A 72,089-nucleotide genomic window follows, 5' to 3' on the forward strand; every position below is an offset into this window, starting at 1 on the left:
TCTTCCAGAGGACCCAGGTTCAATTCCCAGCACCCACATGGCAGGCAGCTCGCCAGTTCCAGGCGATCCAACACCCTCACAGAGACAAATGTGCACATAAAATAAAAATAAATTTTATATATATATATATATATATATATATATATATATATATATATATATCTCACAGAATCTAAGGAGCAATGGGCAGGAACTGAGTTCCAGCAATATATACAACACATATCACAAAGATAACTTGGGCCAGCGGGGAGTGGAAGGTGAGGGAAGACAGCAGGAAAGCTAAACATCTCTGTGCTCTTAGAAGCTAGGACAAGGAGTACAAGCCTGGTGATCTGAGTCAAGTGTACAAAGTTATCCTTTAACACATATGCAGAAAAAAATATATATTTTAAGTTGTGAGCCTAGCCTTTAATTGCTGAGAAATCTCTTCATCCACCCCAACCTCACTCACTGCTTTTTTTGGTTTTATGAGGCAGGTTTCTCTGTGTAGCCCTGGCTGCCCTGGAAATCACTGCGTAGACCAGGCTGGCCTCGAACTCACAGAGATCTGCCTGCCTCTCCATGCACTGCCACCGCCCAGCCTAGTGAGCACCAGGCTATGCAAATAAACAGCAATGTTTAATTATAACAGCAAAAGGAGAAGTAAAAACAAAGCCTTGCTGAGTGACTGGGGTGACACTCCATTTTAGCCCCCCCTCCCCCGTGTTGGCTGATCCAGAACCGTCAAACTGCTTGCTATTTGAATGCTCTTTTCTGTCTGTGCTCTACCTCTGTGAAAAGTGGGGTTCCCCTTCCCTCTGGCTTGAGAATCGGCAATTGCCAGGTCTCCCTGCCTCATCGCATCATCTTCTCACAGCCGACTGCAGTCAGCTGGCCGCGCCTGGAAGGCATCCAGGAGGAGGCTCATCAGGAAGCATGCTCTAAAGCAGTGACACAGAAATTGCCCCACTAGAAAATCCAGCCACGGGTCCTTTCTCTTGGCTGAGTCCCTTTCCTCTCTGTCTCCCAGGCTGTCAGGCCCAAATGTGTCACTTCCTTCTTGACCCTCCCTCCTGGATATTTGTTCCAGCTAACCCCTGCAAGCAGGCGCTAGTAAGAAACAGCCGCCTCTGTCCCCGACCCAAAGGCCAGCAGAGGGAAGCCCTTTGTATATGAACTCCTTTGAACATAAGTGAACTGAGAAACGAACGCTTTGCAAGCTGCAGGGTCAGCCCAAGGTGTGGTCCCCAGAGAGGAGGGACAGGGTCCCTGGCATCCATCCATTTTGTGTCCCACTGTGTATGACTTAGTGTCATCGGCTCTCTCCCTCAAGGATGTCATCGACACATGTAAGTACAAACATTCATCTGAGTTTCTCAGTCCCCTTCTCGACCTTCTAGAACAGTCCACTATGCTGTTAGTATCAGTAGATGTCAATCCTAAGGCCTGGGCAATGCAGCCGAAGGACCACAGCACTGACTGCAAGGGCTGGAAAGCAGTTCTGGAAGGCCAGGCTTGCCCAACCTCGATGCCCTCCACCTCCCTCTCACTTGGAAAGTTAAGATGTCTTAAACACAACAAAAAGACACCCCCTTCCCTCCCTCACTGGAGCGCAAAAGCAGCAGCCACCAAGAAATATCTTTGTATTCCAAGGACCAGGTCTTGTACCCCAGGAAGACACATCAGGATCTGTTCCCAGACAATCCTGCAGACAGACTCCATGTTTGCTTCCTTTCCTGTCTTCCCCCAAGGTGCTGAGTTAACAGGGACCAGCTGCTTCAGGGTCCCCACGCCTTCCAGCACCGTTCCTCCTCACATTCATGCATTCAGGGATGGAATATGAAATGACCAGAAAGGCAGAGTGGATGAGATCCAAGAAGCCATGAGTCCCCACATGGGGACATCTGGCACATCCTTTGTAGTTATCTCTTGGAGGCACTGGAGAGATGATGCTCTTCCTATGGAGATTCAGAATTGACTCAGTTCTCACCACCTACACGGTGGCTCACTGTCATCTACAGTTCCTGTTCTAGAGGACACGACATGCTTTAGTGACCTCTACTGGGACAAGGCAAACACATGGTGCATATACATACATACATTCAGGAGAAAATACCTATACCCAAGAGCAATCAAAACAAATATTTAAAAAGAAAAAGGCAGCCAGGTGGTGCTGATGGTGCACAGCTTTAATCCCAGCACTTGGGAGGCAGACACAGGTGGAGCTCTGTGAATTTGAAGCCAACCTGGTCTACAGGGGGAGTTCTAGGACAGCCAAGGCTACCCTGCTTTGAAGAAACAAAGAAAGAAGAAGAGAGGGAGAAAAGGAGAAACAGAGGGAGGGAGGAAAAGAGGGAGGGATGAAGGAAGAAAGGATCTCTGTTCAATTAAAAGAAACAAATGTCCTCTGGCTTCATCTGTTGAGATGCACAGGACAAAAGAGTGTTACTAATGTAGTATGCTCAACCCACACAGTGTCACCATCACCCAGGAATCCCCTCGAATGAGGCTTTGGAGATGCAAATTGAACTCACTGGAGGTAAAGAAGGATATGACAGTACAACTTGCTCTCCAGTTTGACCCACTGAGAAGCACCAGGAAAATCAGCAGAGGGCATCTAAGGTGTGTGTGGGGGGGGGGGGGGTAAGGGTGTTTGCAGGGAGGATTAGCTAAGGGGGTCGGATATGCTTTGAATGTGGGCATTTCCATTTCACAGGGTCCAGTCTGTGTGGAAGAATGGGACAGGCAGCCTCTAGCAGGAGTCTGCTTTTTCCTGGCTGCTGTAAGACCACCACCACTCTCTTCCCACAATGGCCTTAGCCCTCTGAAACAGTGAGCTAGGATAAATCTTCGATGGCTACTCTTGGTTGTCAACTTGACTACATTTGGAACTAACTAAAACCCAAATAACTGGACACAGCTGTGAGGGATTTGTTTGTTTATTTATTTGTTTGTTTGTTTGGTTGGTTGGTTGGTTGGTTGGTTGGTTTTTTTTAAAGATAGGACTTGTCTGTGTAGCCTTGAATGTCCGGGAACTCACTATGTAGACCAGGTTGGCCTAAAACTCATAGAGATTCATCTGCATCTGCCTCCCAATGGCTGGGATTGAAGTTGTGTGTATGCCACAACATCCAGCCTAAGAGAATTCTTTTTCTTAATGAAATCATTTGAGTTTGGAAGACCCACTTCTAATCCAGATCTTTAGGGTGAGAAAATAAATCCTTAATCCAGATCTTTTGCATTGGGAAGACTCTAATCTGAACCACACCTTCTGCTGGCAGCCTACACAAAGGATGTGGACGAAGGAAGCTTGGCTCTTGCAAGCAAGTCCATTACTTCACTGGCATTACAACCTACCTGTTAGGGATTCTAGTATATACTGAAGAGCAGCTCAGATATCCAGTCTCATGAACTGAATAACTACTGGATTCCTGAACTTTCTATTATTGTTGGACTAGTTGGACCATGGCCTGTAAGCCATTCTTATGGGATTTGTTATATACATAATATATATTCTTTATTATGTATATTTATATCACACACACACACATTCTCTAAATCCTGATACTGTAGAAAACCCTAATACAAAATCCTTCTTTTGAGCTGTTTTTTTTTCCCCCCTCAGGTTCATGACATAATAAAACTGACTCATACAAAAGGGTTTGGTTTCCTTATTTACAGGATTGCTCAGAACAGAGCAGGCAGGCCCTGCAGCCCCTACGGTTCCTGGGAGGGCACTCTCTAAGACTTAGCCTGGAAGAACAGATCTGGGCTAGTTAAGGACTTCCTTCCACCACTGAGAAGCTGGTGAAGAAGTTGAGATGAACCTTAGTGCTCAGTTCTCCCCCAGCTACTAAGAACACTATGTATAAGACACTCTCCTCAGGACCAAGGACTCCTCGGGACACCCCTCTCCTTGAGTACTAGAAGGGCTCAGAGGGGCAGCCTCTGGGCCACAGGAAGTTGAGAGAGAAAATAGTCAACTCCCCGCAGGCTGGAAGAAGACCACAGGAATGTCAAGAAAGGGAAGGCTTGTTATGTAGCTAGGAGGATGAGGACTTTCCCTTACACCGCAGGACACAGCTAGCTGTCTCATCTGCTTCTAGCCTCCTTAAAATACCAGGCCACAGTAATCGTGACTCCCCAAGCTCATGTTCTTGGATCATCATGGAGACAGGAGGCCTTGCACACCAACAGCCGGGATGCAGTGAAACCTCCTATTGCCTCTACCAAGGCAGGAGCCAGCTCCATACCTGCACTACAGCTGATACAAGCAGAATGAGTCACGGGAGTGATGATAAAATGGACTGGAATGAAGAAGGCTCCCAACCAGTAGACATTCCATTCCAGCTACAGCACATCTCACACAGTAACCTTCTCTGGACCTGTTCATTCACCTTAGTAACTTCTCATTCAACAAAGCCCTCTTCATCCCCATGAAGCCACTCCCAGTCTTCTCATAATCCCTTGTGACTGACTGACCCTAGGACTAATCCATCACAATCCCTTCCCAGTGCCCCACAGCATGATACCATCAATTTAAAATCCCAAGCCTGCCATCATCTCTGGTCCACTGGGTCAGTATGAACTTCAGTCTGTAGAAGTAGGATGTTCTAAAACACAAGGATGCAGATGTGTGTTCTTTATCCCGAGCCCCACATTGCTTTGTATATCCCAAGACCTCTCTCTCTCAATCCTAAAGCGGTGAGCAGCTAGGACCACAACATAGGACCATGACAAAGCCTCAGATTTATGTCATCTACTGCTGCCTGGCAGCTGCTCAGTGTTTGGGGACCATCATGAGACCAGACTCTCTGACACACATTTGTAATCCCTGTATCCTGCTAAAGCAGGGGACCACGAACTCAAGCTCAGTCCAACACATAAGATCAGTTCAAAGGTTAGCAAGGAAGCAATTATTCTTTTCTTAATCTTAAGCAACTCAGGTGAGGATTGTAGCTCCATTTTAAGAATGCTTGTAGAGGAGCTTGTGGCTCAGCAGTTAGGAGCACTAGCTGATCTTCCAGAGGACCCAGGATCAATTCCCAGCACCCACATGGCAACTCATTGTCTGTAAACTCCAGTTCGGAGAAATCTGACACCCTCACATGGACATACATGCAGGCAATACACCAATGTACCTAAAATAAAAATAAATTTTAAAAAGAAGAGTGTTTGTTGAACATGCATAAAGACCTTTAGGTCAACCTACAGTCTACATAAAAAAATAAGTCAAAGTAGTATTTATTTGACATGGTGGTATTTTGCAGACAGAGGCAGGGAGATCAGAAATTAACGGACCTTCTCAGTTCCGTGGTGAGTTATAGTGAGGTCAAGGCTAGATTGTGTGAGATTGTGTGTGTGTGTGTGTGTGTGTGTGTGTGTGTGTGTGTGTTTATTACAGAATCCCTAGGAAATAAAACACATTCATAAGAAGGGTATTACGCTTCAGTCAATGAACAAACTGTACCTGAGCTTATCAGTACAATGTCTCAGAACATGCTATGTAAAAAAGATAGTTGTTGTTCTGATACGATGTAAATATTACAAATATTAGTAAATGAACTACTAAAAAATAAATAAAATCTGACAGCAGGGCTCAGTAAGTCAAGGTGCCTGTTGTCAAGCATTATAACTGGAGTTCAACCCCTGGGATGAGAACTGAATCCTGCAAGTTGTCCTCTGGTTTTCGCATGCGAATATTCACACATACAAATAAAGAAGTGTGCTTTTTTAAAAAACGAACAACTAGGAGGCTGGAGGGATGGTTTAGTCCTCATGAGAACATAGTACTCTTGTAGGTCCCAGGTGTGGCTTGGCCATCTACAGCTCCATTGCAGGGGGATCTGAGGCCTTCTTCTGACTTTCAAAGGCACAGGGTATGTATATGGTACATGTACAAATCCAGGCAAAGCATCAAAAGCATGCTCGTAAAATAAACAAATCGACTATAGCTGTTTTTTAGGCAAGAGCTATAACTCAATGGTAGAGTGCTTACTTTGCATGCACAGGGCCCTAGATCCAGTCCCCACAATAAGGGGGGGGGGGGAAATTAACACAGATGTAAAGTGAGAGAAATAGACATTGGTCCATAGCAACCATGTGTTTGACCAGAGCAGTAGAGGCCAGCAGAGACAGAACAGATTCCACGGGTGCATGTCTCCCACAGAGCCAGGCTCTGTCAAGCACGTGCTCCTGTCTACATCGCTGCTCCCTGAGTACACCAGTGTTTCCAAGACGGGCCTCCTTCCTCAGGATTAACGAGTACCTTGCAGTCATCCTCGTTCATCTATAGCTTGACTTACTATGGTCTAAGTCATTCAATAAAATACAACCAGCTTACCAACTTAACATTTATTATGATTACAGTTACGCTATTACAGGTTACTGCCTCAAATTTCTTGTTTCAGGTAACTTACAAATTAAAATTTATCCAGGACGTGTCTGGAGGGGGAAAATGGTGTTAAAGGTCTTAGGACCATCTGTGGCTTTAGGTATCCACCGAGGGTCTTGCAGCCACACTGCCTGTGGACAAGGGGGAGAAGGGATGAGCTCTGCATAGGGATGCTGGGAGGAGAGAGCGAAATAACCCACACAGTGTGCACAGCAGGTCCCTTCCTGCACAGAAAACATCAGCTCCTATTATCATCAGCCACAAGTGGTTCATGAGCAAAATGAATACCAGCCATGACGGTTTCGCAGCAGCCAAGATGCACCTTCGGGAAAGACGCTTTCAGGGTCTCCTGGCTGTTCACCTTCCAAATCAGTTAAGGAGAAGAAAATGTCATTCCCTTGGGGGACTTCAAGGGACTAGCATAAGGCCTGCTGAACAGGTAATTAGGCTCAAGGTAAACTGAGCATGTGTCCTGTGTGTCTGGGAAGGGGGTTGCACTGGGGCTGAGGCTGCTCAAGAGTTCCCAGAAGCTACTAGAAGAAGGCAGCAGAAGCTAGAAGCAGGACCAGGCCCTGGGATGCCACAAGTACCAAAGGCTCAATGGCTGCTGCTTTGTGTCCTCGCCTGACCCAGACAGGACAGCTGTGCAGGCCAACAGGGAAGGACAGGATGGGCAGGAAAGCTCCATGCAGTAGCACTCAGGGCAGGTCATTCCCCAACCCCTTGGCTCTCTCCTGCATCTGTATTCCCAGACAGGAATACAGCAGGGGGCAGGAAGGAATGAGGACAGACTGGGCCCTCCTGAACCCACAAACTTCAACAAATGCCTCCTTGTGACTCTGCAATCTCCTCTGGTAACAGAACTGTCCCCACTACAACCTGAACAAAGATACAGACATCAGGCTAGGATTCTTATGCAAGATTCTGTGACTCCTTCCAATTCTTGCCAGAAGACAGGGATAATACTTTCCACACCTCTGAAGTTGCTTGTAATAGGCACGCGTTTCTAATACAACCAGAGAAGAAGTGGCAGAGATTCTGAGTGATTTTGTTTTTTCATAAGAACCCGGAGCTAAAATGTGCAGATACTCTTCTCTGGGTATGTAAGAGCAATTCCTGGCTGTCAGCCAAAAAGCACCAACAAGGGACAGCAAGATGACTCAGCATTTAAAGGGGCTAGCCACCAAACTTAATGACCTGAGTTCCATTTCTGGAACCCACATGATAGGAGAGAACTGATTCTCACGGTACATCTTCTGACTTCCACGTATGCACTGTAATACACACACACAAAATATTTGCAAGGTATAAAGTTCCAATATGTGTATACCAATGATCTTTCTTCTTACAGATGCCTTACACACACTGAGGAGCAGTCACATACTCCCAACAGGCTCTATTGGAGGTAAGCAGAGGGTCCTAGGTACCAGGAGTCCACCAGTTCAGGCCACAAGAAGACTTGTCTGGCTTGGGTATACCATACACCAAAAAACCCCAGATGAGGTATTGCACACTGATAATCCCAAAAAAGGGGAGGTGGAGGCAGGCAGCCTGATCAGAAGGCCGGGGTCATCCTCGACTACACCCAGGCTAGCCCAGTTTCCATGAGGCCCAGTCTCAAAAAGTGAAACAAAACAAAAACAGACTTGCAAACAGATACCCAACCCAGTCAGCTACCCCTGGCATGCATATATACCCCAAACTGATAAGGAAACAAGAACAGGGTAAAGGAGGGTGAGCGTGTGTTTTTGCACTTAGCAAACAACCACAGAACCCAAATGACGCCTCAGAGGCCAGATTCCCAACCCTGAAAAGCAACGCTATTGTTGCAAGGCAGGGAACCATGTTCAATGCTCTACTCGTCTTCTTAGGTGCTTGCATGTACGTGGCACACGCATAGACACGCATACACGTGCACATACATAAACATTCTAGTTTTCTTCCTATTGCCGTGATAGAACAATGACCAAAAGCAACCCGGGGAAGAGAAAAATTATTTCATTTTACAACTCCCAATCACAGTGCAGCACTGAGGGAAGTCAGGGCAGAACTCAGGGCCACAATACCTGAAGAAGCAGGAAGTGGGGCAGAGGACATAGGAGGGTGTTGGTTGCCTTGTGGTTTGCTTAGCTTGCTTTTTTTTTTTTTTTTTTTTTTTTTTTTTGGCTTTTCAAGACAAGGTTTCTCTATATAATATTGAAGTCTCTCTCCAGGTACTCTCTCTCTAGACCAGGCTGGCCTTGAACTCACAGAGACCTGCCTGCCTCTGCTACCCAAGTGCGATTAAAGACATAACACCTAGCTATTAGCTTTCTTTATTATTATTATTATCATCATCATAATTATTTTTAATCTTTATTTTAGGTGCATTGGCACTTTGTCCATAGGTTCCAGATCCCCTGGAACTGGAATTGTGACCTGCCATGAGGGTGCTGGGAATTGAACGTGGGACCTCTAGAAGAACAGTCAGTGCTCTTAACCACTGAGCCATCTCTCCAGCCCCTTAGCTTGCTTTCCTATACCTTCTAGCACCACCTACCCAGGGATGGCACTGTCCTTAGTGAACTGCACCCTCCCACATCAATCGTGAATCCGGAAAGTACCCCCGTAGACTTGCTTCCTATAGGTCACCCTATGGAGTTAATTCCTCAATTAAGGTTCCCTCTTGCCAGATACTACTAGCTTGTGTCAAGCGGACAAAAGTCAAGCCAGCACAGCTGACACTCTCAACTGTGTGCCGTGAGCCTACCGGCATCACAGCATCTGACCATTGCCGTGACCCACAGCACTTCATCGGCAAGGCTCTCTGGTCTGGAGCCCTGGCTTTCGCTGTCTACTCAAGCTGTGAGTACTGGGGGATGGCTCCACTGGCAGAAGAGGAAGCTTGTCCAGACATTTCATTACTCGGAGAAGTCCAGCAGAGGGTATGGAACAAAACAACCTGTCCCACTGTGAGCTTCGGAGTCATTGGTGAGTATTTGTGTAAAGCCATGTGTGAAAGGGTGAAGAGTTTGCCATTTTCTCCTCCATTCGGTGAGGGGTACTGTCAGAGTTTCGTACCAAGTCACTTTATAGTGGGTACCTCATGCTACGAGAAACATATCCCCACAGCTCTGGAGGTGAGGTCCCCCCAGGGAGAATGGGCTCTTTTCTACTGGAGGCTCCATGGAGCAATCAATCTCCCTACACAGAGCCCTCAGGCCCCCTCATTCACCAGCTTGTGGCGCCATCTCTCCCATCTCTATGTCCCCTTATTGCCTGGCCTAAGACTGTCTCTCCCTTTGTCGTGATCCAACAATAATTCTGGGCTACAGAGTTTACCGGAATCCAATTATGAGGCAGCCTAGAAAGGCAAAGAAAACCTTGGGGATGTGACAATCTGCAGAGAAGCCCCTCAGTCTGGAACCCAGCCCACACCTTTGTTAGGGGCCGATCAGGAACTTTAGCACAGTTAAAAAACCTCTTGAGGCTTTTCTCCCTTGCTAGCCACCAACCTGCAATCTTCTAGGAATCTCACTAGGAACTCCATTTACAGGGACAGAACATGTCCAAAGCTTCTTGTGCAACCCTGGTGGCTCCTGGTTTTGCCTTATCAGACTTTGATTGCAGCCAAGGCATCTCTGACCCACTTCACATATCTCTCTTATCAAAAGGCAGAGAAGCAGGGGAAAGGGTGTCTTGTTTTTCCCTGCTTGTCCTTGGTGATGTCTTACTTTCTTCTCGGCACCCCTTTCGCTCTCTCTCTCTCTCTCTCTCTCTCTCTCTCTCTCTCTCTCACTTTGTGTTTGTTTGAGACAAGCTTCTCTTCTCTGTGTAGCCCTGGCTGGCCTGGAACTCACTCTGTCGACCAGGCCGGCCTTAAGATCGGAGATCCACCTGCCTCTGCCGCCTGTCTATCAGTTTTTAGAGTAAGAAACTGATCCACAGTACCTATTGAAAAGGTTCTCCAGATGAAAAGCTTCTGTACCCCAATAAACCTTGCGCTGACAAAGCAATCCAAATCAGACTAAATCAAACCGAATTAGAAGCCCATGTTTCATGGATACAACGCTCGTGGATGGCTTTCCAGCCCCCACCACCCCCCACCCCCAGGAAACTGAAAAGAGAGGCCAGAAAGTTACTTGTCTAGTTGTGGGGGGGGGCAGTTTAAATACCCTGTGGGAGAGTCTTGAGGATCTCTGGGGGAGGGGCCGTCATTTGGTGGGATTCCTGAGGTGCAGCAGGTTTTGGAGGGCGATGGGGAGGGGGATTGGGTGAAGCTCCCACCATGGCATACAAATCCTAGGGACGGACACAGCTTCTCTCTCTCCTCCCCCCACCCTCTCTCCTCCTCTCTGTCCGCTCTAAAAACTGATAGACAGGCTGGAGAGGTAGCTCAGCAGTTAAGAGTACTAGCTGCTGTTCCAGGGGACCCAGGTTCAAGCCTCAGTACCCACCGCGCAGATGACAACTGTCTGTAATTCCAATTCCAGGAGATCCAAAGACATACGTGCAGACAAAACAGCAAAGCACATGAAATAAAAATAAATAAACCCTTAAAATACAAGATAACACAAAACTTGTAGATGATGAACCTTCTCCAAGAAGCTGTCAGTAATGGTGCCATCCAGGTCCTTAAGTTCTCCAGGGGAGAAGGGACAGAGAGGAGGAAAGAGCTTGCTGGAAATGGTTGATGGTGTCTGACATCCTTTATCACTTGGCTTCTGATATCAGGCAAATACTGCAAAGCTTAAAACTCGGTAATGAGAACGAATTAAGACCCGATGGCATTAACATCATTATTATTTAACAACAAAGAATAAGAATGGCAGCTTCATGACTTGCTAATGATTGCTTAAACATTTCATTGTAATATGCAAAGCTCAAACCTGTAATCCACAACCTGCAGCTCACTGGAACCTAATTCTAATCCTAAACCCAGCCCTCTGGTCACAGGACACCTCTGCCATCAGAGGAGTCCTCGCCCACCCGGCAGGTGGAGGCTCCCCCACGTCAAAATCTACACTAGCCACACAACAGTGTAGAAGGGTCTGCTCCAAAGTAAAAAAAGGATGGCATTGAAAAATGGCCTGTGTTCAGAAGAAGAGGGCGTGGGACCAATAAAAATTCATCACTCACTGGAATATAGGAAACTGATATTTCTACACAAAGATCCAGTGAAATTCTCCCAGGACCTCTTCATGACCTCACACTGGGATCTGAAATACTCAAGGTGCTTATTTCTAAGTTTTCATCTTCTCTGGGAGTGAAGAATGCCAGACCCACAGGGTTTACACCATGCTGGCTTTTCTGGGAACTTGCTGTGTGACTTTGGACCATGGATTAACTTCTCTCCTAGTACCAGCATCCTGGCCTACTTGGACTCAAATGAGTTAATGTTTACAAAAGGCTTGGAATGGCAGCCTAGTTGCAGAAATGTTATCCTATGCTAGACAGAATTTTTTAAGTGCTATAATAAGAAAATATTGTAAAGGTCGGGAGGGGGGGAACAAAGGCAACCAAAGGCAGATGGGATCACAGACACCAACATAAGACTTTAATGATGCCCTGTGATGGTTTAGAGTGGACTTCCCATCCCCCGGCCAAGTCTAACTATGTTACTAGGGGGTAAAGGGCAGGTGACCCAAGCCTCTGGGACACTCACAACAAAAGACGCTATATAAAATGTGACATTTCCAATGATTTTTTTTTTTTTTTTTTTTTTTGGGCTTCAAGTGTTAAGAGTTTTTGGTCCATTTCTCCCGGCCTCGCCAGATCCCCACATCCCTTGCCTCCCACCATCACACATGCATAAAAAAATAAAAAATTGAGATGGCACAGCCTGGAGGATTTGTTCTCTGGGAACCCAGCTCCAGTCAACAGACAAGCGGGGCCGGGAAGGAAAGGCAGGCAGGCAGGAAATGCTGGCTCAGCAGAAGCAACCCCTCCCAGAAGAGCATCCCCAGAGCCAAGGAGGAGGCAGGCAGCCGAGCTTCTCATTGTTATTCCAGCCAGGTGTCTGCAGGCAGGCAACCCCAGGATACTGCAGAGGAATGTGAGCCTCGCACCAGATCGGAAGCAATGCCCCCACCAACGGCCCAGCACCCCTTCCTGGGGTGGGAGAAAATGAGGGATGGGGTGGCTCCAAGCAGAGTTTCTGATGGGTCAGGCTTGCACATAAAAGATCTTGCCAGGCTCCTCTGTCTGGGGCCCTTCCTCCTCCTACTTACTAAGCAAGTAAGAGCACCCCTCCCCTCCCTCCTCCCAGACAACCTGACCTTGGCTGAGGCCAAATACAAGCCTGGGCAGCAATCTGGCCATTCCTAGCATTCTGGTGAGCAAGCCTGAGAGGACTGAGAAGGGCTTGTGAGGCTGCTGAGTCTCGAGGAGCATGGCCCAGACCCTGCTACAGGTGACAGGTGAGCTTGGCTTTACAGAGCTATTTAATGTCATCCCGGGAACAGAATCCAGTCGTTACACCCGGTGTTCCTGAAAATGTCATAGAGGCTTCTTCTAAGGAAGCCTAAGGCTTCATAAGGGCAAGAAAGCGATGCCAACCCACTGGGGTGAGCCAGAGGCAGGCAGGGTGCTCTGTTTGTATCCAGACCTCGGAAAAGCAGGAGTGCACACCCCAGAAGGATGGCAGCACAAGCTGAACCCCGCCCTGCCCGCCCTCTCCCCTGAGCACACCTCATCAGTGCTCCTCTTTTGGACTTGCCCAGCCCACTGCTGTCTCTGCCACGTGGGGTCTTAGATATGCCATCCTGCTCATATCTAAGCGCGGAGGCTCCCAGCACCAGACAATGAATGACAGGGGGCGAGGGCTGCATGGGGACACAGGGTGAAGCCAGGAAGCCTCAGGACCCGCCAAGAAAATACCAGGACAGTAAAGGCCCCGCACTTGACAGATATCAAGCACAAAATCAATTCAGAAAACACAAAGGTCTCAATCAGGGCTGGAGCCACCTAGGTCCATACCATCAACCCCATACTGCTCTATCGCATCCTTTAAGTCAAAGGCAAGAAAGGGTGTTGCTGGGGTGGCAGCCACATTTTCCACACAGGAAGCTGAGGACATACTTTCAGGAATGTCCTCCTGGCAAACTTGGACCCTCCATCGAAGCTAATGCACACCTGTGAAACATTTCTCCAGGATGCTCAAAGAAACATCAGGAGCTCACAGAGCAAGGATTCAAACAGCAAGGCAGGGTGGGAAGGGGCTGACTCTCCCAGCAACATTAGGTGAGGTCATCCAAGACAGACTCCCAGGTGAGCGCCGGGCGGGCTATCACAGCAGAGGTTACCTGAACACATGGCCTCTCAGCTTACCTGTCCACACCTGGTTACTCAGCCATCCTGCCAGGCCATTAAACTGCCCTCGGGGGACTCAAATAAAGGAGCACCCAGCAGGGCCACACCCAAAGAACCTTTGGGCCTGGTGCTTGGTGGGGCTCCCATCAGCTCCCACGATTGGTGGGCTAATGCCAAGGTGACTGCCAAATGCTTTGACTGTTATAGCCACACAGAGCTATTAGCGCACAGTTTGGGAAACGGAAAGACCAAGATACACATCCCCAACCTTCCAACAGGGGCCTCGTGGTGATAGCTGTTTCTGGAGCCTGCATGATCATTTCTGTCCTCTGTTTCCCTGTCGTTTCTAAATTCCAGAGGCTGCTCAATATCCCCTCATCTTCTAAGCCAGCCAACTTACTTTGTAGCACTTCTTGGACCCACTCCCGCCTCTGTCTACTTTGTTTTAAAGACAGTCTCTGTAGCCCTGGCAGGCCTCGAACTCGGTGCAGAGCCAAGGATGAGCTTGAATTCCTCCTGTCTCCACAGCCTAAGTGCTGTGATTCCAGAAATGTGCCACACGGCCTGGCCTGCGCAGTGTGGGTGATTGGACACAGGGTCATCTGGGTGCTCAACAGTTACTCCACCAACCGTAGGGTGCTGGTCTAACCTTCAAGAGACTCTAGATCAGTCCCCAGTACTGGGAAAAGGAAAATGTCCTTAGGAAAGGTGTTAACTATACATACGATGACTGTACACTAACAAAGAAGGGAGGGAGGGAGGCAAGGAGGAAGAGGAAGGAGAGAAGAAGAGTGAGATTTATTCAGCATGGGTATGTGCTGTGGTGAAGCGGGGGAAAGCAGTTGATATCCACGAGATACTGGCAAGGCCTAAAAGAAGCATCCATCACTGAGTCTTGGTCACGAACCTGAAGACCGAGCTCACCAGTTCCATCTGACAAGCAGGAAGGAGGCCAAGGCTCTTCTCCAAGGCATGGGGCGCATGCCCCAACTCCTAGAGCAGGGGTTGACAGTGACCCCCGGTCCAGCTGGCTGGCTTTCTTCCCTGCACCAAGCTTCGTTGTGCCTCCTACATAGACTCACACGTTCTAATCCTCCCTCACCCGAGCCTGCAGCTGCCCTTTCCTGCCCACTCTCTAGACCATCAGGGCAGGGCAAGGAGCTGCGCAAGCACAGTTCTGGGCACTTTGGTTTCGTGGCCCAGCGTACGGTAACAGAAGTGCCTTTCCATGGCAGGCCTAGAGAAGGCGCACGGTGCATGGGGGACAAACATGACCAGGGGGACACTGAAGCCAGCTGTCACCCAGAAGCCTGTACCAACCTTCCCCTAGATCTCTCTGCACCCTCATTAACCCAGAATGGCCAAAGATTACCAACTACAGAAACAAGCCCCTGCCGCCTGGACAACCTTTACTCCACTCACCTGAGGCACCCGGGGAAAGTCCCGAGGCCAGGTGCAATCCCGCTAGAGAGCTGAAGATTAAATATGGGCCTAAACACCTGTGCAAATGTGGGACAAGCTACCTCCAAGCTGCATGGCTTCAGGCAGGTCCCTTCCCATTCTGAGGGTCAGCTCCCAAGCAGTTTGTGCGAGCACCTGGGCTTAGGCAGGAAGCAGACTGATGCTTCTTTCTAGAAGGTTCTAGCAGGGGATGGACAGTGGCACAAACACTGGCAAACTCACCTGAGAAAGCGCAAGTGGTGTTACGAGGAAGTCTGAACCCCCTCCCCTCCCCCAGAAAGTACTGTAGAGCCTGGAGATGGGAGTTCCCTGGAAGTTAGTCTTTTTGTTTGTTTGTTTGTTTATTTGTTTTAGGGAGCAGGATTGTTGTATGTTTGAAGACAATGAAGAAGAAAGGGCTACTTATCTGAGAATATTTAAGGCTGACAGCTCCAGGGTGGGTAGGAGGATGGATGGGGAAGGTGTGTAGGGGGCGGGGCAGATGTTTGGTGGAGGACCAGGTCCTCACATTCACTTGCAAAGCACCCTGTTTGGTCCCACAATCAGATGCAGAATTGCAAAGACATATCTCCCATAGTAATGGAGGAATTGGTTCCAGGAACAGCATGCCTATCAAAGACAACACAGGGACTCTCCAGTTCCTAACAACAGACAAAGTTAATCAGAAGGGTCTTATAAACCAATAGGGCCGGGGGGGGGGGGGGGGTGGTACTAACACCAGCGAAGGAAAAGAGGGATTCGCAAACATGCACAGGCGATAAACAGGAAACGTTACAGCCACAGCGGCCACTTTTTAACAAGGCAAGAGGGTTGTCCTTTAGCCTCTAACTCAGTTGTTGGTTTGCTGTTTGGGGAATCTGCCTATCAAATTCAGCTTTTCTTTTCTGCAGGTGCCTCCTTCTTGCTTAGAATGCTCACACTTAGAAAGTCGCCCCACACCCACCCACCACCACATCCATAACAAAGAGTGGCCATTGTAGAAATATCTCCACAGGGATCAATCAGGCATAAGAACGCCTCTTAAAAGTCCTGTTAGGGAATAGCCTCTCTGTCAAGAAAATGCTATGCATCATGCGCTCGCACGCGTGCGTGTGCGTGTGCGTGTGCATGTGTGTGTGTGTGTGTCCAGCAAAAGGCAGAAGGGAGTTTCCCTGCCCACCAGTACTATCATGGCTGAGGAAAACAGCTAGGACTGACTGCCAGAGCCAGCAAAAGCAGTAAGCACCCAGTACCTGCTCTTACTGGTCCCAGGAGCCAGGAGGATGTTCCCTGCTCCTCCTCACAGCAGCTCCTGGTGGGAGCAAGTGTTTTACTCTTGATTCCTAGAAACAAAGTCTGGAGCACGGTTTCTGTGTGGGTGCATTGGCAACATGGTAGACAGAAACTCGGGTCCATAAACTCAGGGACTGGCATTCAGATATCGTCATGGTACAATGATAAAACATCACGATCTGGTATCAGCAGCTGGCAAGATGGCTCAGCAGTCAAGCATGAAGGTGGGAACTCAATCCCTGGGACCCATATAAGGTGGAGGAAGAGAGCTGATGCTACCAAGTTGCTCTCTGACCCCCACAGCAAGCAGGCACATATACACTAATAATAACAACGGTAACAATCATTTTTAAAAAGATGAGACCAGAGCTGGGGATATAACTCAGTGGTAGAGCACTGACATAAAACATGAGGCCATCTAGAAGCAAGATGGAAAGATGTCAAAGGGGAAAGGTGTGGAACATCAGGACAGCCAGGCATTGGTACTTGCTCTAGACACTTCATTTTGTTTGTTTGTTTGTTTGTTTCTACAAGCCTGCTCAAAGGCAAAGTGTGTTTGCCTCACACAGAACCCTCAGTTGTGAGGTACGTGACAGTGGTCCTGAAAAACACCTGAAATTGTGCAAGCGTGTGAGCAATGCACATCACTGGGCACATGGCTGGGGGATGGCAGCTGTGATCTGCCACATGGCGATGAGACGTACGGACAGAGGCACAGGTGCAACAGAAACTCATTTGGGGGAAAGGCCAGCCATAAACTAAGGAAGAACGTGGGCCACTGGGTTGACCAGCTGACAATTTAACAAAGATCTTTTGAGCGGCCTGTAGCCTGGCCCATCCATTACTCATGGAATTATGCCTCCCTGCCCTTGCCCACATAATCACACAGAACCAATTCATCATGTGAGATTTATTCAAGCAGCTGTCCAAGAGATTGTCCTAGGTCCCACACGATGAACACTCACACTCATGCTCCCTTTTAATACCGTGATGTTCTGTGATGACTCATCCTCAATCTCGCATCTCTAGCCCCTATACTCAGAGACTGCGTAGGCTCTTATTCAATGCCAAGGGTGTAGGATCAGACGACGACACTGTCAATGGCTACTGGAAGTGGTTTGGTGTAAGGATATTTGGGTGGATAGGTAGCTGGATGGAACAGTGGCTAGGTAAGAAGGTATTTAAGTAGAAGGATATTTGGGGGCTTAGAAACCGACATTCCAAAATATAATGCCCGAATCTTTTGAACTGTAGGAGTTTAGAAAGTCTTAGACACAAGATCTCACAGACCTTGTCTTGACCCCATTGACTCTGCCCCATTCTCCCACAGTTTGGGTCTTAGAAACTCACAGGGTTCCTGTTCCTCGAGGCAGATAACAGAACCCAGAACCCCTGCTCCTAAAAGCGAGCCAGACCACTAGGCATGCCACTCTAACTTCATGTCTCTACTGTCTTGTGAGTGACCATGACCTCTCTCACTCACCCTCATATCAGGGGTGTCCAGCTCACACCTAGAAGGAAGCAATGTGTGCTCTGGTGATGTGAATGAAAATAACCTCCATTGGCTCACTGTGAGTGGCAATATTTGAAAGGACTAAGACCTGTGGCCTTGTTTGAGGAAATGAGTCACTGGGGGTCTGTGTGTGTGTGTGTGTGGGGGGGTTCTTTAAGGTTTCAGAAGCTCAAGCCAGGCCCAGTGGCTTGCTCTTCCTGCTGTCTACTAGAACTCTCAGCAACTTCTACAGCACCATGACTGCCTGCCTTGCGGCCTGCCATGATGATAACTGATAACGGATTCAACCTCTGAACCGTAAGCCAGCCCCAATTAAACATTTTCCTTTATGAGAGTTGCCATGGTCGTGGTATCTATTCACAGCAATAGAAACCCTGACTAAGACAGATGCAGAATAGCCAAAGGGATCCCAGCAGACAAGCCTCTAGGTCTCACCCCTTAGTCTGTGGCCATGAGATCAGACCCTTCTGTCCAATAGCATCTCTACAATGCTGTGCACACTTCAAACCAGAGGATAAAAGTAGTTTTCTCTGAACCTTTCTCTTGTTCTTGGCTGTTTGTTTCTGAAGACTCCCAGAGAGAGAGAGAAGCATTTTGTTTTGCTTTTGCTCCTGCTAATGCATGCTTTCTTATGACCACGTCAGCATGATCCTTACAATGTGTAAGGAAAAGCATCCTGCATCTCTGGCCCTAGCACTGGGTTGTTAGAAGGGCTTTTCCGCACAAGGGTGGCTGGGTACAAGGCTGAATGGGTGGCAAAGGTGGCTGGGTGAAATAAACCATAGTAGAATCATTGGAAGAAAAAGAACATGGACTATGTGAGGATGCAAGCGTGGAAGTAGAGGAGAAACAAGGCTCAGTAGGAAATTGTCAGGAAGAGCCATTGTCTTCCCAAACGCTCTGACGGGTACAGATCCAGGAAGAGATGCACAGGATGGCAAATCCACTGTGAAATCCCATCATGCACCCTTGGCTGTGGGCGGCCGCAGCAGCAGCAGCAGCGGCGGGTGTATGTTTCCATGTAATGAACACTGTGAGGGGTTCCAGGGCCTTTAGATGTTCACACACAGAGATGCCATCTGTCAAGGTGACTGAGTGGACAACAGCAAAGAAGTCCTTGCTGTGGACCTCTTTCTCTTCAAGAAGACCCAGTAGTTACCTGCCCAGCCTCAAGGTTCCCAGGAACCCTTTCCAAAAGCGACCATCAGAAACTGAAGATTTCTTTGTGGAGATGGTAGCCCAGGCTGGTCTCAAATTCCCACTCCCTATGCCTCAAGCCTCCTGAATGCTGGGTTTACATCTGGGTGCGACCAAGCTGGCTTTTAACTGGCAGCGGAGCAGTCTATCTTGGTCTCGTGCAGAACGCCAGCGACCACAGCTGGTGATTGTGCTCTGCCAGAAAAAAAAAAAAAAAAAAAAAAAAAAAGCCCTGTTTCCGGCAGCACCACATCCACCACTAACCCTACCCATCTCCTACACAAGTTCACCCAGCAGCCAGTTCCCTGACAGTTCCAGAAAACAGCCCTGCCCAGATTCCCACACCACCTTTCCCTGGAGCATCCCTGGTTCCCGTCACCACTGGCAGCTGTGAGCCAGTCCTATGGCTCAAGGTCAAAGTTGGTGTTCACAGGGTTTGATGTCTCCCATCTCCTGGCAGAACAGTATTTCACCTGAGGCTCACCGCACCCAGATAATACAAGCTCAAGGAGAACAAGATGACACAGGTAAGGAGAGGAGGAGAAGGAAAAGCAATCTCATTCAGGACTTGTGACTCAGCGTGTCTACTTGTAGCGACAAAGAAGCAAAGGATTGCAAGGGTTCCTTTGGGTACCAGGCATTAAAAGCATGAGAACCTCACTCTCTAACCTTTGACCTAGATGATACATCACCCTCATTTGACTGATTAGGAAACTGATGTTACAGCAGGTTAACTGAATAGCGAACCCAAGATTCAACCCCAGGTAACAGTAAGCCCAGATCTCACTTTTGCACTGACTTTTCCATTCAGCGTTGCCCTGTTCCTGCCCTAAGGATGAAGATGGAGCATTTAGACCACAGATGGATCAGTGAGTGGGTATCCTGTTGGGATACATTGGGCAGAGCATGCAGGAGAGCTAGGGTGCCTATCTCTGTGGGAACCTTACAGCTTCTAGATATAACTGCCTCTAGGGTTCCTGATTATTCAGGGGAAGTAGCACAAACTAGTAAGGAGATGAGCAAGCTTGAAAGAATACCAGAGTTCACATTCCACCATGGTCACATTACCTTGTGACCATGAGCAAGCTATTTCAACTTCAAGCCCTTCCCCAATCCAGAGTCAGAGCTGAAACCAGCACTTAGAAGATGTTTTTGCTAAAGAGCAATGGCAGCTCACTTGGGTCCACAAACTAGCCACAGGATAACAACCTGGCATCCTTGCTTCGTTTTTGGTCTGTCCATTTCCTCTACCATGGGACATCTTCTTACGGATACCCATAGATGTGCCTGCAGTTCAGTGAGTATATCTAACCGATCTCATCATCCTTCAAGGTTGACGGTATAGACAGAGGTCATTGTCTGAAACCTGCAGTTACCTTGGATCCCAAAAACAGAAAAACCAGACAAGGGCAGTTATCCATGATGCCAAGGCTGCACCCAGAAGCAGAAGTGAGCGAGAATCTTTCCTAAGAAAAAGATGGACCCCCTCCAGTAAGGCCTTCCTGCGGATCACCTTGCAGAACTGGAGCGAGAAAATGACCAAACACACCATCTTTGACCAAGATTGCCTAATACTGTGGCCCTCTTGTCCCTTGCTCCAATATTTCCCCTATTCAAACCTGAAGCCTGTGTCAGTGTCCCAGAAGACGGTCTCGGCGGTCACTGGAGCCATTTATTTGTTCCTCTTTCCAGTGTGACCACACGAATAAATATTCTCTCTCTACCTTGGAACCATTGCTTATCTCTTTAAGCAGTGGATTGGGGCCAGTGGCCAAACATAGTCTACTGGGGCTGCCTCTGAATTTAGGTATATACAAAACTCCATGCTTTTGCCCTGAAAACTCCAGTTGCCACTATGCTACTATGCGTGAAGTCTTCTCCTGTCCAACAAGGAAAGTACCGCATTCATACCTGTTGCGTGTCTTCTAAGGACATAGTGGACACATCGTGGCATTGAATGGTCAATCCGAAATAGTTCAGCATGAGTAACTCTACCACAAAGTAGGGTAAATCACCCATCTCTGGTTTAAATATGTCATTAAAGGGTAGGGCTTGGTGGGTGAGAAATATTTCTTTCTTCTATCAACAAAGGTCCATATTTCCTGAACCCCCTCCCGCCCCTTCACACTAACTAGCCAATCACATCAGATTGTGAAGTTGAGTTTTCTCCAATAGGATGAGAAATAATCACCACCTGTGTTAGGGATAAAAGACAGAGGCCATTTTGGCAATGCATGTTCACTGGCCCAATTTGGGCCAATATATTTGAAGAAAATATATATATTTTCTTCAAAAAGAAAGTGCCTTGCTGTGTTACGTTCACTTTGTTAATATATCCCTTTGTGCAACGCTGAGAATCATTTTCTACCTGCCAAGCCTGGCCAACAACCAGAGTTCAATCCCTGGAGTCCCCATGGTGGAAGGAGAGAACCAGTTCCTGAAAGTGTCCTCTGATCTACACACATGCACTGTTGCACACACACACACACACACACACACACACACACACATAGAAAAATATTTTTAAAGTATCACTAAATATGAATCTCCTGGTAAGGAAAAAAGAATCAAAGGTGAGTAGGTCCAGATCACAGAATTAACTGTTGTTCATTACAATTCATGCAAAATTACTCATGAGGCTACCCTCCTTGGACAGCCACAATGCTAGATGCCCTAGGGAGGCAGGGATGGGAAGATCAGAAATTTGGAAGCCTAGTTCTACAGCAACACCCTATCAGAGATCCCCTATCGCCATCTGCCTTCGTGTCCATACCCAAAGTCTTTCCAGCTCACTCACCACCTTCCATAGAAGGGAGCAATGGTCTCTTAATCATCTTGCTAGTGCTGAATTTGAACTCAAAGGGTGACTTTTCAAACATGCCCCTACAGATCTTTGTGGTCTAACCCATCTGGCACCATTGGCAGAGGGTGAGAGGCTGCTTCCTGGTTGAGGTTCTGGCCCAGCCCACCATAAGACTGAGGACTGGAATTCTTCCACAAGTGGATCGCCTCAGCACTAGCAAAAGGGGTTCATCAGCCTCACCTAGGAAGCCATACAGAGTCCTTCAAAAAGTAAGGACTTATACTTTAGCGCCAGCACTAGCCAGCAGAGGTGACTCCACCAAAACCACATAAGCAGAATGGTACTTCTTTAACCCAAGCTACAGAGGCTAGCACAGCCATTCAACCAAACACCTTTCTCCTCAGGGTCTATCTAGGGGCTCTATCTCCAGTGCTAACCAGACAGATACAGTAACCCATAGGGTCCTCGCTGACAATCCGTAGCTGTTCCCCGCCTCCAACAGCTAGCTGGACACTGTCCTCTACCAGTGACAAGCTTGGGGCACCACACACAGGCTCAACCCACAGAGTTCAGGAATCATGCTGACATTTTATTCCATCTTTAAATAGTTGGCTCCCTGCCCTGCAAGGCAGCTAGCTGCCTTAGGAAGAAGACTCTGGCAACCAGCCAAATAGGGAAAGTGCTAAACTGAGTCACCAAACGCTAGACTTTCTGATGCTTCCGCTCTTGGTTCTGATTCCGAACCTCTGACATCTATCTGCTGAACCCCATTTCAGTCACCAAATGTGCATAAGGACAGGGGACTAGATTCAAGAATCCTTGCACCTGTCCCCCCCACAACTGAATTCTCAAGGTAGGTTCTGGATGCTCCCAAAAGTGAGCCTATGGTCCTGAGACCCGCCCAGGGCCCAGGAATCTCCCCTTTGCTACTCCTGCCCAAACTTGTTTAATCCCTGCCCTGGCTCTATGCCTGTCAGCCAGCTGCTGGCTTGACTTGAACTTTTGGATACTGAATCCTAGCTGGCAGCCCCAGGTAGAGGTGTGAATCACTCTCTAGTCCCCGGGCACTGGCTTGGATAGGGATTAGGGTAGAAGAGTCCCTGAGGATGGCAGAGCAGGTCAAATGCCAATCTAGACTCCCTTTAAATACTCCAAGAATCAAAAAAAAAAAAAAATAAAAATAAAAAAAAAAGCCCATCTAGGTTCTACAAAGGGCTCTCTGTTCAGAGTCCAGCTGTGCTATGTGTGACTCAGGCGATGACTCAGCAGCACTCTAGAAGGGCATGTAGGCGGCTCTTCAGTGGTTCTGGAAGCAGGGGGTCCGGTGCCAAGCTACCGGCACAACTCAGTCCCGAGGAATGTCCTCCACTGCCTAACTTGCCCACTGCATGCAATTCATAAGCCTGGCATCCCAGCGGAGCCACGTGAGGGTCCTGTCGCTGGGCCAGGGCAACAAGAGCCCCACTTCCCAGCTGGGTCATTGTGGAGGGTGAAGAAGGAAGCAGGATCCAGGTCCCGGGAAGGGGTGGGGATGGCCAGCAAGTCAGAAGCCTGCCTGCCAGGCTACAGCAAACTAGCTTCTGGAACTAGGGTCAGAAGCTCCAGTAATAGAACAGGAAACAAAGGGGCAAAACAGAGGGCACAGGGAAGCCCCAGTGTAAACTGTTCTGATTGACGGGCAAGACTCAGAGCATCTGTCTCGCCTCTCCCCCGCCCCCACACCCCCACTTTTCCCCCTCGCTCCCCAGCAAATACACTCCAACAGAAAGCGTCTGCCACAACCGACCTGAGCCAAGACACCCCCTAGAAATACTGCAGAACCCTCTGCGGTAATCCCTTCAGTCAATCTGCCCCTCCCTTCTCTATGGTTCCTCTGAAGCGCTTGCTGTATCTCTTCCCTACAGGCTACGGGGGGGGGAGAAGCCTGGGGAACTTGCTTTCTTTCTCAGCACCCTCCAGGGTGACAAAGTCCAAGAGGCCTGGCTATGCAGACTGGACCCTGTGCTCTATGTCAGAGACAGGAGGGCCAAGCCCCTCATGGGATCACCATCAAAGGACATCGGAGTCATTCATTTAAGGGTGGGCACCATGGCACCTTTGATCCCAGCACTCAGGAGGCAGAGACAGGAGGGTCCTTCAGTTAGAGGCTAGTCTGGTCTACATAGCAAGTTCTAGGATGGCCGGGACTACATAGAGAGCTCCTATCTTGAAAATAAAAAATAATGGAAAAAAAAATACTCATTGGCACAGGCCAGAATCTGAGTAACGGTGGGTGTCGACCTATGCTGTGCCAGCAGGAAGTGCCTTCTTGATAGTAAGGAATGGCTAGCAGCAACAGCTCACTTTGCTCTGCCTTGTGTTGGCACTCAGGGCCTTACCTCCCTTAATCCTGGTTAGAGACTTGCTGGGAGGCTACAAATGGTACCATCTGATTGTTGCCTATTAACTCATATAAAACCTCAATGCCAAGAAACAGACACCGCTGTGATTTCTTATTTTATGGAGGAGGAAACTGAGCAGAGGACCAGAGAGGTTAATTACATTCATGACAAGATTCAACCCGAGCTGGGTTATTAGTTACAATCATGTACTAACCTCTCCACCTCATTTCCTATTTACTCCAAGCCTTCCAAATCAGGGAGACGAAACTCTGCCCAGCCTTGAGACCCCCAGCTTCTCCAGTTGTGATAGAAGTAAACATGAGGTTATAAAACAGTTGTCAAAAGCGAAAGGGTTTGAATGTATGAGAGCCATCCCTTACTTCAAAACAAAAGCAGGAGGAGTCTGAGGTGTTTCTGGCAGAGCTCACCTTGGTGTATCACATGATTTCGCTGCAGCCTGAGCACACTTGCACTTTGGCCCACACATTCTGTCACTCTGTTCAGCATCCATGAACATGCCCGAAGTACCCGACCTCAGACTCGGGGCTATTGTGTGTTGTAAAGTACAGGGTTTTACTGACCATATGAATTTTCCATTCTTTAGAAACACAATAGCTAAAATATGGGAAACAGGAAATTTTTCCATGGCTTGGGTTAAGAATGTATAGTTTTGGAAACTGCTGTTTAAGTTTTTATTTTTTTATTTATATTTTTATATTTATATTTTTTGACCATATTTATTCCCCCTTCCAAGTTCTCCTAGATCATACCCCCATCCTCCCCACCACACTCACATACACTTTGAGGGAATTACAAGTTAAGACTGAGTGTAGGATGGGATTTCCAGAAACTTCTACAATGACTTTACAAATACTTTTACCAACTGGGTGTTGATGGCGCTCACCTCTAACCCTAGCACTCACTCTTTTAATCCCTGCCAGGTGAATCTGAGTTCCAGCCTGGTCTACAGAGTGAGCATCAGGACAGCCCAGGCTATACAGATAAACCCTGTCTTAGAAAAAAACCCAAGTAAATAAATACATAATTACTTTTCATTTTCTTCTGTGTATTTATATATAGCAGCATTAGTAATTATGAACTCAAAATATTAACCACATCCACAAAACCAATTCTTACTACTCATCTTACAAAGATGAATCCAGGCACAGACATACCTATGCTACCTGATACTGAAGAGGCTGAGGCAAGAGGACAATTTGAGACCATGAGTCTAAACACAGGCACCATAGAGGGATTCCCATCACAAAACCTAATGCAACACAAGAAAATCTTTGCATAGAACTCTGAAATATATATAAATATCAGCTATTTATTTGTTGGTTGATTGGTTGGTTGGGTTGGTTGGGTTGGTTGGTTGGTTGGGTTGGTTGGTTGGTTGGTTGGTTGGTTGGTTGGTTGGGTTGGGTTGGGTTGGTTGGTTGGGTTGGTTGGGTTGGTTGGGTTGGGTTGGTTGGTTGCTTGCTTGCTTTTTCCAAACAGTTTCTCTGGTAATCTTGGCTATCCTGGAACTCTCTATATAAACCAGACTAGAGTGAAACCCAGGGACTTTCCTGCCTCTACCTCACAGTCCTGGGATTAAAAGCAGGTGCTACCATGCCCAGCTTAAAATTGATTTGTGTGGGTGTTTTGCCCCGTGCTTGTGAAGGCCAGAAGAGCAGTTGGATTTGCTTCGGGTTACAGATGGTTGTGAGCCACCAACTGTTTTCATCATTAGCTATCTTTATTGGGCCCCTGAACCAAGGACAGTGGCATCGTGACCAAAAGCCCAATGACAGACAAACCAAGAGCAAAGGCTTCTGATGTTGTATTAGGAAAGCCACAGAGATGGCAAGGGCTTCTGTTCCATGCCTGTTTTTACAAGCCTAACCTTTGCTTGGGTGGTAGCTAAGTCGGCGGGACTCCAGCTCTGACCTTGTTTCCAAGCCGCAGTTCCTCGAAGCCCTTGCTTGTGTGAACTCACTCAGGGGAACTGCATCCCCCTACACATACACAGTCTCCCTTCCTTCTTCCAAAGTCCTGTTTCTTCTTCTAGTCCCTTTGACTTCAATAGCAGGGCCAGTGTAATGGCAGCTGCTGACGGGGGACCTAGAAGTTTCTGAGGGATCCAGCCTTTATCTGATTACAAACCAGTCCTTCCGCCTCCTGGGAACACCATGTTCTGAAGGCAGCTGGCTGCAATTTCCATTGCATCTTCAACTGCGACGACGCAAGCAAGAAAGATTATGGGAAAGGGGGCAGTTTTTCCTGCACTGTTCACAAACACCCCAGCCTTCCGGAGATCCTGAATAGAAAAAGGTCCTCGGAGGGTTGAGGGGGAAAAAACTATGGATGACACTGACGAAGATCGGCAGACCCAACAGCCACTAACACCCACCCTTTCCAAGGCCCCCTCTTCTTGTTTTTCGTTCCGTCACCAAATAGACACTGATCTGCTCTACTCAGCTCTGATCTCAGCTGCCCACCAACAAGAAATGAGACTCGCTGTCATCTTCCCAGTAGCTTCTCATCACACACCAGGACTGTGTGTCTATGTTTATGTGGGAGGGGGAGGCTGGCGGGTACACACGTGCCATAACAGGTGAGTAGAAGTCAGAGGACAACTCTGTGGAGTTCATTCTTTCCTTCTGTCTTCATGTAGACTCAGAGATGGAACTCAGATCACTGCACATGTGAAGTGAGAGCCTGTGCCCACTGAGCCACCTTACTGGCCTAGGCCAGACATTTTGTAGGTGTGCTCCTCGAAGAATTGGTTTAGGCTGTCCCAAAAATTCATCATTCTCTTGGCATGCTGTGACAAGCAAGGGCTGCACATGCACTGTGATGGTGCTTGCCCAAACCCTATCCCCTCTTGAAGCCTTTGGCATCCCCATAGCCATAGACCAGGGTTACAAAGACCATCACTTAAAGGGACTTCTTCATGGCTGAGGACGAATGTATGTTTACCCCAGTCCCCTCTCCACTCAGGCAAATGATGGCGTGCCTTTGCATTTTGCTTTCATCTCAACAACCTATCCCTGGATCTGCCTGTGGAAGCACACAGAGATGCCTCTTTGCTTCCCGCATGGAGCCAGCTGGACCATGTGTCATCATTTACGGAATCGATCTTCCATTCACAAAATTGCTCCCAATCTCTTGCCGCTATAAAACTGTAACTATGAATCACCTTGGGCACAGTTCATTTTGTACAGCTATCTACAGGTACGTCTGCTGGGGAAATAGCTCAGGGTACTGGTGGGAAATTAGAAAAGCCAAAGGGTCCGTGCTTTTGTGATGAGGACAGAAAAAGGAAAAAAAAAAAAAAAAAGCAAAGAGCCAGCTGGAATCCCTTTAAGCATCTGCTCAGCCAGATATATGTACCAGAGGGCCTATCCTGTGGCTTGCAAAGAGTCCATAGTTTCAGTGGGGCGGCGGACGGGGGGGGGGGGGGGGGAGAGACCCACTCACTTTCAATGTGTTACTCTAGGCAAAAGCATTTTAGGGTTTAAGGATCACTTGGAACATGCCCCACCTCCACCTCCCCCCCCCAGTTTTTATTTATTTTTGTTTGCTTGTTGTTTTTATTTATTTGTTTGTTTGTTTGTTTAATTTTGGACAGTTTCTCTATTTTGTAGCCAAGGAACTTGCTTTGAAGACCACCAGGTGGACCTCCAACTCACAGAGCTCTGCCTGCCTCTGCTTCCCAAGTGCTGGGATTAAAGTTGTGTGCCACGAGACTCTGCAGGACCCTTTTCTTAAACTGTCTTAGAACTCCGAGAACCTCTGAGAGCCGCCGTGTCTCTGGCTTGGGCTGGTCCTGCCTACCTACAGCCAGTGTGGACATTCCTACCTCATCTCCTAACATTCCACACTATTTTAAGACTCTCAGAACTCTGTGTAGGATTCACTACTCACAGGGGACAGCCTGCAAATGTTTTCCACTTGAACTAAGATTCAAATGATAGCACTCAAAACATGGCATTACAATAGGGTCTGATTATCAAGCCTTCCAGAATATCCTCTCTGGAGACAGCCAGCGCCTTTCTCTTTCCTGCCGGTTACAGGCTGGCAGGCACACATACGGAGGCCGGGCAGGGGATCATCTAGGCAGTTGGCCTGAAGTAGCCCTTTTCTCCAAAGTGGGATTTCTGGGGCAGGCCCCAGTTCCCATCCCACAGATTGGGGGGAGGGGGTGGGGAACAGAGTCACTCCCCTGAGGGTGATCCATGATATTTAAATAGGTTCCTCTCCACATTCAGCCCAAGGTCTTTAGCTCATCCCAGCCCCTCCCACCATCCTGTATACTCCTCTGCAGCCCAGGGACCCTCCTCACAGTGGTTCTTACCTGTGGATCCTGACCTATTGGGGTTGAACAACCTAACCCTTTCACAGAGTAGCATATCAGATATCCTGCATATCAGATATTTATATTACGATTCCTAACTGTAGCAAAATTACAATTACGAAGTAGCACCGAAAATGGTTGTATGGTTGAGGGCCTCACCACAACATGAGGAACTGTATTAAGGGGTTGAAGAATTAGGAAAGTTGACAAGCACAGCTTCGAGGCCATCCTCTCCAAATGCCATTCACTGTCTCTGAGACCAGGAGGATCGAAGATAGGGCCTACACCTGGGCTCCGGTGTTCTGGGAGGCACCAGCCGGAGGTGGAGGGAGGGGCTTCTTCCCTGTGGCTGTCCATCCTTCCCAGTTCTAGCCACACTATCCCCTGTCCTGACTCTACTATTAAACCTTCATCTACCACTAACCCCTCCTCAATTGATCCCTGCACACCTTGACTAACCCACAGCCCTGTGGCCGATCTGGGTGTTTCCTTGGGCTCTCTGCCAGTCTCCCTCTCTGGGTTTGAATCCCAGCTCTGTCTTTTGTTAAGAGGGCCACCTCAGGCCAGGCCAAGTTACTCAGCATCTCTGGGCTGTGATTTTTTTTTCTCATCTGTGGAACGGAATGATAATATTTAGAATAGAACATAGCTAGATGGATAAAATGACGCAGCTGACAGAAAGCAGAACCTAGCTAGCATTGTGATACGGGGAAAACAGAAAGCAGAAGCTACCTTTGTCACTGTCACTGGAGTAACAACGTGGCTCTGTTCCATGTGGCATCAGCTGGGCCAATTGCTTTACCTCTCAATAGTCCCAGTGGCAAGCCTTCAAAGGACATAGAGTCATGGTGCGTCCTGCCTTCTCAGCCTTCCCAGACAAGTGCTTTGGGAACAGCCACCATAGTTGGCACAAAATTTGTGAGGAATTCATGTGTGTTATGTATCCATACATAAACTGGCACAGTGCTTTAGAACTACATCTAATATTTTATTCGCAACCCTACACAAAGCAAAGCCAAGAAGGCTCGTGACAGGTCGGGAATGGAGGCTAGGACACAAGAGAGTCCCAGCCATGACCTAAGACGAGGTCTTCCTCTGGCCAGATTCTGCCTCCCACCACAGGATCAGTAGAGAAGAGACTGGCAAAAATGAACGGGAGCCTGGTAAAGGGTTATAATCCCAGCACTTGGCGGGGGACAAGAACGTCAGAAATTCAAAGTCATTCTTGGCTATGTGAGACTAACATGAGCTACCTGAGAGACCGTGTCTAAAAAGAAGAAAGGAAAGGAGGGATGGAGGGAGGGAGGGAGGAATGGAGGGAGGGAAGGATGGAGGGAGGGAGGGAGGGAGGGTCTCCCACCTGACATGCAAGTCCTCAATGACTGCTCATGTTCAAAACCATTCTCTCTCTCTCTCTCTCTCTCTCTCTCTCTCTCTCTCTCTCTCTCTCCCTCCCTTATCTTTTCCTTTTTGGCTTTTTTGAGACAGGGTCTCACACTGTAGTCCAGGTAGCCTCAAACTCATGGCAATCTTCCTGCGCAGGTAAGGATGTAGTTTCAGTTCCCAGCAAGAGAAGAAGACTAAAGTCTGTTTTCTGAGAACATATGCTTAAGGGATACAGGGTCAGCAGCGAGGGTTACTGTGAATACTGTCTTCCCCTTTAAAGAGTAAAAGCCATTTTAGTAAAGGATTATAGCCCACACTTGTAATGCCACCACTGCGGATACTGAGGCAGGAGGATCGCCATGTCCTTGAGGCCAGCCTGGACTCTATCTCCTAAAGAAAAAAAGTCAAAAGCAAAGAAAGGAGGGAAGGGGGGAGGGATCGGGCAAGCGAGTGAGCAAGCAGATGCAGAAGCTGCAGCTGTGGGACACAAAGCTGAGCTGGGAGACAGCCCTAGGCTACTCTTTACTCACCTGCTGCCCTGTGCAAGCCTCAGGTGACAATGGCAGCTGGAGGGAAGCAGGGCTGTCTGCTGGTTTTGAAATGGAACAAGATTCCAAAGAGCCCTGGCACTTGCCATGCAAGCCAGCGGGCCTCACTTGGGGCCCTTTCGTACCTTCAACCATTTACAAATCACCCCACAAATAGCCAGCACCTTAGAGAATGAGAGACAATCTCAGCCTCCCACCTTGTGGCGAGGAATCCCACTCCACACAAGAGCAAAGTGAGCTGGCTGTGCTTAGTTTTTCCAATGGTTGGAGCCATGGGTTTGAAATCAACAGCATTGTGGGGGACAGAAAATGATGGAGGTTGGTGAATAGGCCTATTATTAGTTGGGGGTGGTGAAGAGGTAATAACTCCTCTAGGATAAGGAAAAAAAAAAAAAAAAAAAAAGATGGGACTAGCCTTGGGTTTAACCCCAAGCACCAGAAAAGGAGGAGGGAAAGAGGAGAGGGTGGAGGGATAGTAAGAGTAAAGGTCCTGGAGTACATAGAAAAGGGCAGGTGGGCTATCCTGGACTACATGGAAAAGGGTAGGTGGGCTATCCTGGAACACATAGAAAAGGGCAGATGGGCTATCCTGGAGTACATAGAAAAGGGCAGGTGGGCTATCCTGGAGTACATGCAAAAGGGTTGGCTATCCTGGAATACACGAAAAGGGCAGGTGGGCTATCCTGGAACACATAGCAGGTGGGCTATCCTGGAACACATAGAAAAGGGCAGATGGGCTATCCTGGAGTACATGGAAGAGGGCAGGTGGGCTATCCTGGAGTACATGGAAGAGGGCAGGTGGGCTAAGCAAAGTCTAAAGTGCTGAGTAAAATGAAAGGGATGAGGAGATGGCGCAGCAGACCAGCAGGGCCAGTCAGCTCAGGGTGTCAAGAGTGTAGAGTTGCGTTCTGGAGAGGATTTTGCTTTCACTGTTTCAGGTTTCGTTTCACGGCGCTAAGGATAAAACTCATGCCCTGAGAATGTTTTCTTTTTCCAGTACTTGAGATGGAGCCCCCGGTCTTACAAAAGCTAGGCAAGGACCTACCATTGCTCTCCCAGGAAAGAGATAGTTTGAAGACACCAAAAGGGGGTTGTTAGCAATCTCTGAGTGTCAGGTCAGGTCGTGAGGGGGGGCCTTACCGGAAGTAGTCCACATAGGCAGTTGTGCCTGGGGAGCGATATTCAAGCAGGGTGGAAGCAGAGAGGGGGGCTATTTGGAGGGAGAATATTCTGGACAACACTCAGAGTGAAGAGATTCTTAGTTCCATGCCCCCTCATAAACACGTTGGAGAGCCATCCTCTCAGCCCAACAATGGGCCTCCGAGGTTTAAGAAGCCCTCCAGGTCACAGCGATGTCCTCTTCATTTGAGAATCATTGGACTGGATGACTAATACCCACAAATGTCCCCCCAGAGACTGGCATCACATCCACCCAGGGCCAGGCCAGGCCAAAATGGAGAGAGCTGCAAGATAGATTCTAGGAAAGAGCACGTCTGTAGGACCAACTTCACTTCCGGTACTGGGGCCTGCCCCTGCCAGGGTAATGATGAGAAGGGCTGTGCTGAGCCTGCAAGATCTAAGCCTGGGGGGCGCAAGCTCAACAGTAGAGCACTTGTCCAGTCTAGCAAGAAGGACCAAGGAGAGGGAGGAAGAAGGGGACTGACATTACTTCATCACTGGGCTGGAGTGCGCAGCAGAGGCAGGAGCAGCTGGCCTGTCCCTGGAGCCTGTCACATTCCACAAGAGAAAAGCAGGCAGTTAGTTCCTGAAAGTCCCCAGGACAGGGCCTAGGGAGGCAAACGAGACTGGGGACTGCTGCAGAGTACTTCGCTTGCCGAGCAAAACTGAAGTATGCGATCTCAGCAAATCAGCCCTCACTTGTGCTGTCTCATCCATGCCCTTGGGCGCAGCAGGGCCATGGGGCGACGACTGACAGCAGGACTGTATGTGCAAAGGCCACTTAGCAGCCTGCTGGTCAGGCCTGTGCCTACAGACGCTAGAGGCTTCAGCCACTCCCTTCAGGAGCAGCCATCACCCTAACCCAGAAAGAGCAAGAGCTGGGCCCACAGCAGACAAAAGAGTAAAGGTGACCCTGGTGTCACTGAACCTCCTTACAGGTTCTGCTCAGCAGTGCTGTTTGCCATTGCTGTTGGACTTTTTTTCCCCCTGAGACATGGCTGTCCTGGACCTCACTCTGTAGACCAAGCTGGCCTTGAAGTCCAAGAGATTCACCTGCCTCTTTCTCCCGAGTGCTGAGATTAAAGGTGCACGCTACCAACACCTGGCACAGCGGTCTATTTGTGTCCCCTATACTCCACTAACTCCATGAATATCAAACCACCTTAGACTTAGCCTAGCTAGCGTATGAACGGTGTTCGCTTCATTCAAGCGTCAGTCAAATCAAGGTTGACTACAATGACAGAGCCCTCAGTGTTTTCAGAGGCTGTCCATCGACTTGGTAATTCCAGACATCCCTTGCTGAGGCCAGATCATGTTCCAGGAACCCTCTAGGCACTGCAGCTAGAACGCAAGGTGGGGATATCATTTATGTCAACTGGCTTGTGGGCTACCTAAAATGCAATCCTAGGTCTGGCTCCAGAGTTGAAGGGAAAGGAGGTGCATCCTATCCCTGTCCTGGGAACACAGATGTCACCCAGCACCTCTTTAAAGGCTCACAATCAAGTAGGCAAAGAGTAACATAAAGAAGACAGGCCAGGTTTAGATGTACCTGTCCGTAATCTCAGAACTCAGGACCCTAAAGTAAAAAGATTAAGAGTTCAAAACCAGCACTCAAGAGGCAGAGGCAAGAGGATCTCTGTGAATTGGAGACCTGGTCTACAGAGCTAGTTCCAGGACAGCTAGAACTGTTACACAGAGAAGCCGTGTGTGTGTGTGTGTGTGTGTGTGTGTGTGTGTGTGTGTGTGTGTGTGTGTGAGATGCACTGGGTGTGGGGGTGGGGTTGGGGTGTGTTGTTCTAGAGGCCAATCTCATCAGATTGCATATGTAAACAGAATGTTGACTATGATCATAGTGAAAAATAGGGTCACTTCTTGGTGGTGGTGGCTCATGACTTTAATCCCAGCACTCGGGAGGCAGAGGCAGATGAATCTCTGTACATCCAAGGGCAGCCTGATCTACTGATCTACAGAGTGTGTTCCGGAGAAAATCTGTCTCCAAAAAAAAAAAAAGGGGGGGGGGTGGTCCCTATGCAATTAGAGTGTGGTCTACTACTGTGGAAAAGTAAAATGTCTGCCTCTGAGCATCATTGACCAGTTTGAAGGGATGCTACCGTCCCTCTTAGAGGCTGAGGTCCAGTCCTTGCCTGGCCAAGGCAGCATCCTCAACAGTACAGATGGGGCAGGGGAGGAGCTGGCCCTTTCTCACAGTCTCAAAGCTGGTAGGTGGTGAGCAGAGATCCATCCCCCATTCAGCTCCAGAAGGCCGGGTCTATGGCACATGAGAAACTCCTCACTTAGTGGACCAGACACAGAGTGAGGAGTCTTGACAGGCAACGTCTGGAAGCCTGTATGATGGAAAGGCCTCTGGCAGCTTCTGTGGGGAAGCAAGGGTGTCTGGGTAGTACCGTTTACCAGCGAGTTCCTCCAACCGCCTGCCAACCCTTTCAGAACAACCTCCAGGCGATGGAGGCTGGGTTCTGCAATGCTAATGTGTATTTTTTCATTGTGGAGACCACCCATTAAAATATATGCATGTACATATTCCTGAGTATCTATTAAAGGTTTTATTATCTGCAATGAGCAATAATTACTTTCTGCTCATCACAGAGCCCTTTGTAGTCCGGACCTGACTCATTCATATTATACTTGGCTCCGGCGCTAACAAGTTCCACTTGCGAAGCGGCACTCTGGGCAGAAGATCCAAAAGCCTTTAGCTGATTGAGGTGCAGACCCTGGAACGGCATCTGGTAGGCCATTATTTTTAACAGGAATAAACAGCCCATCTTCTCAGTTTGTTTTTCATTTCAAAGGATAACAAACTGGCCACGAGAACACGGGTAAAACACAGGGTGCAGGGCACCTCACCGCATCAGTGGCTCGCCAGCTTTAGCCAGATCAATGTAGCCATTCTCTCTCTGTGAGTGCATGAATAACCCTCCCCATCTCCCTCTGTCTATGGGAGACTTGGCCTGTCCGGGCTCCCAAACCACCATGTAGAGGGGGGAAAAAAAAAAAAAAAAAACATTAGCTTTCTGACGCATCTATAAAAGCAAGGCTTGTTTGCTTTCCCGTTTAAATTTCAAAATATGGCTCTGGCCAAGCAGAAACACAACCGCCTCCAGGGCTTGTGCCGTGATGAGAAGGAGAGAAAGAGAAGCCTCCAGGCTCCCCAGCCCAGGTGGCAGAGAATCCCACTTTACAGCTGCAGCTCTGTGATTGCTGCCATAATTCTTACTTACACTTGTTCTCATTGCTATTGTTGTTTTCAGACAAGAATGTCTTGAACTTTGCAGAGTCTCTCCTCAGAAATGTCATATCCACCCCGTGCCTTAGTTTTCTTTGAGCGTGAAAGGAAAGAGAAGGCTTCAAATGTCTTTCTATACAACAGGGAAGGTCTCAGCAGAAAGGAGGCAGACCTGCCACCCGACCCCAGCCCCCACTGCTGATCAATATGGTCTTTCTATGTTAAACGGAGAGATGGAAAGGGGGCCCATAAACCCATTTGTGCTTCCTGGATTGTCTATTGGGCAGTGAAATATTGCTCACTATTGAACTAGATGGCTTCCACACTGCAGTAACTGGTCCCTAACAGCCTGGCCTACCAGATGCAACAATGGGGCTGGGAGTATGGGAAAGGGATGGAGCTTTGCACCAAGATGAAGATCAAAGGCCTTCAGGAGGAAGGAAGGGGGTAGGAGGCTCAGGCTTTCTGTTCCTGTCCCTGCAGGGGCCACCAAGAATTGACCTCAAATGAGCCCTGAGACTCAGTGTCAGAGGTGAGGGAGGGCGTTTATGCTGTGTGCCAGAGAGAAACTGGGAAATGTTCCCAAGGAGCTTCCAGAACCACCAGGGGCCTCTGGAAGCAGCTGAGCCCTGGTACACCGGCAGAGGGAGGAGCCCTGAAATTTCTGGAACAGGGGCGAGCTCCACAGAGGACTGGGTTACACTGGGCAGCTTCCTTCTGGGCTAGTTAGTGCCATGCAACGGGAGGAGGTACATACGTAGGCTATGCCACACTACCAAAGGACCACAGGTTAGGCTGGCAGTTTTGGGGGAAAGATGCGCAGGCAGCAAAGGGTCAAAGGTTGTGCAAGAGAGCGTCAACAAGCCAAGGAGCCAGGTGACCTGGGTTCAGAGTGACAGTTGTAGACTATGTTTAAATTGTCTTAGGGCTTCCATAAAAGCCTGAATTAGTAAGTAAGATGTTCTCTTAAGGTCTTTATTTACCTGGTGGACTTTTAAAAACTCGTGTCCTGTGTCTGGGAATGGATGCTTGCCTGGCCTGCACTAGGCTGGGATTTGATGTCTAGAAATGCATAAACCCAGGGTTGGTGGTACAGGCCTTTTATTCTAGCACGAAGGAGGTGGAAGCAGAGGGTTCCTTGGCTACATATGTCAGTATGAGTTATGTGAGACCAGCATCCACACACCCCTAAAAAAAAAAAAAAAAAAAAAAAAAAGGCTTGTTTCCTCACATTGAAAAACTAAAAAAATACAATGGTAATATTTTCCAACAGGAGAAAGCCACACAGTAGAGCTGAAGTATCCTTGCTGCCCCCAAAGACTCCTACTACATGCAGCTGTGATTATCATCCCCTCTATGTATCCTTCCAGATTACTGTGTACATATATACGTATGCATGTTCGGAAATAATGTGTGTGCCTATGTATGTTTCTGCACACATGTGCATGTGTGTGTGTTCCTCCTCCACATATAAGTGGGAACAGCTTAGAGCTTCCAAAATAGTCCCTCACCATCTGGATCCTTACTTTGTCATCTGTCTAATGACAAGCATGGATAGGTCCCTTCTGACTTTGGAAGATTCCTAACTATGAACAAATCCAGCCAAATGCCAGACACAAGGCAGCTTGAGAATCTAAAATGCAGCCTAGGTGGACTCAGTAAGGGAAGATTGAGGCTTCTGGATCCGTGGGAGGTGACTGACCTCAACCAAGCAACTCCAGGCTGGGCACTGAGCCACACAAGCCGCAGGGGAGCACGCGCACGCGCGCGCGCACACACACAACACACACACACACACACACACACACACACACACACTAGTCAGGAGGGTCACTTAAATAGAAGGAGTGTCCTGAGGAGGTGGAGGGGGCATCTCTAGCACTCATTTTCTGTGGCAGACACACAGCAGGGAAAGGGCTGCAAACCACTTGGCATAAGCATTCATCCCAGCAAGGCTGGGGAGCTGTAGGAAATACTAGTGGCTTTGTACCTGGACTGCTTTCCAAAGGGCTCCATATTAAAGACTGAGCTCTCAGCTTGATGCAACCAGGGAAGGCAGTACTAAGAGGTGCCTTAACCTTCAGAGAGTGGGCGGGCCTAGTCAGGGGTGTTAGGTTCTATGGAGCATGCCCTTGAAGGGATGGATCCCTTGAAGGCATCCCTTGATGTTTTCCATGTTTCTACCAAAAACAAGATAAAAAGCTATCATAAATATAAGCATAATCTGGAAAAACAACATAAACAACAACAACAAAAATCTCAAAGACCCAACCCTGGATAAAACAAGCGACATGTAAAATATGACATCAACTAAAGAATTTACTTGCATTGTCTTATGTTCTCGGACTATGATGCTACAAAACAAAAATCAGAATGACACGGAGAGCGATAGAGGAGCCATCAAGAAGGTATTCCAGCCACGGTGGTGGCGCAAGCCTTTAATCCCAGCACTCGGGAGGCAGAGGCGGGTGGATCTCTGTGAGTTTGAAGCCAGCCTAGTCACCGAGTAAGTTCCAGGAAGAGCTAGGACTGTTATACAGAGAAACCCTGTCGGGGGTGGGGGGGGGTGGGGGGGAGGAAGAGCATTCCAGCCTGGAAGAATGGAGGGAACAGAGATACAAGCATTAGGATCTGTCTAGTCTGGGACTGGTCTGCAGAGTGCAGGCAAGCCAGGGTGGGATGGGATGGGGGGAATGTATGTTAAAGGCCTCCCAAAGAGAACTCAAAAACTAGAATGAGAAGAGGTAACACAACCTTAATGAAATGAGCTCCAGGGATGTATCCCACACCCCAGTGCATACATGACATATGCATGCTATGTTTACATTCATACCTCATAAGGGCTAACATGCAGATCAGATACGAAGGGAGGCTGACAATAACCACACCAGATCTCAGCAACCTGGGTGTGCAATTTTCTTTTCACCTTTGCACTGAAAATAAACACTTCATGGCTATCTGTAGCATATCCAAATTGCAACATCGTGGTTCGACTTCAGGGCCATTATTAAGTAAATCAAAGGTTCCTGGCACACAAGCATTGGGATAGGAGAGTGGGCCTGACACCACCCAACCGATCCCTGAGTATGCTATCCAAGCTCGCCTACTTGGCCTAAGAGGCCCAGCATTCCTACCTCTTAAAACCATTACACCCTGGAGCAGAGGATGCACTTTTTTGTTGTTTGGGTTTTTTTTTTTTTTTTTTGTTTGAGACAGTGTTTCTTGTTGCCCCACAGAGCTTTGAACTTACTGCGTACCTGAAGCTGGCTTTGAACACCTAATCTTCCAGCCTCCTCCTACCCAAGAGCTAGTACTATTGGCATGAGCTGCCTTGTCCGCCACTACATTAGTTTCTTATTTCTTTCCTTGTCTGGTTCCCATCTATTAGATCTTCCCACCCATGTGTCTTCAGGGTTCTAAGTCAACAGCCACCAAAATAACTACTATGACCGCTAAGACTCTCCAAGCTCACAGTGTGGCCCAACTCTTAAGTACTGTATGAGTTATGCCATTTAACCTTTCTAAGTCTATGCAGTAGTTACTATTGCAAACTAACTTAGCAAATGGACAAATGAAATGTAACATATGAACCAATACCACACCTGAATACTGTCAGAGCCATGACTCAAGCCCAGGTAATCTGATGTGGACTTGGGAGGTCTGATATATATATATGTATGTATGTATGTATGTATGTATGTGTATATATATGCATATATATGTGTATATATGTATATGTACATATATATATGGTTGTGTAGGATGTATATTTCAAAACATATTTATTACAGGGTTAATACCTATATAATTGCTTGCCAGTATCCAGTGGATATATAAAGCATGCCACATATGTAATTTAAACTTTTCTAACAGTCACATTAAAAAATAATAAGTATGCAGGTGAAATTCATATCATCAATATATTTCACCTTTGCCAGAACACACCTAAATCTCAATTCAACATGTAATCAATATTTAAAAAAAAAATCAAGGTAGCTGTATCTTTTCTAAGTCTACAAAATATAGCTGCAATTTATATACACAGTGTTGTCCAATCCAGGCCTCAAATGGAAAACATATCAGATCCTCTACAGCCACGTGATCCTGTGCTTACCTTGCTGGGCAGCACAATTTTAGCAACAATTAAACTAACCCAATTTCCCTGGTCCTTGAATCTCTGGAGTGACATGATGGTGAACTTAATCTGTCCACTGTTCAGTTCAAGTCTACCTGCATCAATGGTTGAAACTACAAACCCAACATTTGCACAGCCCTTTCCAAATACCTCTATTTGAAACGCTGCTTCTGTGCCTGAAGGGAGATCCAAGAACTAGCTCCCCTGAGAAAGATTGGTAAGCCACTGAAACTTAATGCCCCATCTTGTAGATCAGCTCTTAAGGACAACCCAGCACATGTACCCTGTTCTGCTGCCCAGCAGGAGAGCATCTGGAAGCTTGTACTCCTCAGAGCTGGGCAGTCTGCTTATCCTTAAAATGTGTGATTTATGATCACAACAGTGGAGATTGCAGGGGAATGGCCATGTCCACTAGGGTAGAAAGGAAGGGTGACACTCGGTGAATTAATTCAGCCTTTAAACAAGAACAGGAAAAAAATGCTTAATTGGTTTATCAAGCACTGTGACAGGGCAGGGCGCTGGGCAGTGACTAGACTACTAGACTAGTAGTAGTCTAGTATGCAGTTGGACAAGTGTGAATCTCTGCCAGGTAATGAGGGCCATACAAATCTGGACAGTCCTGGCTGGTCAAAATGTAGTCTTAGTGGAAGGCTCAGGTCACATACAGCTGTGGTGTCTCAGTACAGTCTGGGATTTCTAGGCCAAGATTACAAGCATTCCTTAAAGGTAAATTGTTCCAGGTTTTGCTATTGTAAACAGCTTTCCATAGAAACTATACTGCACGGAGCAGTGGTGCAACATGGAACTCCACGAATTCGAGGCCAGCCTGGTCTACAAAGGGAGTTCCAGGACACCCATGGTGGAATAGACAGCGAGACTGTATGCTGAGGAAAGGAAGAAAGGAAAGAAGGAAGTTAGGAAGGAAGGAACTATACTGCATATGTGAAGACAGAGGCATATAATTTTGCTATGAGAAGTATGGCATAGAGGGTATGCTCAGTTTCCCTTTATCCATGGCCTACAGGAGTTACTGGCATGAGCCTCCTGCCAGTTCACTCCCTCTGCCTCAAGTCCCAGCCACCACGAAGGCATCGCTTTGTCATCACGGATCAGGACAAAGTTAGGGATGAGCAGTTGACCCTGCGCTTTCCTTCTACACTCAGACCCATGCCCCAGAATCTGAACTGGAGGAGAGCAGAACCCATGCGAACCACCAACACAGGGCCATCTCTATAAAACAGAAACAGTTCCAAGTCACAAATCTTTGCACTATCATCCAGTGTATTTCCATGAGAACGAAGAATGTGCAGTAGGAACTATCAGAGGATGCCCGATAGGATCTGCAACCTTCCAAGCCAGTCTCTGTGCTCCAGCTCACTCCAAAGAGGCCTCCTTGATTGCACTGCATACCTCCCGCAGGCACCATGATAAAGACTCTGGAGCCCAGAGCTCTTCTGTGCTGGCGACTTCTATCGAGTATTAGAGCCCCAGAGATAGAGATAGAGATGGCCTCTAGGCACAGAGCAGACCAGTGAAGACACATTAACTCTAACAAGAGGCACCTGGCTGCAAATGCTGGCTCTGGCGCCACTGGTCATTTGGTTGGGAAGTTATCTAGCTCCCTGCCTCCATTTCCCTACCTTTAGAATGGGGGAATTGACATCAACCCACTTAACTGCTGTAAGGGTGAATCTATAGATTCAACATAGGTATGGAGTGCGCAGAGCAGGACCACAGACAGGCACGGCCCCTTATGTGCACACTGACCTGAGTTGATAATGAGGACAGGACGGTCAAAGTGGAAGGAAGTGGTTGGTCTCACTCTACACACTTCCCAGAACTGGACTTCCGGGCAAGGAAGGGGAAACTGGAAGTTAAAGAGTGGGATTTGCAGAGTAGTTCATTCCGAATGCACTTCCTTACTAAACGACATTGAAGTAGACTGCCTTTACCACCAGCACAGACCTGGTAAGCAAAGACAAGAAGGGTGACAATGGCCAGTGATTACTGAACAATTAGCTTCCGGGTGGCAATAGAGAAGTGCCAAGTGCTTGGAATCCTATCCAACTCACTGGAAGGAAGGTTCCCCTTTATTTTCTAGTTTTACAGATGGGAAAAGTGAGCCAGGAAAAAGACAAGTAACCAGATCTGAGCTTTGAAAGGTTAGAAGGGACACTCAGAGCATCCCTAGGTAAACTGAGAGCCAGTACCTCCCCCGTGATGCTCTCTGGCCTTCTAACAGCAAGGGGACAATTACGACATTTGGCTGTCTCTCTAACAATCTCAAAGATGCAGATCTCCAGGCAGGACCCCAGGTGCAAAGAGTCCAGGCTCCAGACCTGAAGCAATAGCCAAATGACTAAGTCCTGGGGACAAACTGGGTCCTTCTCTGGAAGATAGGTGGGTGGTAATTTGGGCCCCCAGTGTGGAATGTCAGGCAGGTGGTAGCACAGGAAATGAGCACGGCCTCCTGGAGCTACTCTGTTCAGCTACAAGCACGTGATCTAATATCCTTATGGGAGTGAGCCAAGCTCAAAGCTCAGAAAACTAATCTGGGGAGGAGTTGGGGACACGGGGCACACTACACCCACAGCTACACATTCCCTACACAAAATGGGAAGCTCAGAGGAGAGTAAAGTGCCACCCAGCTCAGGGGAGAGTGGAGTCTGGATGAACTGTGAATATGTCTGCCATCTCGAGCCCGCCTTGAGGAGGAACTAGACAGTAGAGCTGCCAGGGTCGGGTCTCTAGGAGCCACTGTCCCTACTCTGAACCTCAGATTGTCCTTAAATGGAATCTGAATGAGGTCTTCAGACACCAGCAGGGAGTGTTCAGTGTGTCTGAGAGCTAAGGGCTTTGTAGGCTCTACCTCATTTAAATCTAAAACTAGTTGGGTGTGGTAGCGCATGCTTTTATTCCTAACACTGAGGTGGAGTCCTGTGAGTTCAAGGCCAGCTTGGTTTACAAAGGGCCCTGGACAGTCAAGGATGTTCTCAGAGAAACCCTACCCTGAAGGAAAACAACAGAAAGCTAAAAAAGCACTTAATTTTATCCTCATTGCCCAGTGAAGTAGTGAGTGAGAGAATGAGGTAAATTCTGGAGACTCGTTGGCTCTCAAATGGACATCTTTACTCTAAACCACCCCAGCAGGAGGACAAACAACTAAGCCAAAAAAAAAAAAAAAAAAAAAAAAAAAGTTCCTTCAACTTGGAGAGCCTGTGAATCCAAGAACTCCAGCACACAACCCTGGAAACGCCTTTGGCAGATGATTCCATACACAGGAGGTGTCCAGGATGAGCCAAGCAGAAATGAGTGACTACCTTCCTTTAAATATGCAAAGTGGCCCAACAGTACCCAGGAAAGAGCTGCTAGGAGGAGAGACAAGATGCCCAGGCTTAGTAGCCCACACCGACAATCAAGCAGCTGAAGCCAGGAGAGTCTTGAGTTCATGACCAGCCTGGACTGCACAGCTGCCGCCTAGTACTTAGCACAGTGGGAATACCCGACATTGAAGACAGGAGGCCTTAGAGAATAACACAGCCAAGTGGTCAAGACCTGGGCCATGACCCCAGGTTAGATGGATGGCCTTAGCTAACACCATAATCAACGAAAAGGTAGTCAAGATTATCAAAACGAGAAATGAAGGGCTGAGGCTATAGCTCATAAGCCTATTTAGCATTCCCAAAGCCCTGGGTTTGATCCACAGCATTATATAAAACCAGGGATGGTGACATGTATCCTATTATCTCAGCACTTAGAGGTAGAAGCGGAAGGATCAGAAATCCATGGTTGTCCTTGGTTACACAGTAAATCTGAGGCCAACTTAGAATGTATGGTGCCCTAGGAAGAAGCAAGAGAGACAGAAATAGGTTTTCACTAAGGGACCGTCTCAAGAGAATGGAAGGAGGAACCCACACCAAAGAACTTCCTCCTATGTCACAACAACCACAACAGCAACAGAGGATTCTCAGAAGATATTTGGGAACCCAATGGACATAGGTAAAGACGTTCATCGGCGTTAATTAGAGAAATACAAATAAAACCACTGTGAGAACAGGTAGGTGGTTTCCACCTGTAGTCTCAGCACTTGAGAATGCTGAGGCAGGGGGATGGTAATGTCAGGAACCAGCCTGGACCCAGTCTCAAAACCATAAATGAATAAAAGATACTGGTTATGCTTATTCAGATGGCTATTAGTGAAAGAGTAGAAAACTAAAAAAAAAAAAAAAAAAAAAAAATCAAGCATAGAGATGAGTAAAAAAAAAAATATAGGAACTCTTATGCATTGGTGGTGGAAACATAGCATGGTGTAATAATAGAAAACAGTATAATTCTCCTAGTAGTTGAGCATAAAAGTCCTATATAATACAGCCACACACAGACATTCATATTCAAAGCACTATCTAATTCACCATATTTGCAAGGTGGAAGCAACCCAAACACATAAACAAGTGTGCTACGTACACATAATAAAATACTTGGGCAGTCTCCACAAAGAAACAGTGTGAGGTATAGGGTAGGTGAGACCCCCCCTCCCCCCAACACACTGTGCTAAGTGAACCAAGCCAGTCACAAACAAATGCTGAATGATTGCAGAGATGGTGTAGGAGAGCCGCCACGGTCATAGACTCAAAGTTGAATCGCAGTCTCCAGGGCCGGCGGGAAAGGGAAAGAGTTTAATGGGTAGAGTTTCAGTTTGAGATAAGGAAGGCTACAGTAACATGTATAAGGATGCTTGGACAATGTCCGCACGTAAAGCCACTGAATTGTAACATACAAAAAGCAGGAACAAAAGGAAGAGAGGGGACGCGAGAAGAGGGTAGGACGACAGGAAACAGACTTTTGCTAGGATATGAAAGATGGGCTTTCTTCTTTTGCTTCAATGTTAGGATAAAGCTGGAGGGGGGGGGGGTCCCGCGTGGGGGACCATGGCGAGTTCCATGGCAGGCCAGGGTGACCGAGGCAGCGGGACAAACACACCACACAGACAGAGCTTGAGTGAGAAGTTTTATTAGAAAGGGGAGGGAGGGAGAAGGGAGGAGAAAAGAGGTAAAGAGACACAGAGACAGAGAGAGGGCAGAAGAGGAGAGGGAGACAGGGGCAGAAAGGGGAGAGCCGACAGAACAGAAGGACCGGAGAGAAGAGAGGGAGCGTAAGTGGGCGGGGGTCTGTCTGTCTTTGAAAGGGGTCCTTCACACCTGCATGCAGACCCTGGGCTGACCAGAGCACTGCCTGAGTGCATTCTGCAGGTGACAGGGTCAGGCCAGCGTAATGCCTGAATCCTTACAGGCTTGAGTTCACTCTGTAGCTGAGGCTGGTCTTACATTCTGCTTTCAACACCTCCTAAACAGCTCAGCTTTCAGGCTTCCACCACGGGGCAGGGACCCTGGTATCAACCATTTGTGAGAACAGGGTAATCCTAGCAAACTGGGTTAACATTTACATGCCATTTTATAAGATTGTTTTTGCTAAGATTTATTTTTACTTGTTACTCATGTGTACGTGTGTGTCTGTTATGTGCTCAGAGCCCAGAAGGAGGTGTTGTATGGATGCCCCCAAAGCTGAAGTTACTGGAAGTTTTGAGATGCCGGGTGTGGGTGTTGCAGACAGAACTTTGGTCTTCAGTGAGAACACCAAACATTCTTCACCGATGAGCCGATTCTTCAGCCCCCAACTTGTGACTATCTTAATAACACGGTATCCTCTGCTTGCTATTTCTTTCACTCCACCTTGCTCAAGGACAAAGGCTGAACCTTCCAGGAACAGTCCAGATTCTTCTTCACCTATCCCCGTGACAATCTTGAATATCTCCAGGTCTCTCTGTGTCCCTGTCCAATTTCCTCTCACAACACACAGGAAAATGGAAAGGGGAAAAAAAAAAAAAAAAAAAAAACCCAGAACCAAAAAACTCCATAAAAAGGCAGATGATTAAAAACCCACATGAAATGGCATACATATATTTTCCTCAGGACATCAGGTTTGTTTGTTTCTTCAAGCAATCCTGCTTATAATCTCTTTCTGTCCGTGCAGTGAAATGTGACCATCAATCATTCTGGTCTCAGGTGAAATCCTCCTGGCTAACCAGCCAGCAAGGGAAAGGTCACAGAACTACCGGGAAACTCATAGCGACCTACACCCCACACAACAGTAACAGAGACCAGCATGTGCTAAGGAGGCAGAAAGGAAAGAGAAGTGAGCAGAACTGTCTAGAATGTAGGAAGTAGTGGCTTTCCTGAATCTACATGGGTCTGGAAGTGTGGAAGGAACTGAAGGCGTGGCTCCATTCCAGCTAAATAACTCTGAAGAAAGAATTGTTCATCCTGGGTCAGGAGGGGCTGGACTGGAGTCTCTCAAGCATACGCAGAGTAGTTGGGGAAACAGACAGCAGGAGCTCAGCCAAACTGAGGAGACCATGCCCCTGAGGCTAGAAATGGCTGGCCCACAACAGCAGTTGGTTTGGCTATGATTTCCCTTCAAGTCTGAGTTGAACACAATTGAAATCCGGAGAGGTTTGTTGGATCTCATTTAAGTCTGTGAAGGAGTTTCTAGATTGGGTGAGAAGGTGGGAAGGTCAACCCTGAATGTGGATGGTACCACTGCAATGGGCAGAAGGCTTGGACTGAATAGAAAAGAGTGTGCTGAGTACCAGCATCCATTCTTGCCTGTGTGCTTCATGGCTGCCGGTGCCACGTGACCAGTGGAGTGGGCCCGGTGCTCCACAGTGACGGACTGCATCCTCTCAAACTTAACCCCAAAGCTACCCTTCCCCCTTTTAGGTGTTCTTGTCAGGGTTTGGGCTGAAACGATGAAAAAGACTAATACGCACAGTCTCACACTGCATCGTTCTAGCTAGTCTTGAACTTGTGATCTCCAGTGCTACCACACCCAGATGAAACCAAGAGATTTTTGTATTTCAAAAGCCACCCCCCAATCTCATTTTCTCCTTGGTGTGGTGGGGTTGTTGGAGAGTAAACCCAGGTCCTCACTTACTGCCAGCAAGCATCATGCTCCGTCACTATCCCCCAGCCCAGGCTTCTCTGTTGGCAAGGGTAGGTAGAAGGAGTTCTAGTCAATGGGTAGCTGCAGAAGACTCACCTGGGACATCTGTGTGTACTCATCTTCCTGAGCGGACTTGCAGCCCTGCAGGAACGCGAGGGTTCTGCAGTATGTACTAAGGCGTTAGGAATGTCTGCACTTAGAAGCCGCTCAGATTAAAGAGGGACTGCATGTTTCCTGGAGGAGGTGACCCTTAAACGGTGTCATAAAGCAAAATCAGGAGTTAGTTCCCTTGTTGCAGGAGTGAGGAAGGGCAGAATCTTACCCCCAGTCCCAGTCAGGCTACCACTTGTGCAACTTATAAGAAGTGAAATTCAGAAGCCTGTGCTGAGATAAATCTTACAGAAGAATTCCATAATTCCAACACTTCCTAATGATTCAACCCAACGCTGTCTGGCTGCTTCCGTTATGACCCAAGCCAGTGGCATCCTCAGGGCAAAAGACACTTGGCCTCCAAAGTTCATCCTGGAGGGCTAGGATATAAACCATTTGTTCAGTAGTGCAATAAACACCCGCTGTGGACAGGCACCCAACTAACAATGACAAGCCATTGAAAAACGTTTACATATATGATTTCAGGATCTGGTTTGCCACTTGAATATTATGCTTCTGCTAGGAGAAGGGCTGGAGGCGAGCAGGGATGCAGGAATATGCCCTGTCCTGAACTAAAGGAAGCCAGGCAGCTGGGAACAGAACAGGGGGCTTTGGAGTCTGCTATCCAGAGCTGCACTGTCAAGGTCACCGGTGCCAAGAAGCTTTCAGGTGCACTCCCGAAATGCCCCTCGTGTGGTGGCATACATCCACATGGCACACATACTAAAACATCTCTCCCCTTGGCACTCACATTCTTTTAAATTAAAAAAAAAAAATCTTTGTTTTTCCTTTTAAAACGAATAAGCACTCAGAGAATGTCTCTGTAACAGAGAAAGCACGTAAGGAATGTTCAAAGTCATGATAGGGAAGAAATACAGTCTTTGGCCCCTCCTGGAAGGACAGAAGCCAAAGCCAGACGCAGCCAGCTAAACGTGTACAGAGCTGGGACCGGGCAACAGCACCCAAGGCCTGCAGCCGCCTTCCCCCTCCTCTGCCTCCACCAGAGCACACTTCTGAAAAGCTGTTACCCCTAGAATGATGAGGCAAGACAGCCCTAGAGGGAAACTATAGCAGCTGAAGGAAGCCTGGAGCCCTAGGGCTAAGTCTTTCAGCTACAAACCAGTCTGGCTTGCTAGGGAAGTCTGGCCTCAGCCTCAGGGTCTTCTCTGAACTTAATGCAAGCAGCGTTTTGTATATACAGGAGTGGTCTCTTTAAACTCAAGACCTCTGCTAGGAACCCAACAGTACTGGCCAATTCCTGAGTCACAACTTAAGTGGACCGCGGCTGTAGAACAAAAGTGATCACAACAAATGCAATGCTTTCCTCCACCGCTCTCCTTAAACTCCACGGGACTTTCCACACACAGGCCTTTTCCTTTTCCTATTTCCTTCTGAAACTGGGAAAAGTCAAACATCCAAACAGAGGGTAACCAATGCTCTCCCGGGCGCATAGACGAGAACACACTTTCGAAGCTTTCGGTTGGCAACTTACGCAGATTGATTTAACATTCCATTCTAATATCACTCCTACCCTAGTTCAGAACCAGCCACAGCCCTCAGGGCAAGATTGGAGCGCCTCAGCTGATTTTGGACGGCCTCTGGCTACAGTCCAGGCCTAGTTAGAATCTCTCAAACATTACCATCCAAGCAGAAGTTCTGCCTAACTCCAAATGAATGCTGGAATCATCTGTCCCTTTCCTCCACTGCAGAGCACTGCTCCCCCGGCACCCCCACACCCCTGCACCCCCAAGAAGAGTGTTTCTTCACAGCCTTCACATTGGCTTCTACTGTCTATTCTCAACCCAGCAATGAGAAAGGAACCTGTCCTGGAAAATGACACAGAAGACACCCAGGAGCACTGGAGGGCCCAGCACATGCCCCACATTGACCTGGCCCTGCCCCCACAGACCCATACTCTCTACCCTTGCTGCACAGTTCTCTTGGCACTCTTAAACAACCAGCAGGCTTCTCCTGCTTCCTGCGCGTGCTGTTCTCTTTGCCCAATACACACCTAAGACACGCTCTCTTCCAGTATAAGACACTTGCAGTTCAAACCGCTCAGACAGGGGACTACATGGAAGTTCCCAGATGCATAGTGCCAGATAAAGGGAGCCCATCCGAGGAGACCACAGCCTGGGCAGTACCAATCAGTGTGGCACTCTGAAAAGGACAGCAGGGAAAGGTCACAAATACAGTTGTGCTTATCAGAGCTGGAGCAAAGGAGATTCAGAACAATAATAAAGGGGGGAGGGTATGTCTGAGGATGATAGACATGCCCTAGGTCTTCATAATGACATAGGACCTGACAGTATTACAGAGCTGTCTGCATTTACCAAAACACAGGATAGTGTGTATACACACACACACACACACACACACACACAGAATGAATCCACTTAAAACTCTCTCTTTGATAAACCCGGTTTTAGAAGTGAGATGCAGAACCTCTTCATATTAGTCATCCCTTTTGCTCCCTGCTTTTGAGAACAGCTTTTAAATTCTATCACTCATTTGGCTGTAGAGACAATCTGCCATTTGTTATTGATTGGGGTATGCTTTATATATAGATGCTAGATTCCAGTGCCTTGAAATATATTGCAGACACTTTAAATAGTTTCTGCACCTTTATTATACTTTATTCACATTTAGTTATTAATGGAGAAGGGCATAGGCCATGGCTCTTGCGTAGAGACCAGAGGACAGCTTGCAAGAGCCACTTCTTGCCTTCCCCTTGTGTCCCCTGGGTCAGGGATTGAAGTCAGGTCATCGAGATTGGCCATATTCTGAGCCTTTACTAACTTTTGATATTATCGTAGTTTGAGATCCTAGCCATGTTTTTATTTTTCTTTTATACGAAGATGTTTTGTTTTAGCAGGCTTGTCTTCCATGTCCTGTTTCCCTGGTTAACTGCTAACCTTACTCTATGTTGCCAAGTCCTCAAACGGCGCTTCGGCATCAGTGGATTTACTTGCTTTAAGTAAAAGCAAGCAAATAAGCCATGTGGTAGTGGTGGCGCACGCATGTAATCCCAGCACTTGGGAGACAGAGGCAGGTGGATCATAGTCAGTTTGAAGCCAACCTGGTCCACAAGACAAGTTCCAGGACAGCCAGGACACGGAGAAACCCTGTCTCAGAAAACAACGCAGGCAAATGCTTCTGTTACATGCTCTTTATAACACTTTTATTTTCATGTATGTGCTTTCTTACTTGTCTCACTCACATACAATTAGTCCCTTGAGCATCACTACCACACTGTCTTTGGGCACTCCTGAATACCCAAGGCCTAGCCCAGCACTCAGCATTCAACGGATGTTCATAAATATCCACTGGCAAAGACAGAATGAAAAAAATTCCCATAGACTAGGTGTAGGGTGCTATAGGCTTGTCTTGTTATGTCTGCAGTTGGGAGATGGGACAGGAAGATTGTGAATGTTTGGCTAGTCTAGAATCCATAATGAGTTTGAGGCTAGCCTTGGATACAGAAGAAGCCAGAGACCAGAGGCTCATGTGATTGAGATGAACATGTTTCTAGAATATAACTCACAAAACATTTTTAGACAGGTTAGTGGATCACAGTCAGAAGCAACATCACATGTCTCTGAGACAACAGCGAATTTATCTAAAATTCTAAAACTACTTAAATGCTAGAATAAGAAACCCCTAGTCACGTGATTGGCTGAAGATAGAAAAAAACAATCAATCTACATAGCAGTGTTTATAAAGCTCAGAATCCAAGTGAAAGGAATCAAACCAAAGGAAAGATTAAGCAATGAAACAGTCACTGAACAGAGATATTACTCAGCCAATAAAGTCAAATGAACAGTACATAAATAGTGTTCAGGGATGCATATGACTGAGCAGTAACAAAGGGAGAAGTTAGCAGCGGATTGTACACAGAGTAACTAAGAAAAAAGCAACAGCAAAAAGACAAAACTCTGATAATGCTGATCATACTCGATGAAACTGAGGAAATTTTTCAATTTTACTTCTGTGTGTGTGTATCTGTGTGTATGTGTATGTCTTTGCATGTGTGTACCTGTCTATGTGTCTGTGTGTGCATGTCTTTATGCATGTCTGTATGTGTGTTTATGAATGTGTGTTCGTGTGTGTCTTTGTGTGTGTATCTGTGTGTGCATGTGTGTGTGTGTCTCTGTGTGTGTACCTGTCTGTATTTGTGTGCATGTATGTGTGTCTATGGTCTGTGTGTGTGTGTAAGTCTGTATGTGTGTTTACGAATGTGTGTCTGTGTGTGCATGTGTGTGTGTCTGTCTGTCTCTTTGTGTGTGATGGTATCAAACTCCACATAGGGCCTTGTCCATGACAAGCACGTGCTCTCCTGCTGAGCGAAACCCGTAACTGCAGAAATGATTTTTTAAAATAGTTTTCTCTTTCCCTTCCTGCCCTCCCTGGTGGGGGATTGTTTCCTGGGGCTTGAACTTGGAGTCTTGGGATTGATAGGAGAGTGTTCCACCACTGAGCTATCCCCAGTTCTTCTGCAGATTCTTACTACTAAGTTCATACTTCTCTGATGACGAGGATTTTAACTTCCTTAATCACAGCTGTGTCCACCAAGAGTCCAGAATCCCCCAGTTGGGTGTTTGCTCCTGAAGCCCACCTTCCACGTGTTTCCAAGCATCTTGCTAAATCTGAGCCTTGGGAATTGTCCCTTGCTGGGACACTTTTTAGAGGACCCCTTTCAGTGACCTCACAGCAATCAGCCTGACCACTGCTGACCTGGATAGTGCCCCACTTTCTTTCCTCCCCACAGAGATCTCTCTTGCGATCTTCACTCGGTACCCCGTGACCCAGGGGCCTGGCTGCTTAGTGGTCACCCCACTGCTTCCTGCCAGGAAGGATCCAGCTAAGACTCAGGATGTCCCCTTGTCCCCTGCCCTTGGGCCAGGCTTCTCTGCTACAGCAGATCCACAATTACGGTCCCATTCACCTGCCTGTTTTCTCCCCACAAATGCATCAGCAGTTACCATCATCCTCCTCCTCCTCTCCTTTGGAAGGTTTTGTTTTGTTTTGTATTATTATTTTTGGATAGAGTTTTCTGTGTCCCACACTGGTCAAAAATTTGGTATATAGCTGAGCATGACGTTGAGCATGACGGTAGCTCTACTTCACTTCCTGGTGTTCGCAGCCTAGCCTATCCAGTGACCTCCTTCCTATACAATGACCTACTTGAGCCTGATAGTCGATGCCCCTGCCTCTACTTCCTGGGTTCTGGAATTTCAGGTGTGCTTGGCTCTATACAAAGCATTAGGGGTCAAGCTCAGGACCTCCTGCGTGCCCACCTAAACAACCTATAACTGATGCCTCCTGAACGCATCTTGATGTACGGTAAGGTTTCCTTCCTTTGCAGAATCCCATGCCTGCCACCCATACCTCCTAGACCTCACAGCTGTCCTGTGGAAATATCACCCAAACCAAATTTAATTTTAGCTTTCCCAGTAGCCATGATAAATAAACAGATTAATGTTAATAACATTTTACATTTAACAGAAGATAGCTACATTTGTTGCCCTTTTGATAACCAATCAACACTTTAAACTGTATTGCTCAGATTTAACATCCCCTTTTGATTGTGCTTTCGAAATTCTTCTACGTGTTTAATGGAGATCACATGCCGAGTTCACTTCAAATATTCTGGACACAAAAGGCTCGTTACTGGCTGGTGGAGTTTTACAAGCTGGGATCTTCTGGGAAGAGGCAGCAGCCCATTCCCACAGCCTCACCAATGGCTCTCAGCCTAGAGAAGTGCTTGCAATGCTTGTTTATTGGCTCCTCACACTCCACGTCCTACCTCCACTTTCTTCTCAGCACCAAAGCCGGCGTGCTGATTGCAAAAGCGAAGTTGGATAGAGCCACACTGCTGTCTAATAACACTTTTCAAAGAGCCCCTCTATCACTGGGCAAAAGGCAAGAGCTTTCGGTTAGGAGCCCTGGCACACATGTGTAATCCTGGCACTTGGGAAGTGGAGGCAGAGGGCTTCCTACCTACAAGGTCCAGGCCACCTTGGGTGACACAGTTATTTTCAGCCTGAACTATACATAGGACCATGGCCTCGGGGAAAAAAAAAGGTGGGGGCAATAAGTGGAAAAAGAAATAAGGTGGGGGCAATAAGTACAGTGGTTTGAGTAGAAATGGCTCCCATGTTTGAGTGCTTGGCTCATAGGGAATGACACTATTAGGAGGTATGGCCTTGCTGGAGTAGGTGTGCCCTTGTTGGAGGGGTATGTCACTGTGGGGTAGGCTTTGAGGCTCAAGCTATGCCCAGTGTGTCACACCGACTCATTCTGCTGCCTGAGGATCCAGATGTAGAACCCTCAGCTTCCTCTTCTCCAGTACCACATCTGCCTGCAAGCTGCCATGCTTCTTGACCTGACAGTAACAGAATAAACTTCTTGAAACTGTGACCCAGGCCCAATTAAATGTTTTCTCTTATAAGTGTTGCCATGGCCAGGCAGTGGTGGCTCACACCTTTAATCCCAGCACTCAGGAGGCAGAGGCAGGCAGATCTCTGTGAATTTGAGGCCAACCTGGTCTACAAAGCAAGTTCCAAGACAGCAATGGCTGTCATGGCTGTTATACAGAACAAACAATGAGAGGTTTTGCAGAGTTTGTAGCGTTTGGCTCTGGTTTCCGTTTATGCCACCTGGCTCTCCTTAGGCCCTGTTTGCTCTTCTTGCAGCCCCCAAGTGTCTCATTCTCCACCCTGGGCTTGAGCCATTGTCTGACCTCTCCCCTCAGCCTAGAGACACAACCCCACACCAGCACACTAGCTCCTCAGCCTGCATGACAGCGCAGCATCAACTTCTCAAAGATGCTGTTCTCATAGACAGCATCTTTCTGCGGCCCACCCCGGGAGGGGGGGGGCTCCAGATGCTAGGCTCACAGATACCAGAAACGTCATTATCATATGCATAAATTTCCCACCTGCCTCATGGTGCTATGACATAAGTTCAGCTAGCACAGACACACGTAGGAATAGAACGGGCCTGCTGTGAATATACCCCACGTGCACGAGAATGAAGATTGAGTGTGAGACTTCAGCCTCAGAGGGTTTAACTGTTTACTGGGGAAAGACAGGCACGTATGCAGTCCTCCAGGAAAAAAGGGGCAAGCGTTAGGAAGGAAAGTGAAACTCAGAGGAACCAGGAGAAAAGAAGAGTGATCTTTTACAAGGCGGCCACCAAGGATGCATGCAAGTTAATGGTGATAAACACAGCAAGTCGTACTTACACGGTGCCCACTGTGTGCCAGGCCTCACGGGACACATGCTGAGCACCTGGCAGCTGTAAGGAGAGGGTACTAGGCCCACGTGGCACTGACATCATGCCTCTCCCTCCCTTTCTCCCTCTTTCTCTCCCCCCTCCTTCTCTTGTGTGACCTTTATGAAAATGGAAGCCATGTCTGTTTGCTCTTGCTAGCTCTCCAGCAGCTAGACTAGCGCCTGGCACCCAGCAAGTGCCTGGTAAATGAATGAGTCACTCGATCCATGTTCGAAAGAGCAGCAAACAGCAGGGCTGAATCACCAGGCAAACAGCCCTGAAGAATAACAAACAACGGCAGCCACAGCTTTTACTCAAGGGCTTATTTTTCTGCACTGAGCGCTGGGCACCATCCCTCAGTGGGCATAACCACCCTGCCGTGTAGCTAAGCGGCAAGGCTTCTCTCAGCTGAATGCAAGGCAGTCCGGCCTCTGGGCTTGCCGTCCGTCCAACCTCCACACTAGTGCCCAGGCAGCTGGTTTGCTCTCTTCTCATATCTTACGTCAGCTGGAACTGGAAAGCTGATGCGGACTGGTGAAGTCCCTGGCGTCTCCCCATGTGTATTCAGACCCAGAATGGTCCGGTTGTACAGTCAAATGCACCCAGGGAACCAGGAAGTCGCCAAGTTCCATCCCTGTGATAGGAATGCCATTTGCTATCTTTGACTGAGGGGCGGTGGGGGGAGGCAGGGGGGGCTGGCAGGGAGGGGGCGGACTGTGCTGACCCCAGGTCCTCTGCCCTTTAAGGACTCTCTCTGATTATCATGTCCTCTTCGAGAGCTTGGTGCTTCATCTTGCCAATTTACAAACACAGAAACTAAGGTGACATACTTGTCGAAAGGTCCCAGTGGTTTATACTCAGTTCGTTCACGTGGCCCAGGCTGCCTCTTGCAGCTGCCTGGCTTCCTCCTTTTTGGAAGGTCCTTTCCTTGTCGGCAAGGCCTCACTTCCCACCCTGCCAAATGGTTTCACAACTAAAAGGCAGTATCAGCCGAGGCTGCAGGTGCTGCTCTCCTGGAAGACAAACCAGTCAAGTACGACCTGATTCCCAAAAAGCCCAGGGCTGTGTAGGGTCAATGATAAAAAGAGAGGCAGGTCAATGAATCAGCTCCCCCACCAATCAAAACAGGAGGCGATTGATCGCTGGTGCTACAGCTGACTTGCCTGGCATAGAACATGGAGCTCTGGCTTCAGATAAACAAACTGGTGTTGGAGAGACAACTTGATGGCTAAGAACACAGAGGACCTGTGTTCAATTCCCAGAAGCCACATGGCAACTGACACTGTAACTCGGCAGGCACCCAGTACAAGTGTTGCACATGAGGACAAAATACTCACACACATAAAAGTAAGACAATAAATCGTTAAAAAAAAAAAAAAAAAAAAAAAAAAAAACAGCCTACAAACAACAAACCAAGGTAATAGAATTCTAAGATGAAAACAAAAAAAACAAAACAAAAAAAAAGAATGAATTGGGAGAGGTGACAAACCCTGGTTATTTCAGCACTCTGGAGAAAGAGGAAGAAGCATTGGGGATTTCAAACCAACAGGAGACCCTGTCTCGAAGCAAAACAGATGCTGGGGATGGTGGCCCATGTGTTCAATAGAGCACTTGGGGGGAAGAGGTAAGTAGATTTTTGTTAGTTTGAAGCCAGTCAAGGGTACATAGAGACACTGTCTAACAAAACAAAGCAAAACAAACAGAAAAGGAAAAGACTTAATGTGGCCGTTGGCTAAGAGTGTAGCTCGGGTAGAGTAGAGCCTTTGGCTAGCAGGCCTGATTATTCCCTGGGCTGGACCTCCCAAGAAAGGGAGAAAAGGAGGGAGAGAGGAAAGAGGGAGGGAGAGCAGGCTAGAAGAAAGGAACTCATAGGCTCCAAGACCATATCAACAAGCCAGTGTTTTTTCTCTTAATGATAGGGTACAGGGAAGGCCATTGCCGTGTCGGTACTGATGAAGGTCCCACCCTGAATCCCCCTAACAGATGGATAGGCTGGTGCTCACAGGGCACCTAGGATAGGGAGAAAGCATTAGTGATCTCAAGGGAGCTCCAGCTCCCATCTGCTGTAAAGTCAACAGCAATTCAATTCAGGACACAGCGCTGGGACATTTTTGGTCACAAAGCCAAGCAGGATGCCTGGATAGAGCCATTTGCTAAGGATCATAGGCTCTTCCCATCTCTTCTGCCCCCACCCTGCCCCCAAGGCTCCTGCATGAGACCCAATGACCCCTTCCAAGTCCACAGCCCAGAACTCTTCCAGCACTGAACCTTTGTCTTATCTTGGCCTGGTGTGTGTGTGTCAGCAAAGACAGGCAGCTGAACAAAGGTATCACCTCCAAAACTACTGCTTCTACTGGAACCTGTGCCCGGTGTTCAGGCAGGGCAGACTAGGGCTTCCTGCTCAAGGTCAAGGGCTGTCTTTTAGTCTGCTCGTCACTGCAATCTTCTGACTGCTGGAAGTGGCCAAATGACCCTGACCTGAATCCCATTAGCTTTGCTACTTACTGCCCAGCGACCTGGCTTGGGGTGACACCTTTAGCCCCCAGCTGGGTTCCCATTCTACAATCTGGTGATAGTAATAAGCCTATCTACAGGATAGCTGGGGGGTTAAAATGAGATAATATATCTAAAGCATTTAAAGCCAGCCCTGGATGTGATGAGATACATTTATGATTCCAAAATAGAGGAGTCTGAGGCAGATAGAATGCTAGTTCAAGGCCAGCCTAAGGAAAAACAAACACACACAAAGAAGAACTCCATGAGTGAATGGGGGTGGGGATGGGAAAGGGAGGAGGTGGGGGGGGGGCGGGAGAAGGGGAGGGAGGGGGAAATGTAGTTAGAATGGAAAATGAAAATAAAATAAGAACTCAATGATGGCTGGATACTCTCTCTTCAGTACTCTGTAAAGCTGTTGACAACACATGAAAAGAAAGAGCCTAGCATACTAAAGAAACTGAACCTCATTGCCACACTGCAACCCTCGCTCCTGTGAGTTACTGTGACTGCGCATTGCCAGAAAAGCAAAAGCCTACCACCCAGGCCCCTGCCAGAGACCTCACAGGATCCACAGCCATACAGCCCCAAGTCCCACGCCTGGCCTGATGGCCAGAGTCACACATGGCGACTGTTCTGACGGCGGAACAAAGGATTCACCGTGCAGCCTTCCATCCTCGAGATAGAACTCCTGACACTTTCCTAGAAAGATACAGATGTGACTGTCAGCTGGCTCTGCTGACACCGCTCTGGGTCTGTTTTGTTGTAACTTTCTGATATTTAGTTTTCCAAACAAGCTTCAGACTGTAGTGCAAGCATGCCTACAGCCAAAGCTGGCTTTGAACCCATGGAAATCCTACTGCCTCGGCTTCTAGTATGCTAGGAATGTAGGCATGGGCCACTACACCTGACTTCCGAGGCTAGCCTTGTTTTAGTTTATTTGTGTGTGTATGTAGAAAGATCATACGAGATGGAGAATATGCCGCAGCAGGCCCTGGAGAGGTCGAAAGACAACACCGGGGAGTGGGTTCTCCTCTTCCACAATGGGTTCCAGCGCGTCCTCAGACTTCCAGGAAAGCACTTGTACCCATGGAGCCGTCCCTACTGCCTGGCTACACTTATTCCAGATTGCTGCTCTGCTCCCCCTTTTGAGTCAATACGCCAATACGGGCGTGACACGCTCATGGGGGATAAGTCCCAGGCTCATCACAAACTGTATGGGGTGGGGAGGGCTCAGCAGGGTGAACAGTGTTGTATCTGTGCCCAACTGGAGAAGGAAAGACACAATATCAAGCCAGTGCCTGGAAAGGGCACGTGGTGTCTACAACATATGGAAGTATAGGAACAGGGACCACACCGCAGTCCACATGCCCAGACGAATGGGGTAGACGTCACAAAGCTTCACTCCTGGATGAAGAGCGAATGGCTACCGAGGGAGGAAGAATCAGTTCTCTCCGTGGATGAGTCCCTATTAGGGTATCCAATCCCCAGAAGTCAGCTGTGAACACATGTACCCACAAGCGACAGTAAATGGCCTCCACAACTATATTTATATATACATATGTGTGTGTGTATAATTTATAAGGAAATTATGAATTTGAGAGGGAGCTGGAGGAGGCACATCACAAATTGCAGAGAGGAGAGAGGGGTGGAAAATGATGTAAATACCATACTCACGGAATTTTCAAACATATGCATTACGACATAGAGTCCAAAATATCCAAAGCCCTCAATGTCCCTGGGGAAAAGGCTGAACTGTCCTTGATGTGAGCAAATTCAGGGCCACTCACACAAAATGGAAGGGAAGGTAACTGTGCTCCAAGAGAGTCGACAGCTGAGGTACCTAAGGATAGCACCTAGCTTGGGCAGACAAAAGGTCCCAGACATGGCACAGACAGGCCTCAGAAAGCATGGCGATTCTCAGAACTCTGCAGGCTTTCCGATGACCACTCACGCAAACCACCAGAAATATCAGGGGCATCAGAGAGAGGATGCTCCCAGCTCTGAAAGCTGTTGCCACAGGAGCAGAGCTGGATTAGCCGGTGGTGGTTGCAAAGAGAGAAGAAAATAAATCAAAAAGAAAGAAAAAAAATCGATTTCTTCTACTTTTCAAGAGAAGCTGGTTTATGCAAAATTCTGCACTCAAGGCAGGTACAGCAGGAAGATGCAGCCACCCTTAACCAGGCAGAGCAGCCAGGCAGTCCCATTAGCAGTCCCTCCCAGACAGCTGGGGGAAGAGGGTGGGCCCCAGCATGGTAGCCCACAGTGCCCTAACCCAGTCTTGATGTCTCACCAAATCTACCATGAACCTAGGTAAGCCCCCCAAACCATAAGGCTCGTCCTCACCTCCGAGATGTGTACCCAACACTCCAGTACTGGAGAGCAGGCCACGAGGTTTTTCCCAGTCATGGATTCCATTTGTCCTTCTGATTTCATGACATCATTGCTCCTGATAAAATTCTTGAGAAATCCCATTTGGAGTTCCAAGGATTGAACACAAACCCTTTCCCACCAGCCAGAGTTTTACAGGGACTAGCTATGACAACAGGACCGTGGCAAGTGAACAAGCCCAAACTTGTCACTGCCTATATGCAAAACAGGCCTGCAATATCTTACCACATGTAGCTAGTTCAACAGACGGAAGACTGCATCCTTAGCACCCCCCCACACACACACACATACACACAACACAAACACAACACATACTTTGCCAAGGCTTTCTCTAGGCCAATTGACAACAGCTCCTCAAAAATACAAGAGGGGAAAGAAAACATAGAAACCTCACCCTCTTGTCCCTACACCCTCATAAGTGACCTCTCTCTTTTTAATCTTCTAGAATATCCTGAAGAGTTCAAAAGAACACACTAACACAGGCTTGAAAACCAGTGGGAAAATCCATGATGTGTCTACACATGGGCACATGTAGCTTCATGGCTGCTCTTCCTGGAAGTCTGCGCCGCTCTCCCACACCACACCGTGGGTACAGCAGAAAATATTAGCCAAGGAAGAGCCAATCCAGTAAAACCAACAGCCTATCCAAAAAGAATTAACATCGTGAGGGTGTGGGGGCCTTCAACAAGCACAGGAATGCAATACAAAAACAGAAAAAGTTTCAGGACACAGTTTTAGGAGATCACCTTCTTTCTGCCCCGAGGGGCTGTCTCAGAAGAGGGCTGGCCAAGGATGGAGGGAGAGCATCACTCGACACAGACTTCCAGTTTCGCAAATGAGGCCTTCAAACCACATCAGCGGCCCCGAATCTGCGCTGATTGCAGGGGGCGTCTCTTTTTTAGACATGAGAAAATGGGCTTTTCATCAAGTGCATACACCCAGAGCTATCTCTATGCAAGAGCCATTCTCTGGGTAACCTTCCCCCACCCACACCCCTCACCCCAACCCAAACTCTCTGGCAGTCTACTGATGAGGAAGAGCGAACCCAAAAGCCCCTTTTCCTCTATCCAGACTGTACATCCCTGGGCTCCAGAGTTTCCTGGGGATAAACTTGGAACTTACACGAGAGGCTAGATTCAGCCATGACTCCCAGGTCACCCGGGCTGCCAACATCCTTTCCGCGTGGATATCCACTCGAGGGGCCTTGGGGGAGCTGGATCGCATCCTGGTTCGCAGATCCTCTTCATCCCGGCCTTGCGGAACCCGCTCGACCAGCGGGTCCATGTGCTCGGCGGCTGCACGCGCTCTGCCCGGTGGAGCGCGGGGCTGGCGGGTGGCCCGTGACGTCACGGCGGCTCGCTCCCGACCGCGGGGGAGGGGGAGAAGCGCGCGCCTCCGGGCGGGCCGCGTGTGTCCCGGGTCTCCTGGTGCCTGAAGGTGCCCGGCCTGCGGGGGTCCTGCTCACCCCTCTGCTTGCTCTCCCAGGCAAAGAAGGCACCAAGCCTCAGAGGAGGACCTCACGGAGGCGGCGTGCCACTGAGGCTGTCTGGTGCTTATGGCTCTATTAGAGAACACACCCTGCCCGCCCTGGGCTGGGGGTTCTGGCCACACTCATACCCAGGTCTCACGCAGCCCGCGGGGTTCGCCCAGGCGATGTCAGCTGGCTTTCCCTCCCACTGTTCCTCTCTAAAACAGACACCCCATCCCCCTTCACCTTGAAGGCTAGCAATCTTCCTACTTTTAAGACAGAGGATCCTCCACTGAATTAAAAAGGCCGAGATGCTTGGAAATGACGTCAGCAGTTCCCATAGAAGACCCCTGAATCTGTTCTATCCCATAATCTGAGAACATCCCCGTGTACCACCTTCTGCAGTTCTGGAGAGAAGAAAGCATGCACGCACTAAACGGACCTGAGCTGAGAGAGGGCCACCTGTCTGTGCAGCATCCTTCACTCGTGGTCCACACAGGATATGAAACTAACCTCTCGAATATCCAAAAGCCTCTCCGAAGAAAGCAAGCTGGTATGGGTGGCACACGTGTCCCTTCTTCTTTATATTAAATCCGGGACTGAACAGGTGCAAGATGCTACCACCAATCAGTCCGGCGTGGTACCCTGCCACAACCCGGGAAAGGGAATGAAAGATGAGATAGACTCAGACCCTAGAAGGAAACCCGAGCCCGGTGAAAAGTGGTACATATGACTAGATGACACCATATCTTTGGGAAGGAACAAGGGCCCACTCTTCAGCCGGTACGCTACACCTCACATTTTTTCAACTTCTCGGGGAGTCAGTCTTCGTCTCCTCCGTCCCTCTATGGTGCCTTCAATCGCTTCTCTTTTCGTTGCTTCTTGGTCACACGAAGATTTCTCTGTTGAAAAACGTACCTTTCTTGTGCACACCAGTGCTACATGCATGAATCATTGCGCTGTGCTGGCTTCGTGTCCACTCCGTGCGTGGCTGAGCAGGTCCCTCTTACACCCGAGAGCCAAGGTGTTTGTGAAGTTCAGCGTCTACATCGGGTGCTGTAGGAGCTTTCAATGCTTCCAGCATGTCCCAAGCCACCTGCTGCGACCTTAGGCTGTAACCACACTCTCACAGGTCCAGTTTTCAAGGACGATCTTAGTACCAAATCCCTGTAGATTCCGCCTGGCTGTTCAGTTAGTCGTGTTAATCCCTAACAACCAAAGACCTTCCTTCACCCAGGCTCATGCAACTTTGCCCATTTGCCTTTCTCCGGACTGAATTCTACTGTGCTAATCATAGACGCCTATTTTTTTTTTAATTTTTTCTTTTCATAAAGTTCCTTTTATGGAATGTTCAATTTTCTTTTCAATAAAATTTCACAGAAAAAAAAAGTATTTTTAATAGCACTACTATCCTGAATAGACATTGTAACGTATCTGATTTCTAAAGTCACTTTCGGGACAGAGATGGAGCCATAGCATGCTCAAACCCTCCCTGCTTTAGAGTCCACGCGCCATGTAAACCCGAGTGTGTGGCACTTGCCTGAAGTCCCTGTGGAGACAGGAGGGTCAGGACTGCAAGGCTACAAGGACTTGGAGGGCAGCCTTGAATACATGAGATTCTGTTTCAAAAGTAAATAAATAAATAAAATGTAAGGAGGGAATTTTCTTCTTATAATAGTGATTTTATATATATATATATATATATATATATATATTTAAATTATGCAAAAATATGAAAAACTATGGGGGAAGTAAACTCTCAGCTAGGGGTAGCTTTCAGGAGAATTAATAAATTCTAGAAATTAGTTCAGACACAGACAGACAATGTTGACATGAGCTAATGCCTGGCTGAGGCTGATAATGTAAAAATAACTATCTCAGATGTCGATATCTCGAACTATTTTTAAATGTAGTGTTTATATTGTCTCTCTTTCATTTTTAAACATGTACTTATTTTCGTATGTATGTGTATGTGTACAGGCATGCTGGCATAGAAGTCAGAGAACTTTCATTGGGGGGGCAGGGCTCTCCCATATGGGTCCCTGGTATCTAACTAAGAAGTCAGGGTTAGCAGGGAGGGCCTTTCGTGCTCTGAAACACATTACCAGCCTTTTCTTCCTTTTTAAAAGAAAAATTGTGTCACATTTTGTTTATTTGTTTGTTTGGGGGGGCAGGGTTTCTCTGTGTAGACCAGGCTGACCTCAGACTCACAGAGATCCACCAGCCTTTGCCTCCTGAGTGCTGGGATTAAAGTCACATGCCACCATGAAATTACATTTATGTTACAAAATAAAGGTTTTAAAGCCGAGTATGGTGGCACACACCTTTAATCCCAGTACTTGGGAGGCAGAGGCAGGTGAATCTCTGAGTTTGAGGCCAGCCTGGTCTACAGAGTGAGTTCCAGGACAGTCAGAGCTCCATAGAGAAACGCTGTCTTGAGAACAAAAGAAGAAAACAAACAAACAAACAAACAAAGCAAACAAATTTTAAAAGAAGAAGAAGAGTTTTGGTTGTATTTATTCATGTGCACATGTCATAAAACATGTGTGGCAGTTAGAGGACAGCTTGGGCTTGGATCTCCGTTCTAGCGTGTGAGTCCCTGGGACTGAACTCAGGTCATCAGCCTTAACCTGCTAAACCACCTCAGCCATTCTTTCCCTCCCTCCGTCCTTCCTTCCCTCTTCCCTCCCTCCCTTAGGGTTTACTGGGATTTAAACAAGGGCTTTTTTTTTTTTTTTTTTTTTTTTTTTTGAGGTAAGGAGACTAACATGGAGCAAAAAAGAATGGCTGCATTTGAAATATCTCTTCATGACATGAAAATAAATAAGTAAGTAAATAAATAAAGATTCTTAAATCACCCTCCAGGGGTTCAGAAACGTGAAGAAGAGCAGGCGGGTGGTGTGTGTCACGTTTTTTCCTTTGAGACAGCAGGCAGTCTTCCCCTTCATGCCTCTGCTGCTTGTGAGTTGTAAGGCTGTCTTCAGGTTGCCACCCTCCATTCCGTAATTTCTGTGGCTGCAATTATGGGACCTAGAATTAAAGATATCCATGTTCAGGACCAGTCTTTCCTTTCTCTGTATCTGCTTCTCTATGTAAAACCTCCATTCCACCATCAGATAAGAGTAAGCTCCTTCTGTATTATGACACAGCAAATCTGGCTCAAGACATAGAGAGGGATTGAAACCAGAAGAGACTCGACTCTAGTTAATCTGACTCATGAGAAGAAGTCAGACTAGAGACAAAATACTGGTCCAGGAAGAGAGAACAGCAGGCTAGAGGCCTGGCGACACATAAGAAGACTCATTCAGCCAAGGCTCATTTAATAAGACAGGCCAACAGTTGCAGACAATTTTAGGTTAGCCTCAGAACCATGTTCCTTTGAGCTGACCACCTATCTCCAGTGCGAGCTCCGTAGACACAGGTGACTCCACCACGAACCAGAGAATGACTCTTGTGAGAGAGCAGGAAGAAAGGGCTTGGATTCAGATGTGGAAGCACACGGGGAGGGAGGGAGGCCTGCACTTGCCAGAAGCTGAAGAGAGGGGAGGGGCCTGTGCTGAAACTTGGAAAATGAAGTTGGGTTGGCCTGATTACCAGCTAGGCATTTGAGCAAAGAGAGCAGTCTGTCAAGAATCGGAAGCTAGAAGTACCCTGCCCATTGGAAACATCACCCAGCTGTCGCGCCAAGACTGGATTTCAATACAGTCTGATCAGGGCACAGCAGATGGCTGGACTGAAAAGGTCACCTTGGGAATACAGAGGAGGACTGGATCTGCAGGACAAGCCTACCAGGTAAAAACAAGGATGAGGGAGCGAAGGGGGGACTGGGGATATGACTGCCAGGGTCTGTGTTCCAGCAACCAACCGGGAGTTCTGGGACTGGTCCTTTAGATGGAAACGTTTAAAAGACAGCTCAGCTAGGTGTAGATGGTGGGTGTCCTTGTCTGTGAGCTATTAATAGCTGGTAGCATATCATCAGGTAGCTAGCCCACGGGGTGTCCCTAGCGCACAGAAGGGTTCTCAGTAGAAAATGCAATCTTTTTTGTTTTTGACAGGCTCACTGTCTATGGAAGGCTAGCCTAGAACTCCCCTATCCAAGCACTAATGAGACGCCACCCCACTAAGTTTCCAACATCAGACAAGGTTGGTGTGTTCAGGGTTACATGCCATAAGCTGACACTGAACTCATCATGCTCCTGCCTCAGTCCCCAGAATGCTGGGATCACAGTCATGCAACACCGTTTTAAGCAAGATATTCATCCAGTAACGTAAAAGGGAGTTCTTAATTGGTGTAAGTAATAAAAATCCAGTCAGCTAGTGACAGGCTCCTTCCTCGGCTCTTCAGACAGGCTTTATCTGTGCAAGCAAGGTATCCACACACAGTAGTGGTTTCCGCGTTAGGCAGTGGTGAGCAGTGTTTTTAAGTGAGAGGGAATGTTCTAAGAATTGAATATTTTGTGGACCAAAACAGGCACTGGTTGCTTGCATTCAGAAAACAATCAGTGGTTCGGTGTGGTGGCACCTCTTTGATCCCTGCACTCCAGGGGCAGTGGAAGGCAAGTCTCTGAGTTTGAGGCCAGCCTGGTCTACAGAGTAAGTTACAGGACAGGCAGAGGTATGTAGTAAGACTCTGTCTCCAAACAATAAAATCCATACATAGAAAATACTCAGCAAAGCCCTGGGTTTAGTTTTCTGTCTTCCCCTTGCTCTCAAAGATCTCACTAGTGGTGAGGACACGGGCCCTCTTCCCGATGCCTGTCTGGTGACTAGGTCCCTCAGACTCACCCACTTATCCTTATACTCACAGTTATGGCTCCCGGGGTACAGGGCGGGTGTGTGTGTGGGGGAGGGGGAGACTTTCCTCTCTTCCTTCTGGATTCTGCAACAGTCCTCCAAATTCAATTCTCCTCCCACTGATGGTCCCTAAATAGTTGGTACCCGTGGAGGAGGTGCTGGAGACACGGGTCTACACAAAACACGCGGTTCTTTTCACCTAGAAAAGCGCAGTCTGCTCCTCTCCTTTGTGGTTCTTCTCCACAGCGGTACTTGCCCAGCATTGCCTGACAACCCTCGGCTTCCTCCTTGGGACCTGAAGACCCCTTGAACTCAGGCTCTTTCAGCTCACAGCCTTCACAGCAAGTAGGCCAGCTGAAGCTCTAAGGAATCACCAGGGCTTGGCTAAAGTCAAACAAATAAGCTTGTCACCTGGCCCGCCCCCCCCCCTGCTGTGCTCTTCATCAGCTGCCTGCCCATGAAGTGGGGCCAGGCCAGTCAGAGGTGACCCCTAATGAAGCTTGGTTCAGAGTGCCAAGAAGGGCCAGGTGGATAGCAGGCAGATGCACTTTAAACCCTGTTGCTACCATATCACTCTGGATGAATTGCTCAGGACTTCGCTTTTGGTTTTATTTATTTATTTATTTTCATTTATTTCCTTAGCCGAAGTCAAGTGCATGTGACACAAGATGTGTTATTTTGCACACAGATGTGTTATTTTGGGCATGTTACGTGTCGGATGAGTTCAGTGCATTAAGTCTGTTCACCCTGAGAAAACCTGTCTTAAAAATAACAAATGTGGAAAATGATTAAGGAAGATATCTGTCTTGGACCTCCGGCTTCCTTATTCTGGTGCACACATACACACATTTTTTTTAAAGATGCACCCATCATACAACAGCCCCCTCTTCCTTCCACCCTCGTTAGGATGAGAAGAGAAAAACCTGTGTTTCCATTGAGCTAGAAACCACGTGTTCTGTGTAGACCACAGTGTCTCTAGCACCTCTTCCACACATATTAACTATTCAGAGGCCATCAGTGGAGAGAGAATGGAACTAGGGGGATTGTTACAAAATCCAGAAGAGAGGCAAGTCTTCTCCAGAGCCATGACTGGGAGTTTGGCAAGAGCAAGTGGGTGACTCTGAGGGACCTAGTCACAGACAGACATTGGGAAGAAGAGGCCCCTGGACGCTACCATTCAACTTTCTGTTTCTGTGGATTGGACTCTTGAGACTTTTCACATAAGTTATCCTTTACTATTTGACTTTTCTTGACTGGATAATTTCTAATTTCAGTTACCATTATGTTCCCGGGGCTCATCCATGTCATAGAATGTGTCAGAATTCCTCCCCTTTTTCACATTGGGTAATGCTCCATTGTAAGCATACACAACATTTTGTTTATTAACCCATGGATCCTTGAGTGGCATCCTCCTCTTGACTCTTATGAACAATGCTACTGTGAACACAAGTGTATGAATGCCTATGTGACATAAGCTGTAGTCATCATTAGAGCTGAAATGATGAGGTGCCTACCCTCCTTACCTACCAATCCGTCTCTCCCTCCCTTACGCTATCTTCTTTTTTTATCTGATTTTGTTTGACTCATCTTCGTATCTTGAACATTTCTGGATACTATTTAATATTTTTAATGAAATTATTTTAATTAAGTATACAACTCTACCACCTCAATTGATAAAACCTCCTCCCATCTTTAAATGTGAAGCCTGTTTCCCATCAATCTTCTTTACAGTGCTAAAACCGTGGAACACACGTGACTTCTAGAAACCTCATTTCCCTCGATGCTTCAAGGAGCTCAACCTGTTCAGACTTGTATTAGGAAGCTCATGGAGCACCTGTCTTACCTGGCATGTCTTACTGCATTCTGCGCAATGCTGTCCATGTCCATCATGTTCTTGTAAACTTTTTTTTTTTTTTTTTTTTTTTTATGGCCAGCTAGCACTTCATTGTGTACTTAGTGCAATTTCTTTACCCATGCACCACTCAGTGAATTCTTAGGTTTCTTCTATACCTTGTAAAATATACATATATTTTACAAGGTATATATACCTTGTAAAAATACCACAGTGATCAGAGTACACAAATGTCTGTTCAACCCACTGATTCAATGCTTTTACATACACTCTTACAAGTGGAATAGTAGGGTCATCCCTGCTATTTTTCCTAAGAAGCTGTCCTAATTTACATTCCCAGCAGCATGAAAAAGTCTCTCTCAGCATTCCACCCCGCCCCTGTGTAGACTTGTCTGTCCTGTAGACCAGGATGGTCTCGAACTCACAGAGATTCACCTGCCTCTGCTTCTCCAGTGCTGGGATTAAAGGCATGTGCCACCAATGCCTGGCTTTTTTTTTTTTTTTTCAACATTCTTAATGTCTTTCATGTTTTGGGTTAGTATTCATTCTGTCTTTGTCGATTTTGAATCAGACTATCTTCTTGCTATTGAGTAGAGAGTCTCACATATTTTAGACACATGTCTTACCGAAGGGATGGTTTACATATATCTTATTCTTTTCTTTCATTCATAGCTCCCCCATTCTTTTGATCCACTATGCTAAATCTTTGACTTAATTCCACATGTCTAAAGTTTCTCCTGTTGCCTATATTTTGGGGTCGGATTAAAGAATCCATTCTCCTGACTAATGAAAACAAGCATTTTAAAACTTCTGCCAATTGATGACCTGTTCTTCATAAAGCTCTCCTTGGATTCCCAATGGTGGTACCTTCTTTTCATAGACCTGGAGGTTCTCCAATATAGTGTGTGTATGCGTGTGTGTGATGCATCTCATTTTTGTTTTAATCACCTTCCCCCCCCCCCCCCCGTCTTTTTGTGACAGGCTATCACATAGTACTCCTGCCCAGCCTGGAATTTTCTATATAGACTAGATTGACCTCAAAACTGTGTGAAATTCCTGCCTCTGCCTCCTGGGATTACAGACCTGCTCCACCATATCTGCCTTTATGTATTGGTTTATAACAAAAAAGGGACATTCATACATCTGTGCATTAGTTCATTATACTATTTACTTTTGGTTAAAACAAGGTTTTCCTGTGTGGATCAGGTTGACCTATGACTAGATATAAATCCCAGGCTCATCTTGATCTTCTGATCTTTGTGTCTTAGCTTTCCAAATGCTAGAATGGCATGTATGGGCTACTATAGCTGGATGAATAGGTTTGTTGTTGTTTGTTTTCTGGTTAGGTATTTTTAATGAACATATTTTGTTCAGACCGATTAATTTTTGTCTAACTGTTCTTTGCTTTTTGGTATTTGTTCCCAGATTAAAGTCCTTTTATTTATTTATTTTTTGTTGCAAAAGCAAAGCAGAAAGAATTATAAAGAAACAAAAAAAAATATGCCATTTGCTAAGAATAGACTGTTACTGTGGGGTGTTTAGTTTACCCTCCTAGACTCTTACATATACACATATACCCACACACCTGCTTTTCCTTCAGGAACATGGAAGCAAGCCATATACATTATTTATATTCTGCTTTGTCACTTAATAATGCATGTTGATCATGTTTCCATGACAACACCTACATTGTTGCATCACTAGTCTTTAACAGGCCTACAGCATTCTTCCTTAAGTTTGTAATATATTTCTACTTCAGCAGTCCCTCTGGCTGGAAATTCATTTTGCTTGCAGATTTTATTATTAAATTCAGCACTGTCACACACATCTTTGAGAATAAATCTTTGCATGTGTCCTTAGTCACATCCTTAGGGTAAATTCTCAAACGTGATCTGTGGGATATTTAACACTTTATTTGCCATATAAATTGTGTATGGTATGGAGTTACTACCCCCCCCCCCCGTGTCTTGTTTGTGTTTTCCCTGTGCTTATGATAAAAGCTTTAAAAGCATGCTTAATTTTAATACACTTACCTCTAACAGCCCTTTAATTAGTGATTCATTCCTGTTGTTTTTACAATTCAGGAAGTTGTTATTTGCCACAGTAACAAAGCAATGCCCCAGTATCCATTCTATCCAGACATCATATGATTCTATTTCCTTTGCTAGATATCAGCTCACAAATGAACTGACTGATTCATTTTGGCCAGTACTTATTGGAGGAAAGCAATCAGACGTTCCAGGGAAAATGTACAGGATCCTAAACAGAGAAGGATCTTGTCTCCCCTTCTAAGGTAAAAGAGTAATAATGTTGCTGTTTGAGATAGTGGTTACCCTTAGGAAAGCAATTGCAACTATGTAACATAAGATATCTCCTAAGAGGTTTTAGCAAAATACAGTATAAGTTTCTCACTACTTGGCAGTATGGAGGCTGCTCAGTTCAATGGCTCCATGCAATTTGAACAGCATATTCTTTGCCGCTAGAAGGCATCTGATGCAGTCACAGGCACCATACTCAGGACTAATGGGAGAGGTAAAAAAAAACTGCAGTCACACTGGAACTTTGGTCAGAAAAAGCAAAGGTCACCTGCCTGATGGTACACACCTATGATGCAGCAGTTGGGGACAGAGGCAACTGCATTAGGAGTTCAAAGCCAGTCCCAAGCTTAGACTTCCTGAAGCATCTGCTAGCCACAAGGGAAGCTGATATTTCTCACTCTCTCTAGCAAAGGCACTGAGGAAATGCTAACTGGTGACCCGTGTTTGTCTTTAGCAGCTGGAGTTGAGCTTTCTGTCATTTGAAGAATAACCTCAACACAAGATTTGATTTTATTTTTCTTTTTTAATAGCTCCCCCTTTCCCTTCTGAAAATACCAGCCTAAAGATTATCTTTATTAGGCTATAAAATGTGGCCATTATTCTCCTGGGAGATTGCAAGTATTCCCCCAGCACTGTGAAGCAGCCTGAATGCTGAATTGAATGTCCCTGGTTCCAGAAGCAAGTGCAGGGGTATTTAGAAGGACCCATGCATGGCTGTCCCTGGGACTATATGGTTTAGATCAGGGTCTGAGTGTGATGCGCCTGGGTTCTCAATTGCAGGTTCCACTCCACAGCCCTGACTTTAGCAAGTGTCTGGGCATTCACTCACAGGAAGACTTATCATCCCACTGCAGTCTCTAGCTACACCAAGGCAGGTGCCTTCTACACTAGCACAGCACTTCAAAGAACACTTGACTCCTGAGACACAGAAGACTACAAAAGACAAAGGTGGCTGTGAGGATGGAGTTAGCTACTGTTGACCGCAGACGTAACCTCCTTCAGCTACAGTTCTCTCAGTAAGTTTTCTTTAGAGTTAGGTTTTCACTTAGAGAAACCTCTGGCTATGATAAGGCCGGCATGGGCTTAGTGCCAGAAAGCTTTGATTTGGGATGGCCTAGGACCTTCACCAATCTTACAAAGTCTCAGTTTGTTTCTCTGAGCAAAGAAAGCCATGGCACCCACTTCACACCTTGTTTGAGAGCTTGAGATAAGATAAACTCAGGGAGCCTGAGTCTTCCACCTTCTGAAAATTAGCTGCCAGCTGGTGCTCTGAGGCCTGACCGACCTGTTCATTCTGCAGTTCCACAGCCTGGCATATAGTCGGTTCTCAACAAAACTGGTAAGTGTTCCTAAGTTGAGTACAGACCCTAAGGCAGGGTCTGACACCCAGTGAGCCGTCGATTTTCAGTGTCAGCAGCCTCACAGTGGGCTGAGGTGAAACAAACTCCATCATCAGTCCCCTCACCACCTATGGGGTTTTCATCCAAGCTCTCCTGGTGCTGTGTAAATGAGACCCTGTGTCAAATAAACAAGTTGGCTTTGGTCGGTGCTTCATCACAGCCACAGAAATCAAATTGGAACCCCACTCCATTTCTATTCCCCAAAGTTTCTAGAACCCCAGGACCCATGAAGCTAAAGAATCTGTTCCTTAACATTCCAGACCTTAGGTTAAAGCCGGTTATCTGCCGCCCACAGGTCTTTGAAATTGTGCTAGCACAGGAAATCAATGCTGTGTGGTCACAGTACCAATGTGGGAGCCAAAGAATCACCTGGTTGCAATCGGTTTCTGCTTCTCCCCATGCACAATTATGATTAAGTTATCGAGCACACGGGCCCTCAGTTTGTTCATAACTATGTGCTTCAAATACGGGACCAAGCATATCTGTTTTCACAGGGTTCTTGTGTTACAGGCTCTGTGGTTTAAGATGTGTGTGTGGTGTTTGGTACACACTCGCCATCTAGTAAACATTTGGTAGGAACTGTTAGTACTTAGCCCCTTGGCTTGTGTCCATCTGCAACAGCATTTCCTGGGTTTTGTTTGTAAAGCCAGCAGAGATGATAACAGAGAACCTCTTCTGGGTTCAGCTCTAGACAGGCCTTTCTGGGACTTCATGCTGGACCCCAGCTTCAGCCCCATTAAGTACCTCCCTAAGAAGACCCATGGCTTCCAAAAGAATTGCTGTTATTCTAGAAACACCTGAAGACAGAGCCTCTGTAAATCATTTTCAGTAATGTGGGCCAACCTTTCTCCAGCTCCAATGTTGCCAGGGCTGGGATTGATCTCACTGCTATCTATCTGTAGAATAGAAATTTCAGTAAGGCTGGCATGATGGTTCACATCTGTGATTCCAGCCCTTGAAAGGCAGAGGCAAAAGGATGAGGTATGCAAGGCCAACGTAGCTACCCAGTGAAGCTCGGGTAGTAGGGCAACCCTTTCGGACATGGCAGGCTCAAGGCTAAGGCCCCTCAGAATCTTCAGGATGTGACTTCCAATTCACCCTGGAGGTCACCAATCTGGTTCTCTTACAAAGCAGTGAGTGTGAGTACAGAGTAGAGGTAACTGGCCAGCTCTGAGAGGTTCTAATCCATTCATCCACATTCCTCTCACCAGAGCTGAATGGATACTGGTGTGTATTAAGTGGATGGGTCTGTTGTTCAGCTGGCCATGTGTCTCAATCAACCTCCATCCTATCTAAGTCTTTACAGCTGAAGGTTTTTTTTTTCCTAACAGTTTAAATGTTACCACCTCAACATCTTCAAGTGGTCCTCGTACCATTTCCATTTTGTCTGTGGTGAGCATGAGAAAGAGGAGAAACATGTCACTGAATACAAGTAATGTATGAATGTACTAGTCAACTTCCGATGCAGAAAAAAGAAAAAATCCCCAGAAAGTCACTGGTGATATGTTTCTTGCAGACGTATGTTTTAGCTGTGGCTCTGTTCAGCTGTGCCTTCTTATTGACAGATCTGGTTTGATGGACTTTAGGGACAAGCTCTCACAGTAGGGAATAAAAGCAGGAGAGATGTTTGTAACACCCATCCACGTATTTAAAGACAGTGCTACCCCAATGGTGGTGGTGGTGGTGGTGCACACTTTAATCCCAGTGCTTGGGAGGCAGAGGCAGGTGGATCTCTATGAGTTCAAGGTCAGCCTGGTCTACAGAGTGAGTTCCAGGACAGCTAGGACTGTTTCACAGAGAAACCCTGTCTCGAAAAACAAAAAGC

The sequence above is a fragment of the Phodopus roborovskii genome, unplaced genomic scaffold (genome assembly GCF_943737965.1).
Source record: "Phodopus roborovskii unplaced genomic scaffold, PHOROB, whole genome shotgun sequence".
Classification (NCBI taxonomy): domain Eukaryota; kingdom Metazoa; phylum Chordata; class Mammalia; order Rodentia; family Cricetidae; genus Phodopus; species Phodopus roborovskii.